A 72,089-nucleotide genomic window follows, 5' to 3' on the forward strand; every position below is an offset into this window, starting at 1 on the left:
CCCTAAATTATAATAACTTATATATTGTATTATTTAAGATTTGTTTTTGTAAAATACCTAACTTTTACATTTAAATATATAATATTTTTTTTATTTCATCTTTCAACATAAAAATATTTACTAAATAATAATTCAATAAACTTAAAATTAATTTAAGAGATTTGATGAATGAAAAAAAAATCAAATTATGAACGAGATAAACAAATCAAACTCGAGTTTCATACTTTTAAATAAGTCAAGTTCAAGCTTTAAATCTGACTCAATTAAATAAACGAATCAAACTTCTAAAAAAAATCTTTTATTACAAGCCAAACATAAGCTTTAAGTACTTGGATTAACTTGATTCATTTATATATGTACATATGTACTCTTTATATAATATGTAAATATGTACAAGCCTCCCAAAAACTATTGTGAGACATTAGGATGGTTTTTTAACCCTCTTACAGTAGATACCACATCCACTTAAATTATAACACACAAATTACATAAAAAAATTTGCCAAGATAATGAGGATAAGTGCAGTTAGTGGACGACTAAAAATTTACCGAGACAATGATTATAGGTAGAAGTGTGAGAGAGAAATAAATAAGTTGTGAAACAAATTTATGTCTGGATTCTATACGATGTTGTCTAGCAACAAGGAACCCTACAGATGGACCAAGCCACGTCATAAGAAAAAGAAACGCATGCACACAGTCTGGTAAAGTAAAAAGACTCCCCGATACTGCATGTCTGCATCGTTGAGGAGCCACCAAATTCATTATGGACACGATTTGTTGTTGAAATATAATTTATTAATGTAGTCTCACTTAATAACTTAAATTTTTGGGTTGAATTGATTTTTTTATATGATTTCAGAGATTCGGTATTACGGATTCGATCATCACCATCCTCATTTAATTAATAATTCCAATAACTTAAGCTTTTTGTGTTGAAATAGTTCTTTACACGATTAGATTCTTAATTTGAAGAATTTGACTTAAGAATGATTTTCATGTCGAATATTTCAAATTTCCCAATCGAATCCTAGCTAAGAAATTGATTTTTTGAGGCAAACATTTCAAAGTTTCACAAAAAGATTGGAGAATAGGTTACTAAAACTATCCTTATAATTAGGGGCATGAGCGTGCTAACTGGCACTCGACTTATAAAAGATTTAATATCTTTTAAGGGCCAACCTATTTAAACGAATGTTTAATTCCTTTAATAATATCTTACATATATATAAAAGTGTATAAGATTTATGTTTTTTTTTTCTTTTCATATGGGCCATATATACTTTTACTTGTATAAGAGATAATAAACACTTCAATGAATTATGCGCTAGTAGATTCGTATTAGTCCTTCTGCCAATCATTTAAGTATAAATATTTATAAAAAGAACAAAAAAAAAATGCTGTTAACGAGTTAAACACGTCGTCCATGTAATTGTGGAAAATATCCATGTTGTGTTATTAGTGTTACTGCACACTCCCATAAAATACGAGACGAGTTTAATTTATATTTTTGGACAAGTTAAATTGATCATCAACCCATATGTTAATTTGTAAAATTAGCCAGTCTAATTTATATATTTCCAACTTCAGCTAACGTAAGTTAGCTGTTGATATATTTGATAGGGTCATACGCATCATTTTCACTGTCACATTGCGGTTGCTATAATTAACTTGATTACATAGAACTAGAAGAAAGGATGGATGGACCGCACTTAAAGAAATACGAAAAAATGTGATATCTTATCCTTTCCCACTTATTTACCGATAATAAATTCGGAAAAAATGTGTATCATTTTTAAAGGACGTGAAGTTGTCGTTACAAAAAAAAAGTTTATTTGTGACAAAAAAGTTCATCACAAATTTTGTCACAGATGATAATTTTCGACACAAATAATCAAATTTCGTCACAAATAATTTTGCGACGCAGATATTTGTGACGAAATTTCATATGTAGTGACGAAATTTGCGACACTAATTTTGAGTGAGTGAAAGAGATAGATAAATAAGGAGAGAGAAATAAAAAATTTAAAAAGTGTGGGTCCCACCTCTTTTTGAGAATGAAATAACCTAAATTGTATCATTTAAGAGGACAAATACTTTTTTCAATAAAATCTCATAGAATAGAAACGAAATTACGAAGGAAAAAAAAAAAAAAAGCCTCCAGAAGTTGTTTTTTATAACGAGTCTATGTTCCCTGTGTGTGATCTCTCCATCAACTGTGCTAAAGAGGTCCACATTAAATTATAATTAAGGCTTTCTTCATCCAATACTTGGTATGGTTATTTGTACATATTACCTTAAACAACATGAGCGCCCACTCTACAAAGTGGTACAGCGCTGCATCGGAACACAACTTTATCTTTTTTTTCTGTCTTTAGAAAAGGACTTACCAATGTCCATCGTAATTCACTTATAAAACATTGCCGGGTACACATTTTTTTGTGGGCGTCTGGCATAAACTGAGATAGGACCAGCCAGCTCTGATCTGATAATGGAAAATGATCAAACGTGAGATGATATGTGTCTAAGTAATTATGTTTTTTTGACAAGGCAATCTCAACATCATTACTGAACGCACAGCGAAAGACTCATATTTTTGGGAAATTAATTGCACCGGTTGACTTATAGATGGAGGTTGAGGCACTTGTGGAGCATTTTTGAGCTCATTGTTTGGATGTGGCTCATATTTTATATGCTGACGAGGGATTAGGATTTAGGATTTAAGGTTTTTATTGGTGGGTCAGCAGAAAGACAACTGAAATACTGCTCTCAGATGAGTAGATGGCGGTCCGGGGGAGCTGCTTCGGCGGGGTGCAGGGGCAACGTCCCTGACCCCATAGAGGCCTGATACTGTTATGAGTCTCTAACATATTGTAATTTTCTTCCTATTTATATTCCCGTGTAAATCGAGTAACTTGTAACAAATGACGATGAGGTGAATATAGCCTATATTATGTGAATCAGGTGAATCATAGTGTCAATCTCTCTTCCCTTTCTATTTTATTTTTCCATTTGTGTAATTGTGTAATTGTTGGTTTCCAACACTCATGAGCTGTTAATGCTTTGGTGGTGCGATATCATCATATGCTCATGCTGGCTATCGTTCTCTCTTTCATCATTGAGTATATAATTGAAAACTTATTTAATCTTATAATATAGGGGCAAGTTATATTTACAAACTTTTTTGTTTACAAACTATACTATGTAGGACCAGTACTACATTAATCACACAGTGTACGACCGGTCCTACATTAGTGTAATTGCAAAAAAAAATTGCAAACGGATCATGTCCCTATGATCTAATATACGAAGTTGATGATGGTGCTGTTGTTCTTTACAGAATTTTGTAGAACCATAATGGAGCTATATTGCTGATGCTATCTTAAGATCTTTTCTGCTCTCATCCTTCTCCTTTATCTATTTTAATTTCAAAATCTGAAGAACATCAGCTGGTACGATGGAAGGAAGAAACTACAAGGCATCGTGAAATTTTCTGAATATATAAACTTGTTTGTTACAGAAATATAATATAAAACCATTCAAGTTCCATTAGGAGCTTAAGCTACTATATGTTTCTACTACGTTTTCTATTACCCTTTCCATGAGAAATGGAATAAAAGGGGTTAGAAATTTTCTAGTACAAAAATACAGAACAACAGGAAGCTACCATATGATATCACACAAGCAAGGCTATATGCACATAAAATAATTGCTCTGAAATGTACTTAATAAAGGATACCTGAACATATTATATCTCTTTAACGGATGAAATATCATATCAATTGAAAATGAGCTAAAGCAAGATTATATAATTGGAAGACCCATAAATCTAATGTATTAAAGTTTGGGTTGAAACATGACATTGGGTCAATTACTATGATTGAGCTAGCTTTATCTTATTGGTGGTGATTCGCTGCCATTATTCTAACTTAACCCCGCATCATTATGTTAAGCTTTATATATCATGTTCTGTGTTACAAGGAAGGAGGAGAACAAATGTCAAAAATATTTGTGACAGACTAGCGTATCACTCCTGGAAGAGTTTTCCCATCGACTAGTTAACAAATATTGTATAGTAGGAATTTATGATTAAGCTTAACTCATAAAAAAGTACCAATCCCTGTTTAAAAATTGTGGTGTAAAACTCATGAAAAAAATATGCACAAAAATTAGGATCCATATTACCTGAAATTTTCAATTTTGAATTACTGTTTTAAGTCACAATTTAACCTATTAATTCAATAAATAATGTTCATGAGCTTTTAGGCTCACAATATTGAATTAAATTTGAGACTTAGAATGACAATTAGACCTTTCGATTATATTGTTCGCTGCATATAATAGAAATGCTAATTCTGAGTTTAATTTCGTTAAATTGAAAAATAACTAGTTTATATTATATGAAAGTTCAAGATCTACTCATCTAAGAAATGAGTTAATATTTTTAGCTTATATTTACCCAAAAAATAAAATTAGCTGATTAAAATTAATAAAATGAGCCGCGATTAATCTCACAAACTAGCGTGTCTCATTGTTAGCCCTAACCATTACACAAGCTGTTTAAATTTCAAGATTTCGTTGAGGAAAAAAAAACTAAATGATATATTTTGTATTTGTTAAATTCCTTTTACCAATCACTACATAATAATTTTTAAAAATTTGATTTTATATTGTATAATTATTTTTTTTATTATTTGTTTTATTCTTTCTTTCTTTTTTATATTTTTTTAAATGTCAATTAAATTGTATTCACTTTTAATAAATTTAAAAATAGATGTATACTTTATTGTAAAAATAAGAATTATTATAGTATCCTTAAAAAATACTATTATGTGTTTATAAAAAAAAAATACTATTATGTTATGTATTTATAATTTTTCATTTTAATGTTGATTTTCAAGATGTACTAATATTAATATTATTCAAGTCGTTTGAAACAGTTTTATTGATATAACCCTGAAAAATATAAAATACGCGATTCCGATCCCTTTTAATTCCTCTGAGACTTATTTCTCTAGTGGCTCCTCCTTTAAATTAAAATATATATTCGAATACTATTATGATTTTATTTATTTTTTGTCTATTTTAATTATAATATATTCTTTTTTTTTTATACTATTAATATTAACATAAGATATGTCAAAAAAAAATTTATAAATGTTAATAACATATCAAATAAATATTTTTTAATTATTATATAATGTCTTACATTGAAGCTATTTTTTTTTGTAAAATAAAAACAAAAAGAATAATATAATTATTTTTGCATGTTTTAAAAAAAATCAATTAACATATCTAAATATAATGATTTTTATATTAATTATAAATAAATTTTTCAAATACATCTGACAAACAAATAAAACAAAACCGAATCATATAAATATTAAAAAATTAATTATATTTTATAGGCTAAATATTTTTAACTATAAACAGGTCTTAAATATTTTACTTACTAAATAAAATATTATAATTATAAATATTTAATGTTAACAACTTTAATATCTAATATATATTTTTGATACGTAATATCTAATAATTTTAACACTCGTTCTACATGCAATTTGTATATCGACCGTTAGATTGTTCAATATACAAGTCATCTCTTACAAGCGTGAGGAAAACGTAATTTGATTGTACAATGCCAACTGCAGCAACAGCAACAAGACATGAAAACACAGCATCCCGGTATATATTATTGTTTTACGTAAACTTGGAAAATAAACATTTGTATGATATACTTTATTTTATTTTATTTACTTTTTAAAAATTTTAAAAACAAAATTAATTATTATAAAATTTTAATCATGCTTTTAAATAAAAAATCATTAATATTAAAAGAAAAGACAACAAACTAATAAAATTCTGGTGTATGTGTATAATGTAGGCAAGAATTTTCCGTGCCTACTCCGCAAAATGTTTGGTAAAAGAGAAAAAAAATTTATCAAAAAATTATAATTATTTAAAATATGGTGGGAAATTGAGTTTTTATGAAAGTTAAAAAAAAATTGTTTGGTAGACCAAAATATTATCGAAAAATTGATTTAAGTTTTCTGAGTTTACCATTTGGTTGAAGGTAAAATATTACTAAGAAAATGAGGTGAAATTATGAAAGCAACTCTTGACCAAATATTATTGCGCTGTACACGAATAGAGTTAGAAGATGATCATTTTCGTCATCTACTTCATGCTCCTTTTATCATTTACCACATTCCAAGTGATATTCTTAAACGGTGTATTTTATCATAATTTTCAAAGAAATGAGAAATATTGAGCAAATCAGTTTACTAAGTTAATTTTTTAAGAGTTTTATTTTTTTAATGTTGCATGATATAAATTATCTAATGCAAGCCACAAAAAAGTGGATGAGACTCACTAAAAAAAGAAAGAGAAAATAAAAAAATAGATTTTACCCACTTTTTTGTGTGTTGCATGAGATAATTTATCACATACAACATCAAAAAATAAAATCCATTTTTTAAAAACTTGTACCAACAAACATGAACAACTTAAAATATCCTTCTCACTTGACTGGATATCTGCACACAAAAAAACTCCTGCCAACGCCCTGGAACTTCAGTTTATCCCTGCAATCATGTCTCTTTGCTGTGCATTTGCATGTGGGAAAAGGCAGAAAAGAAAAAACAATGCAGTATCCAAAAAAAAAAAAAAAATGCAATTTTTATTTTATTTTTAGCTCTTTTGGATACGATGGAATCAGCGGCAGCAATAGACTGAGCAAAGTTTCTTGTCACTTTCACTTATTGAACTAATTAATTATGTGTGAGGTATTAAAATGGGTCAGAATTTGACAAAATATGAGTTAACATTATAATATTAAAAATTGATTTTAATGTATCCAAAAAAAATTGATTTTAACTTTTCTTACTTAATTTATCTAACTCGTAAATTTAAATGTTTCATAATGGTATTTATTAATTAAACGAGTCTGAATTGGCATCCCTAATTAAATATAAATTGTATGGGCAATTTTATGCTAACTTGGGTTGAGTCAAAGTGACATTCAGCCGGTGGAGTGAGAGCATATGTTCGAATTCTTCCAATACCATATTTGGGAGGGGTTTAAAAGATTTAATCTTGAACTCACCCCGAATTAGATTAGTTGCGAAGCGATGAACCAATTGGAATATTTTCAAAAAAAAATTGCTTTATATTTATGAACTATTTTCATACACATTCAATTATATATTAATCAAATTATAATTAATTATTATCTACAGTGTTACATAATAGTAAAAACATAAATGCTGCGCTCAATGTCAGGTTGACCTAGTTGGCAAGGATGCATAATAGATCAAATAAGAGGTAATCATTACTATTTGGCTTTAAGCTAATAATAAATATAATTTGATAATATATTTCAAAATCACATTATTATAGGCAATTTTTGCTTTTTTCGTTTCTTTTCGTCATTGATAATTTAATACAAAAATCAATGCTAGGAAAACTCAGTCTCTTTATATATATATATATATATATATATATATATGGGGTTTATGTTTATCATGTAACATGATATAACATCACTTTCCTACACACACATTAAAGACGTGGGGTCCACATATGTTTTTCTTTCTCTCTCATCATTCCACTTTCTCTCTCCATTTTTGTGTGTGTGTTGGAAACAACACTTAAATCATGTAACATAACACTAATAAAACCCATATATATATATGGGAAAAAAGTTTCCGATGTTACTTTAGATAACTTTATCTAATGTTCATCAAAACGACGTCGTTTTGGGGTTGAAAAATTAAAAAATTAGAGTGATAAAGACTATTATAACCCTGAAATAAATTAAAATTACAAAAATACCATTATTTCCGTCCCAAAACGACGTAGTTTTGATGAACATTAGATAAAGTTATCTAAAGTAACATCAGAAAAAAACAAACCCATATATATATATATATATATATATATATATATACACACACACACACACACGAGATAAATATTTCTCAAGTTGCTTGAGACAATGTTATCTCCGGCCACTTCAAAACTACGTCGTTTTGTTTATTTGTTTCCTTATATTAATTGATTCACCTTTGAATGGTTATGATTCTCTTTTTCTCTCTATTCCTTTTTCACCATCGATCCATCTTTGTACGATTATGATTTAGTAGCCGGAGATAACATTGTCTCAAGCAGCTTGAGAAATGATAAGCCCTATATATATATTGAAAGGTTATACTTACAATCTATTTTCATTTACAACCTCTTACAACCCATATCTTAACTGTTGATTTCCGTCAATCAACGGTTAAGATTTTTGCAAATAAAATTTATTAATTAATTATTAATTCGCAATAAATGATAACCGTTGATTAGCGAAAATCAACGGTTAAGATATGGTTGTAAGAGGTTGTAAACGAAAATAGGTTGTAAATATAACCTTCCCAATAAATATATATATATATATATATATATATATATATATATATATATAGGGTTTGTTTTTTCTGATGTTACTTTAGATAACTTTATCTAATGTTCATCAAAACGACGTCGTTTTGGGACGGAAATCATGGTATTTTTGTAATTTTAATTTATTTCAGGGTTATAACAGTCTTTATCACTCTAATTTTTTAATTTTTCAACCCCAAAACGACGTCGTTTCGATGAACATTAGATAAAGTTATCTAAAGTAACATTGAAATTTTTTTTCCCTTATTATTATTAGCAAAATATTATTTTATATATATAATAACAAAACAGTCAAAGTTTAGGAAGGAGCGACTATAAAATTAATGTCATTTTCAAATATTTTAGAAAACTATTTCAACCAATTACGCTTAAACTGATGTGCAACTCACGAGAAGTTACCATGTGACTATAAGGGTGATTGTCTATGTATTATATGATTGGTAATGACTAGGGGTGTTAACGGGCCGAGCTGAGCCGAGCTTTGGTCTTAAAAGGCTAAGTCTGTGTTTAAATGTGTCAGCCTTACCAAGCCCGTTACCTGTTACGAATATAATTATCGGCCTATGGCCTGCCTTGTTTACACACAAAAAAGCCTGATTTAGCCTGTTAGAAAAAATAAGACAACAAAAATTTATCCAAACAAAATATACAATCAACAATACTAGTAATTCCATAAATATTCATAAATTCAATGCATATCCAAACAGCATAATATAGAACAAAATCATTCAAAAAGTCTGTTTAACTAATAAAATAGGGGCGAAATAGATTGAGATGGCTATTACAAATAGTATAAAAAATAAAAATAAAAATAAAAATTAATATACTAGACGAGCCTGAGAGGCTCCAAGGCCGAGCTTTTGAATTGGACCATGAGGCCTTTTTACTAAACGAGCTTTTATACAAGTCCAAGCCTGATTCCAACAACCAATATTAGGCATGTAAGCTCAGGTCTTCACGAACCGAGCCAAATGCCAATGACCCGATATGACCATCTTGGAATGGACTTAAATTTAATCGTGCCCTTGGAATTGGTCTTCTAATCAAGGCTTATGTTATAATGAGCACCATCGTTTTTCGACTTTTGGGGTCATTCTTATTGATTTTTTTTTGCTATTTTTTTATCTTTTTTGTTTTGTACATATAATTTTATAATTTTTGTAATTTTCTTTTTATTACCTATTTAAGTGCATTGTGACTTGGGGAGTGCTAATTTATTTGATTATTTTTTACTGAATACAAATATTATTCAAAGTTACGATTACTCTAAATCCTTATTCGTTCTTTTACGACTATTATAGTTTGTATACCTGAATTAGTTTGGAACCAACTATAAATCATAAATTGGTTTTGAATCATGAACTAGTTCGAGAAAAATAAAATCAATTCGGATAAAATAAAATAGTTCGATTCTTGGAGTCGAAATCGGTTTAAACTTATTTGATTCAATTCGGTTCAAAAAAAATTTGGGTTCAAGCATACCCATCTTTAATGCTATATGACATGTTCTTATAAGTTGTGTCCAAATTGATGCCCAACTAGTTGCACATCAGTTTGTGCACAACTCACGAGAAATTATCATGTGGCAGCTATATGCAATTGATACACGACTAGTTATATTGGGACAAATCGGTCCCTCAAAGTAGGCGCAGAAGTATTCGCAGGTCGACACGTTGTGCTCGAAGCTCGGCAATCACAGGACAACCAACACACAGCAGAAAGTGAAAAATGTGCAGAGGAGAGAGACAAAGAAGAACATAGTCAAATTTTAACTTGGAAAACCTTCTTCCATATGAAGAAGTAAAAATCATGGCACATTAGTCCAAAATCAAACTTCCACTATGAGGATAATGGGTTACAAGAAACCAAACTTCACCAACAAATGATGGTTTACTCAAACTTCCCTAAAGAGGTTTAACTCTCAATCTTCTCTTTAGAGGTATTCAAATTCTTTCAGCTTTAAGCTTTTACAGAAATCTCCAACCTATTACAAAGGTCTTTAAGTGTATATATAGGAAAGGGAAGGACCCTCCACCTTCCTTGCAGAATCTTCCATAATAATAAGATAGTTGAAGTGGTTGGTATGTCTTGAGCCCTGTACTCAATAAATAAGAGTGCATGTCAGCATTAATGAAGGAACACCAACCAACAATTTTCTCCTTTTCGACTTTAATGCGCCGAATTCAGCAGCAGCTCAGCACATTGGCAGCAGTTTTTGAATTTCCTTGCAGGTACCAACTTCGTCATCATATTGGACCAATTGAGGTCACTGTGCACTTTGACAAGTTGGAGATGTCCATCTTCCACCACATCCTAGATCAAGTGATACCTCGCATCAAAATGCTTAGTGTGGGAGTGATAGATCGAGTTCTTAGCTAGATGAATAGCATTTTAGTTATCACACTTCAGCTCGTACCTGTCTTGATCATGGCCGAGTTCAAGAAGAAACTTCTTTATCCACAACAAATCTTGCAAGCCTCAGTCGCGGCTATATACTCGATCTCATTTATCGAAAGTGCCACACGTTTTTGTAATTTGATTGCAAGTAGATAACTCCTCCTACAAAAGTCATCAAATATCTAGTTCTCGACTTCCTCGAGTCGGCGATCTCCCCCTAAATCAGCATCCGTAAAGCCCACTAGCTCGACCTTACCTTCTCCGAAGCGGAGGCATAAACTTGTCGTTCCTTGGAGATACTTGAAGATATACTTCACTACTTTCTAATGTTCTTTTTCGGGGTTCAACAGATATTGGCTTACCATTTCAACAACATAAGCCAAGTCGAGTCTCGTACAAACCATTGCATACATAAAACTTTCGACGGTGGATTGGTACGGGATCTTCAGCATCTCGTCTTTGTCTTCATCAGATCTGGAACATTGCTTCTGGCTGAGCTTAATGTGTCTAGATATTGGGTGCTCACTATTTTGGCTTTTTTATGCTAAATCTTTTCAGAATCTTCTCAGTATATTTTTCTTAACTTAGCCACAAGAGTTTTCTAGGTCGATCTCTTATAATGCTTATTCCAAGAATATGCTTTGTAGGGTCAAGGTCCTTTATTGCGAAGGACGAGTTCAATGTCTTCTTCAGGGTGGCTATGCTCGACTTATCTTTCCCTATAATAAGCATGTCGTCAACATATAAAAGCAAATTAGAAAGTCACCGGCCTCATACCTCTTCATAAACACGCAGTGGTCGGCTTTAGTCTTCACAAATTTATGCTCAGTCATAAAGGATTGAAACTTCTTGTACCACTGCCGAGGTGCTTGTTTTAAGTCGTACAGACTCTTCTTCAAATGGCAGACCAAGTCTTCTTTTCTTGGAGCTCAAAACTTTTCAGGTTAATCCATATATATTTCCTCTTCAAGATTGTTGTGAAAGAATGTCGTCTTCACATCCATTTGTTCCACTTTGAGGTCCATCAGTGCCGCCATAACAAATACGATTTGGATCGAAGTCATTTTCATAACAAGAGAATATTTCTTTAAAGTCTACTCCTTTCTTTTGATTGTAGCCTTTCACCATAATTATGGCCTTGTATCTCGACTTCTAACCGTTCTCCTCATATTTAATTTGGTAGACCCACTTAGAGGCAGCTCGGTCAATTCGTACGTTTGATTTTCTTGCAAGGACTTCATCTCCTCTGCATTGTCTTCTCCCATTCATTCTTGTCTGAGTTTGTCATGGCCTAATAATAACTTTAAGGTTCTCTATCTTCTGCAACATCAGTGTACTTGTTAGGTGGGTACCTTGTAGAAGGTCTTCTCACTCTTGTAGAGTGTCTGGATTGGTTTTTAGTTTGAGAGTCCAGCTCAACATTATCATCTCGATGCTCAGTATCTCGGTCCTCAAGACGACCTTTATCATGTCTTTCTTGGTCATTTTTTTCATTTCTTTTTCCCTCTGCTTCATCTCGGGTAGGAGGGAGAGGTTCTTCACATCAGAAAGTAACCCAAACTTTGGGCTTCATGATATCTTTGATAATATCATCTTTATGGAAGATTATATCTCAGTTTCTCACTATTTTCTTATTGATTGGATCTCAAAGTCGAAAACCAAACTCACATCTCGGCAAATCGAGGTATATACATTTTTTTATTTTTGCATCAAGCTTCGCCCTTTCATCTTTGTGGATATGCATGAAAACTCGACATCCAAATACTTTTAAATGATCATAGGCCGCTTTCTGACCTGTCCAAACTTGCTTAGGAATTTCTCCTTCAAGTGGTCGTTATGTTGAGAGGTTGATCAAATCAGCAGCAGTTCTAACGGCTTCTCCCCAGAAGGATTTATGTAACCCGGCTTGGGATAGCATACTTCAGAACCTTTCTTCAATAGTCATGTTCATCCTTTCAGCAACTTCATTCAACTGAGGAGTCTTGGAAGGCGTCTTCTCAAGTCGGATCCCGGTCGCTCTACAATAAGCATTAAATGGGCCGCAATACTCCCCATCATTGTCAGATTGAACCACCTTCAATTTTTTGCCAGTCTCCGACATTAAATGAAATTACTTGAAGGCTTGGAGTACTTGATCTTTAGACTTTAACAGATATACCCACAACTTGCGGGAATTGTCATCAATGAAGGAAACAAAATATTGAGCTCCTCCAAAGGATCTCTCTGACAAATAGCATACGTCAGTATGGACGAGGTCAAGAATATACTCATGTTGTCGGGTCTGATCTGGTCTCACAAATGAAACTCAGTACTGTTTTCGAACTAGGTAGTGCGTGCAGCTGAAAAGCATAGTTTATCATGTTTTTAAGGACTAAAATCAATCTTATATCTAGTCAAAAGTATAAAAACTTAAAGTTATTTGGATAAAAAATGAATTTTGAATTATTGATTTATATGAGTGATTTTTGTTTGTTTTCTAAGACAATTGAACTGAATTGGAGCATTGGTTAAGCTAAAAGGACTTAAAGTGATAAATGAGGAGCAATAACTTAGTGAAAATCTCCCTGAAACTATGTTCCGACCAAATTTTCCTATGGATTTTGATCTTGTGATCTTCATAGAAGTTGTAGATTTTTCTTTTATAATTTCATCGAGACCAAGATCATATTAATCGAACGATTATAGCTCAAGGTATGCCCCAAATATGAAATCATGTTTTTGTTGTCAAAATATCGTGTTTGCGTATTTTAAAGCCCAGTTTAAGGCCCATTACGTGATTTTCACCTAAAACAAGGATTCCTACACATATTTAAGCTATTTTTCTAAGGAAACAAATAAGACTTGACGACTGAAGTTCAGTTTTGATTATAGAAGCGCATTGTTCATTCTTTAGAGAGCCGGAGACTGGTTGGATTGAAGATTACGTTGGAAGCCTTGAACATTTGTCGCGCCATCATACCAATAGAGTTTGGGGAACTTTCTTTTTTCTTGATTCCATCATGTTAAGCTAGATTTTTCTTGTAGTTAGGGCTAGATGGAACTCAATCAAATCTTTATGCTATAAATAATCTTTAGTGTCAAATTTCCTTTTTATATTGAATGAATTTAACTTTTCTTCATGTCTTCTATGAGTTTGATCTTGTAGATTGATCAAGGATGAGTGTATGACAATAGGGATGTTGGTACATAAACCTTGCTTGGTAAATTCATCGTAATTCTTATAATTCTAAGGATAAACATAGTGGTTATGCAATCTGTATGATTCTTGAGTTTAATGCTTATTTTCTTTGAAGAAAATCGGGGAACTAGGATTCTTGAAAGAGAGTAAAAAATTAGGAAGTCAAGGAATTGAGTCTTAATTAATTTAGGGGAATCGATTGGTGATATGAAAACGACGTTCAATTAAAGGTTTTAATTCATAGCATAAAGCGGAGATTGAGGAAAATCAAAATTCTAACTGTGTTTCTTGATTGTCAAGTTACTTATTTTGGGTTCTTATTTTTTTTTAATTTAGTTTTCATTAAATTCTCTTGATCAATTTTCCAACTTAAGCGTAAATAGTGAATTATTGATTGAATTTCTAATTCTCGCGGGAACGATCTCGTACTTAATACAATTTATTAGGTTCATTTTCCGAAGTCGCAACATCAATAATCCCTTCTTGCTCAGGATCTCGAATCCTTTCTCGCACATGGTTGAGGCGCTTGTGCCACAACTCCATGCTAGGTCCATCTCGGACAGAGTTGGCTTCTCCACCATTTATCTTTCCTTGCATCACGTACAAGGAGCCTTCCTTCTTACCTTGGGCAACCACCAAGTTTTCCTTGGCCAATTTCCATCTACTTCCTCCAAAGTAATTCACTAATTCAGCATCATCAAGCTTGCCTACCGAGATTAGGTTTAGTCGCATGTTAGGAACATGCCTTACATTCTTCAGCACAAGTCGGCACCCAACATCCATGGTCAGGGTTACATTACCGACTCTAATAATTTTACTTATTACTTGGTTTCCCATTTTTACCACTTCTATAAGAGAAGAAGCCTTTGTGTGGGGTGACATGGAAGGAGGCAGTGAAATCAACAATCTAGGTGCAATCAACATAAGCTACGTTCAAAAAAATGTCTTTTCCAAGAAGGAATATCTCGGCATTGGAAACCACCGCAGTAGTGCTCTTGTTTTCTTTCTTCTTGGGCACAATCTGATCCGACTTCTTAGTGTCATTCTTCTAATCTTTCTGCAGAGTCTTATAGTCAGGCTTTTTGTGACCAGGCTTCCCACAGTAGAAGCATTTCTATTCGTATTTTGGCCTAAATCGACCTTTGTATTATCACGCCTGTCACGACCCTGACTCTTGCTTCGAACCTGGGCTTCGGACCTTCCCTTGTTCTCAGCCATGTTTTCCTCAGAGGTGCTCGTCATACCTCGTTCTCTTCTAGATTCCTCATTCAAGAGACTGTCAATCACGACATTCATCGTTAATTTTCCATCAGGAGCCGAGTAACTTAAAGTAACTACCAGAGTATCCTAACTTTCTAGAAGCAAGCTCAAAAGTAGTAGATCTTGCATCTTGTCATCAACCTTCATCTCGGCTTTGAAAAGTTGATTCACATTATCTTTGTAGGTGTTGTGGTGTTCAATCATACTCATGACGTCCTTGTATTTCAGCTTCACAAGTCGGCGAATTAGATGTGCTTTGTTCCTGAAAGTCTTCTTCTGAATCATGGACTCAAGCTTTGTCCATAACTTGTACACGTTCGTGAACTCGGACACGTGCTCAAAGAGGCTTTTATCGATGTATTTCCCGATCATGTCCACGACCTTTCGATTCAATATTTTCCATTCGTTAATATTCTTTCTTCAGGCATCTCGGCATGAACAATGGGCTCATACAAGTCTTTTTAGTATAGATGATCTTCCATCCTAGGTCTCCATTATGTAAAGTTGTCTGTCGTTAGCTTGAACACGTCCCTGTCATGAGCAACGCCATTAGTCTCTATCTCGTGTCTTTCAGAACCCTTCGAACTCGAGCTCTGATACCATTGTTAGGACGAGTTGGTCCCCCAAAGTAGGCGAAGGAGCGTTCATAAGTCGGCACGTCAAGCTCGGAGCTCGGCAATCACAGGTCAGCCTGAAGACACCAAGTCGGCCAAGATGCTACAGAAAGTGAAAAATGTGCAGAGGAGATAGACAAGGAAGAACACAGCCAAATTTTAACATGATCACGAGACAGTAGTGCAGACCTAACTTCCATTTTGAGAATAATGGGTTACAAGAAATCAAACATCACCAACAAATGGTGGTTTACTCAAACTTTCCTAGAGAGGTCTAACTCTCAATCTTCTATTTAGAGGTATTCAAATTCTTTCATTTTTAAGCTTATACAAAAATCTCCAACCTATTACAAAGGTCTTCAAGTGTATATGTAGGAGAGGGGAGAATCATCCACCTTCCTTCCAGAATCTTTCATAATAATGAAATAGTTGAGGTGGTTGAACTGTTTTGAGCCTTGTATTCAATAAATGATTCTTGGGCATAAAAAAAAAAAATTATACTCTACCAAACGCCCCTTAAAGTTTGCAATTTTAATTTCCTGGACCTCAGTGGTCCATGCGGGAGTGACATAATGAAATTGCATATCTTTGAAAAAAAGAAAAGCAAAAATTATTGGAATTAATTAGAAACAGGTAAAGAATTTGATTTGGTAAAAATCTACGTTGTAAATGCTAGCTAAGCTAATTATGACCGAAACATATCCACATAGCCTACTTCGTGAAGCTATTTTCAAATTCCACAAAGGGTAAAAAAATCCAAACTGTAGAAAATGAAACATTTGATAGGGAACCAGTGTCCTTTTCTCTAATTTTCATTCTGGTCATCATTTGCGTGTTAGAATTTTGTTAATTAGTGAGGGTTAAATTAGTTATAGTTTTTTCATTTTAAAAATAAAAATGAGTTAAGTTATGATTCATATAAGATGCAGAATAAAATTCACTCAATCGAGTAATCATTTTATTTCGGTACGAATATATGTAATATTAGTTATTGTGAATAATAATCTAGGCCTAATTTATAGGCTTACGATGAGAAGAGAATTGAGGTTAATTAATTTGGTTACATCATCAGTTTACCAAAAAAAATGGTTAGATCATCTCTGCATTCTCGATACATTGGAGAAACAATCATTTTACAACTTTTCCTATTGATAATCGTGAACACAAAGTAGTATGAAGAGAAAGATTCTAATCCTTCAAATTTTGCTGAAACATCAGTACAAATAAAATAACATTTGGACATATCAAGAATAATGTCTTCAACATGTAAACTTCAACTTTGGTATTCTAATATTATATTATCTTTTTTATTTATTTAATTTTTATAGATTATTTTGTGATTTTTTTACTTTAGGAACATTTTGATAATCACGAAATTTTCTTAACAGGTTTAGACTGTCTACGCTGGAATGCACTATGCCTTCACATTTGAATTTTAACCTTGTATTATATTATATTTGTGTTTGTTTTAGACGAAGTGTATATTAAATTTTTAGTTTATGTATCAACAAAGAGCAGCCATTTAATTTGTTTTGGCAAAACCAAGTTTGCTTCCAATCATCTTCTATAAATCTTACAATCTCCATGTCGCTAAACAAGACAAAGTTCCATGTAGCTCTACAATAGTCCATACTCCAGAACCTTGTCTTCAAATCGTCAATCACTTCATTGAAGTCAATGTGGTTACCACCCTTGATTAACATTAAGTTAAATATAAGGCGCTGGCTGTATACTCAATCATTTGAGTTTCAACAATTAAACTAATGGGTATTCGAGCACTAATCATCTAGTAGCACTCGTATATATGTATATCACATTAGTGTTACTCATGTTGTATGAGATAATTTTATCTCCTACACTCATATAAAAATGTGTAAGTCTTATGTTTTCTTCTCTCTTCTTTTCACATGACCTCATATGGGTCCCACACACTTTTATGTGTGTATAAGAGATTATTTTATTTCCTACAACATGAAAAACATTAATCCCTATGCATACAGGCGATTTTTATTAATAAAAGATTAAAAAAATTTACTCCTTATTTTAGCTATTGATTTCTATTCATTTAATGATTATAGTTTATTTAAAATTAATAACTAATTAATGAATATAACTCAATAAATTAAAATCATCAGATAGATGAAAATCAACTACTGATATCTATTAATCTTGTATTGGAGTAAAAAGCCATATACAGGTATAGGTGGCAAAGCGAGCGGTACGCCTCGTCCTGCCAAAAAAGGAGTCAACCCGCCTCACCTCGCTTTGAGAGTGGGCTAAAAAACTCGGTCGGCCGATCCGAACATGTTTTACATTAAAAAAAAACCAAAAAACTCAGCTCGATGGATTGTAAAACCCAGCCCTCCCCATCAGGCCGAACCCGTTTTGCTGGCCCTATATACAGGGTCGAAGTCAGGGGAGTTAAGGTTGCTACCCCCAACAGCAACAAAAAATATTTGGAGAAATTTTTTTTAACATGTGGTGGAGTGACTATGGAGCGAACGAAGTAGGTGAAAAACAAGAAAAAGTATGTGGTAGAGTTTATTGAATGAAGTAAAATTGAGCTTATATTGAATGAATTTTAATCCAGTTGGGTTTTGCTCCACCACTGATTTAACTTCCGCCCCTGGCTCTATAATCATTTGGGTTATATCCCCCTCCCCCCAATTAAGAATTCTGATTTCGCCACTGGTTTTATATATATATATATATATATATATATATATATATATATATATATATATATATATATATAGGGTTTGATGGCTCTCATGTAATAGGAACAGACCACTTTTCTCCAGCAGACAGAAAAAATGTTGGAGCCCACCTAAATATAAAATAAAAAAATCAACAAAGGGATGCACGATTTTTTATGGTGAGAGCAGGAGAAAAATTAAGTTTCCAGCGACAGGAGACTTTGATTTCCCCTATATATATATATATATATATATATATATATAGGCAGGATCATTTTACACCGGTGTAAAAATAATAAGTTTTACTCCAAATATTAATCATTGATTTTCTGCATCTAACGGTTAAGATTTATTATGTCTCACTCATTAATTAATTTTTCATTCCCAATAAATCTCAACCGTTGGATGCACGGAAATCAACGGTTAAGATTTGGTGTAAGATTTATTATTCTTACACCGGTCTAAGTTGATTCTATATATATATATATATATATATATATATATATATATATATATATATATATGTATATATCAATCAGCAACTGTAAAATAGCAGAGAATGTTAGATATATTAATAATATAGTTCAATAATATGTTCATATACAAACTCAATAGGTCAAAGCATGGTTATTTGGATCCATATGGGCTGGAGCCCAATAACTTGCATTATCTATAAGGTTTCCTAAGCTAGAGGTAATATTGTTGAGCATTCCAAACTTAATGTCCATAGGTGTAATACTTCAAGCACCTCAAAATCCTTCTCTCTCAAACTCATTACCTCCAACAATCTTGAAGTATTAGCTTCGTGTGTCGGATTTGAGCGAGTAAAGTATCTATTCGAAGATATCATCGAGAGGAACTCATATTTTAAATCACTTTCGCGATTTGACGGAAGGATTTTCCAGTATCTGAGTTTGAAGATACTGCATCGCAACCTTTTGGTCCGTATCCCATAACTTTTAGCTAGTTTCAGGAAGTGAAACCTAATGGGCTTTGTTCTAGGCATCGAGACGATCATTTTGAGTGGTCATTCGCCTTAAACAGAGATCGGACGAAGGAGATATGGCGATCTAAAGTTCCCATTACATTCTTCGGCGAATTTTAATAACCGGAAAATATTTCGTTGAGTTTCCGGCAACAGGGATAGTCCATCTTAAGGTTTTTGGGCATTCTGAATCTATTTTTCGGGTCTATTTTAGCAAATTCTAACTCTAAAAAGCGGTTTGACAAAAATTAGAGTCTTTGAAGTCAGTGGACTATAAGGTACACTTTTCTAACTTTTAGCTCTGATTAAAAATGACTAAATGTAGTTCCTATGATATTTTAAAGCTGCAATCATTTGATTTTATTAAATTTTATGGTTGGAAATTTCATGCTCAATTTGGCATGAAAGAACGTAAAATATTTCATAATGTATTAAATGATTTTACATATACCATTGAAAAATGTGGATGAATATCAATATAACAAAGATGGAGATTTTTGTTGGGATTACTTGCTAAATTCTCTATATCTTTGTCTAGCTATGACTTGTAGTGAGTATAGGACGATAAAAAAGATATGAGATCACTTAAAACTAAAAGATCATAAATCTAATATGTTTGATAATCTCTTTGTCGGTCTTGTGTTGAGTAAGCTATCTGCTAAATGGAGTTCTTTTAAGTCTGAGAAGCAAACACTGAAAGAACAAATTGAACTGGATGAATTAAAAAGGTTTTTTTATATCAAGGATCGAAATTATTCTAGGAAGAGTTTGGAACAATTAGGAAAACAAAAGTTGTTGCCTACTTAGTTTTATATTTCAATAAACCTTAGAAGATGTCCAAGTCACCAAAAGTTGAATTCTCTTCACAGTTAAAGGCCAAAAAGACTATCTTCAAGAATAAGAAGAACGGAAAATGCCATAACTATGGAAAATGGGGTCACTAGGTAGTAGAGTGTAAGCTATCAAATAAGTCAAAGAATAACACACCATAAAATGAGGCTAATATGTTAACTGATGAACCTGAGCCTCAAGTTTTCATTAGAATGATGAAGAATCGAAAGGCTAGCGTCTCTTTTGAGTGACAGTTAGATAGTGGTGCAACCCGTCATGCTACAAATGATAAGAATTTAGTCACTGAAGTCATAGAAGTGAAAGACATCGTGAAAAAAAATTAAAGTGGTGGTGAGGCAGATGTGACTCATGCTGGAACTGCAAATTTGATATTTTTTCAGGTAAATTACTAACTCTAAAATATGTTAGAGTTGTATCTTCACTCAAAAGAATTTGATATCTATGAGTTTACTTGATAAAGTTGGTATGTCTTTCTCAACTGTGAATGGTTGAGTAACTTTATCTATTAACTCATGTTATTTTGGCTATGCATTCATGGTTAACGATATAGATAGATTGAGTTTAGATACTGAGAGTATAAACCATGTGAGTTTAACTTTGATTGATCCAAAGTTGTTACATAATAGACTTGGACATGTGAACTACAGAATAATGAAACATCTAGTTAAAACTCATGATATTCCATTGGATGACTTTATTCGATTTGACAAATATGAAGTATGTGCACAAACTAAGATCACTAGAAAACCTTTTAAGTCAGTTTCTAGAAGCACACAACTTCTTAACCGATACATGCTGACCTTTATGACGTTAGAAAATATGTACAAAAGGTGGTGAGAAGTACTTAATAACATTCACAGACGATTTTTCTATATATTGTCATGTCTATTTGTTGAAATCAAAAGATGAAGCTTTTGAAAGGTTCAAGATTTTTAAGTCAAGAGTAGAAGATCAACTCAACTTGAAAATTAAGAGGTTCAGGCGTGATAGAGGAGGAGAGTACACAATGACAGGGTTTAAGGAATTTTGCATTTCAGAGGGCATAATAGTTGAAATCACTGCTCCTTACTCATCCCAATTAAATGGTGTTGTCGAGCGCAAAAATATGACATTAACTAACATGTTAAACTCTATGATACTTACAGGTGGCATGCCTTCCTCCTATTCAGGAGAAGCAATTATGGCTGCCAATCACATCCTGAACAGGTTGCCGTACTCTAAGTTGTCACTGATACCTTGTGAGATATGAAATAAGCGTTCTTGTAGATATGATAGTCATAAGAATTGGGGATGTATTGCTTATGTAAGAGTACAAGATCCTAAGAGACCTAAGGTGGGACCTAGAACCATTACTTGTGTATATCTAGGAAGTGAAGAAGACAGTGCTGTAAATAGGTATTTGGATCTATCTACAAATGTTGTGATATAATCTAGAGATGTATAATTCTGGATCTACAAATATGATTTTAGAATCTCCTATTGAATTTGAAGCAAGCCTTTTTGACACTAACCCCACACAACTAGATGTTAAATCAGTTCCAGATATAGTATGTACGAGAGAGAGTTCTTAAAGACTTTGGCAAGGACTTTGTCACTTACCATCTAGAGGATGATCCATTCTTCTATTAGGAAGCAATGAGATCTAGGAAATCTCTACTGTGGGCATAAGCCATAAATGATGAAATGAGCTCACTGCTACAGAATCATACTTGATAGTTAGTCAATTTGCCAAAAGGGGCTAAGGTTATAGGCTGTAAGTGGTTAGTGAAGAAGAAACTGAATAGTGATGGATTGATAGCTAGATACAAGCATGTTTAGTAGCTAAATGCTATAGACAACAAAATAGAGTAGACTAGTTTGATGTTTACTCACATGTGTGCCATCTATCAACTATAAGATTCTTCTTGCTTTGGCATCTATTGAACACTATATAGTGCATTAAATGGATGTAAAGACGACTTTCCTAAATAGAAAGTTAAGTGAGGAAATATACATGGAACAACCGGAAGGGTTTGTCATGAAAGGTCTTGAGGACAAAGTTTGTTAATTAAACAAATCCTTGTATGGTCTTAAGCAAGCACTTAAGATGTGGCATCTTAACTTTGACAAAGTGGTAAAGAGTTATAAATTTCAGTCTAGTTACTTAGAAAAATGCTTTTACCGTTGTTTTATGTCAAATAAGATAGTCATCATTTGCTTGTATATGGATGACATGTAAATTCTTGGCTCCGATCATTCTGTAGTGAGTGACATGAAAACTGATTTAGCTAAAGAATTTGATATGAAAGATCTTAGTATTGCTAATACCATTCTTGGTATGAAAGTAAGCTTTGAAAGGCAAGCAATCTCCCTTAGCCAGACTTATTATATTGAACAACTACTTTCTGTCTGGGGATACAGTGAGTGCAAACTGAGAAAAACGCCATGTGATTATAATAAAAAACCAATCCTCATGAAAGGACCAACATGGATCAATTAAAGTATTCAAAATTGATTTGTAGTTTTATGTATGTTGCAAGTTGCACTAGACCTGACATAGCCTTTACAATTGACATGTTGAGTCGTTTCACTAGTAATCCTACTAAAGAGCATTGTGAAGCCCTCGATAGGCTGATGAGATACCTCAAAGGTACTAAAGATTATGCTCTACACAACTCTGGTTATCCTTCAATTGTGGATGGATATTCTGATGTATCATGGTGCTGAGAAAATAGGAAATAGCAAGTCCACTAGTGGATATGTATTCACTTTGGGTGGAGCTGCTATTACTTGGAAATCCAAAAGATATACTTGTATTGCATTGTCGTCTATGGAATCAGAATATTTTTCTTTAGCCTCAGCCGCGAAGAGGCATAGTGGATAAAGAATCTAATTAAGGATATTCCTTTGACTCGGCTAAAGATTAATTCTTTAAACATGTTCTGTGATAATCAAACTGATGTCCAAGTTGTTAAAAATGCTCTCTTTAATTCAAAGAGAATACATGTGAAACTGAGACATGCATTGTTAAATTATCTAATAGAACAAGGAGTTATCAACCTGATCGATGTGAGATCAAAGGATAACTTGGTCGATGCTCTCACAAAAGATATGCCTAAAGATCGATTATTCAAAACAGTGGGGGAAATGGGGTTAAAGGCTATGCAGACAAGTCTCAATTACCATTTACTTACCTTCTAATTATGTGTTTTGAATTATCAAATCTTCCTTTTGTTGGCCAAAATGATAAGCACAGTTTATATATTTCGTCGATGTTCATGGTTGCTGATTAATTTGAAAATGGTAAGTTATCTCATTCCAAACTTGAACCTAATTCAAAGGTTCTACTAGAAAACTTTTGTCATTCCAAACTTGATGATACAATTCAACCAGGTTGGGCCATCCTTTTGATTAAATGATCTCATTCCAAACTTGATGCTAAATTATTTGACTTTGAGGAATTAGTAATTATTACATTCCACATTGAAACATTGAAATAGTTGTTTGCATAAGAAGCATGTGAGTCTTGTTCTTAATTGAAACTTGGCATCACATGACTAGGTTATTGTAAGTGATTTGATTGTTGGTCCTGTTCATTGAAACTAGACAATGGTTATTCTTTTACAAATAAACTTAAGTTGATGGTTCTTTGCAAATCAAATTGTTTAGGTCTTAATCATAATTTATGAAATTGGCTTGATGCTTATGAACATAATATTGTGATGATTTATGACATTAATATATGTTCTTCTTTGCATGATGATATGATGCTGAGTTCTTTTAGTAGAACTAGATATCTTTGATGGATTATTCAACTGATTGAATTCATGATACTATGAAATTCATATTTGATATTCTATAGAGAATGACAGAGATGGAGGAGAGCTTGACAGTTCACTCGTTATTGTCCATTTTGATGGAGATAATTTATTTGAGACTTACATTTTGCTATCTTTATTTTATGAATATTGTTAATTGTGAACTGATTTTGAGACTTATTTTGGGTGTTGGGATTTGGATGAGTTTAGATTGAATCTAAAACTCTAAATATTTATTTTGGTATAATGGTCTCATAACATATTCATGACAATGATGGTTTATTTATTTTGACTGCAAATGATGATTGAGTTCAATATCTTACTGTTAAAACTCTTTGAATGATCCGAGTTAATTGTCTTGGACTGGATATGAATGATTCATGTTTGTTTGAACGTTACATTGATCACTCTATTGATTGTGTTGTATGGTGAACATAGGAGGAGATTCTTGGAAATATTAATAATATAGTCCAATAGTATGCTCACATACAAGCGCAATAGGTCAAAGCATGGTTATTTGGGTTCACATAGTTTGGAGCCCAATAGCTTGCATTATCTTTAGGATTTCCTAAGCTAAAGATAACACTGTTGAGCATTCCAAACTTGATGTCTCTTGGTTTAATACTTCAAGCACTTCAAAATCCTTCTCTCTCAAACTCATTACCTCCAACAGTGAAACCGTATTTATTTGCATTCTTTGGGAATAATATTTATTTATTTTTGGTATATCGATCCTAATTATTTTTTTATGGCGAGTCAGCCTCCTGTATCTTCACAAACTTCGACTCTTTGAGTCGACTATGAGACTAATCTCAAGTCGGAGTTTAATCACAATTAAAGTGTTATAATATTTTTTTTATAATCATAATAATTACAACAGACCATTACAATATTTGAAATTTACGCAATCTCACAAAAATATCAAGCATTAGAAATTAGGGTGGGGCAGCTCCTCTGCTGTGGTTAGAGAGGTCATGGCTCCCTGATATTTTTGAAAAACTTATCTTGGACATTTTTTTTTTTTTTTCTTCACTAAGAACTAACAGGTTATATTTTTAATAAAAAATACTTTGAGTAGCTCTGATACTTAGAGTTAACTTTAGACGCAAACAGAACAGAAAGTCTCTGGTACTTAGAGCAGCTCTATTTTTTATAATTAAAAATAAAATTGTCCATCTAATAATAAGGCTTTGAAATTATTTTAACAGAACTATTGGCGTTTATAACACAATAACACATTAAAAGTGTGTTTATTTTATGTTAAAAAGTTAACTATTGAAAAAACAATACTTACAAACTCTAGATACTAACACTATTTAAAAAAGTTACTATTCTTTTCAAAAGATGGCCGGATGAGTCATTTTCACAACTTTTAACGAGCAAAAGCTGCAGGGCATGTTTGATTATTGTGTTCGAAAATAATTTTTTGATTTTTAAAATAAAAAAAATCGTTTTATAAAGTTTATTTTGTCAAAATAATTCTAAAAATTATAATTATTTTTAAATTTTTATAATTAAATTTAAAAAACATAACTGATTTATTTTTATTTTATATTTTAATTTTTAATTAAAAAAAACACATATTTCATTAACTATTCTACAAAATAATTTTAAGAAAAAAAGAAAGAACACAATCAAACACGGTCATAGTTTTCGTGTTTCCATTCTTTTTCAGCACATGCACTCCTTTCCTTTATTAATTATAAGTAGAGGTGGTAAAGCGGGTTGTCCAGTCCGCCAAAAGCCCGTCAAAAAATGGGTTGGCCTGCCCCTCCCTGCCTTCGAAGATGGGCTAAATATCTCAGCCCGCCCTGCCCCGTTTGGACGGGCGGGGTCAAGCCAGTGAGATTTTACACTTAAAATTTAAAAAAAAAAAAAAAAATCAGCCCAGACAAGCTGGCTGGCTTGGGGGACAGCGAGTTTAAGAAATTCAGTCTGCCAAACGGGACGGGGCTGGCCGGCCCGGCGGGCTCGGCCCATTTTGACAGCTGTAATTATAAGCCCTCTCCTCTCCTCTTCTTTAGAAGCAGCATCTCCTTCTTTGGCCAGAAATCACAAACCCAGTTGATAGAATCTGGCTACAGTTTCACATTGTTCCTAATCCAAGTAATGGAGCAGAACCCGTGGGGGAAATGGTCTTCCGATTTGGTAATAAACAATGGCAATTTTATATCATTTTTAATATTATTATTCTGTAAAGTATGATGATATTATATTATTATATATATACAATATATGATCTTCACAAACTATATGTTAAAGTATGATTTCATTAATTATTGTTTTGAATTTGTTCCGTCCTAGGAAACTGATGATCATGTCAATGAGTGTTTACGCCACACGAATAATCCTTTTGATGAAGAGTTCCTCAGAGATATTCTGCAACAGCCACAAGAGGCCACTGGTCCTGTTGTCAATACCATTGGTGCTAGTGCTAGTGAAAGTGTTGGCAACCTCATGATCAAGAATAACTCATCAATCAATATGTGTCAACATGTTGCACAAAAACCAACAACATATATACTGTCTTTTGATAAATCCACTGCATTGTTACCAAATGACAATGATTCTTGCTCTGTTTGGAAAGATGTTTCCCAATCTCAATTGGGAAATCACAACACAGATTCTTTGCCTTTGTCGTCATCAAAGGAAAATCCAGGAACCAAGAAGACTCGAAACGCTTCTGAGACACTAGATCACATAATGTCAGAGAGACAAAGGAGAAGGGAACTCACAAGGAAGTTCATAGCACTTTCAGCCACTATTCCTGGCTTGAAGAAGGTCACTCTCTCTTTTACTCAAATCATGTGCATGCTATGCTATTAGTATTAATCATATTAAACTATCAACTTTTTTTTCTTTTTTTCTTTTTTTTCCTGAAATCGATTGTGGGATGATGCTATTCTAACTGGCTGCAAAATCCAAGCATGATCATCTGTTCATCACTAAATACTACATTATACATTAATGCATTTTATACACATGTAATTATATGAAATTCACACGAGCCCAAAAGGTTGATTTAATTGGTAGGATTAAATTGCATAGATCTAAAAATCAAGAGCATGATTCAGACTAATGATATTGTAACCAATGATTGTAATAAGTAATAACCAAATAAGAACTGTGCAATCCCTTATTCATACTAAAGATTCTTTATTTAGGTTTTAGTGCTTCAGTAACCAAATAAGAATTAATTCTTTAATGGGTAAAAATTAAAAAGATCAAAACGTAAATGAGTAATTGATCCTCACCCCCATCTAAAAATAGAAAACGAGAGGAATTGAGAGGGAATTATAAATATATATATATATATATATATATATATATATATATATATATATATATTAAATGGAACTATTTTTTTATTTTGAAAAAAAGACCATCCAATTATTGGTGATCCTGTAATACTAGATTTTTCTCCAATAATAGATACAAAAACTTCAGTAAAAAGATAGAAAATCGAAATGGGTAAAATACAAAAACTTCATGAAAGGAAAGAGTGGATCCTCTTATGTGAAAAGTGATCATGTGATCATATTATTTGATCATAATCATTCATTAATGATGAAATAAGAGAGAGAAAAGTGTATAATTTTTAAATAAGTGATTGTGATCAAATAATGTGACTAAATGATCACTTTTCACGTGAGAAGACCCGTTCTCATAGAAGGGTTAGAGTGTTAAACCGCCCCTTCAAGCTGATAGTGACCTTTATTTTAGGTTTTATTCAAAAAAAAGAAAAGGATAGCGTGACATAAGCTCGTCCCTCCCAAATATTCTGACCATGTCTTGATTAGTTATCGTTTTACTTTGCCTGTGTTGTGAGAATTTTATTCTTTTGTCTCTTCGCACAAAATTTGTTGGCTCCACCATTGCTTATGAGAAAATAATGAATACTGAATTGGAGTATTGTGGATAGACAGGATGAGAATATAAAGCTAACAAGAACTAATGGATAATAAAATAAGGAAAATGTTATATTTATAAAAATTTTGTTTACAAACTACACTAAGTATAACTGATCATACTTTCTTGAAGTATGACCGATCATACTTTCTTGAAGGATGACCGGTCATGCTTAGTGTAATTTGTAAAAAACAAAATTGTAAACAGATCCTTCTACATAAAATAAATGAAAAAGATGAATTTTGAACAAATATTAAGTGATTTTTAACCAAAACAGAATATGGATCCATTTAGATGAACTTATAAAAAAAAAAGACTTTTCATGCTTTTCTTGTTTTAGAAGTATTTTTTTATAAAAATTAAAACAATTTAGATTTTGAAAGATATATGTTTTTTGAAAAAAAAAATATTTAATTTTTAACTTCTGTTTTTTTTAGAAGCTACAGTTTTTAGCTTAAAACAAGAGAGAGTAATTTTTATTTTTATTTTGTAATGGGGAGAGGAGAGTGAGTAAATTTTTGACTTTTTGTGACTTGTGTTCTTTTTTTAAAGCAGACAACCAAACAAACTTTGTAGTGAGAAGTGCTATCTTTTTAAAAAAAAAAAAATTGGAGAAGAAAAAAAGATCATCTAAACAAGTCCTATATCAAGTAGGTCTATTATTTTCATCAAAAATAAAAAATTAGGGGATAAAATAAATGAAAATAAATACTTTAAGAATCGTTTTGGATAATTCATAGTTTAGAAATTAAAAAATTTCCATTGATTGATTGACGTTTCAACATATCAAATCATTTTACGAGTTAAAAACCAAACTAACAATCCATATTTAGTTTATAAAGATTAAAGTTTTTTATTTTTTATTGAATAGTACTAAAGTCCTACATATAAGTTATACACTAAATTTTTATGTAAAAAGTTATTTCACATTTAGTTTATTCTGAATAAATATTTTTTGAGATTATGATCCAATGATATTAAAGATGAGTATGTAAGGTAGGCAAAAAAAAAAAGTAGAATAACCTATTCTATATTTTCAAAGTGATCTAAAAACTAAATGTAGTAGCCTTAATGGATAACGACATGGTATCAATACTTCAAAAAATAATCCCAAATTCAGGAGGGGAAATAAAAATACCAAAAAACTAATTTATTATGGATGTGTGTCACGGTGAAGGAACACTGAAGAGGAGGACTGGGGCTCCTTTTTGGGCCAAAGATTACATTGTGTAATCAGCCCATTATCCAAGTGTCCATGTCCAAGAGGAATTGACCCAACTTTAGTATTGATACTTATTAGGAGTGAATTGTCTTTCTGTTACGTGTTGCCTTTTGAATTGCAATTCTGTTATATGTTGCTTTCTTTTGATGAGCTGTTGAATAGTATTGATTACGTGTCAATGTATGAATTCAGTTACAGAATGGTTAGACTTCGTTGCTTATAAGCACGATTAGGGTCATTTGAAGGGACATTGATGAATATACAGATTTCCTTTTGCAATTTCTCTCTGTTTTGCATTTGTTCCTCTTGTTCCCTCCCTGAGATTCCCTTCTTAGGATCCGCTATCCTAACATTGGTGCTTTCATCTCCTTGGAGCTCAGCAAGATTTCACGATGCGCGTTCAAGAATTGGCCGATGAGTTTGGAGCATTTCAGCTCTGTGTCGATCGTGGTTTGGTGGACATGCAAGCTCGAGTGGATCAACGTTTCACCGAACATCAGAACCAATTCGTTAGTATCACTGCGCAACTGTAAGAAATATGCAGCGGTGGTTGGCAACATTAATCGAACACATGGTGCGCACTCTTCTGCTGGTAATGATGTCGGAGGCACTTCTCATCCGCGATTTGCTCCTGATGATCCTCGCTTCCTCATGAAATCAATTCGCATGGAGTTACCGGTTTTTAATGGCACGGATCCAAATGGTTGGATTTTTCGCACGGAACTTTACTTCGGTTTGCAACAGGTTCCTGATTCGTTGAAGGTCCAGTTGGCTGGGATGCGTATGGATGGGTTAGCTGGCCCATGGTTTCAATGGTTGTTTAATGGAGGTTCTGTCTCATCTTGGGAACAACTTAAGTTGGCAGTTCGTCAACGATTTGGAGGCACTGCGTACACGGATTTGAGGGGTGTTCTCTCAAAGTTGACACAAGATGGCAATCTGGATGACTACATCAGGAACTTTGAGGCCTTAATCAACCAAGTCACTGAGTTTTCTGATGAAGTCCTTATGAGTTTCTTTGTGTCAGGGCTCTTACCTGATCTTCGTCGCGCTATTCAACTTCATTCTCCCACATCTCTCCACCAAGCTATGCAGTTGGCCATCACATATGATGCCCACTTTGTGGAGCTGCGTTCCTCTTTTACTTCAACAGGGACTAAGAAGAGTTTTGTCAAGAGTTCCTATACAGTGGAGCAACCAAAACCGATCACCACTATTCTGTCTAACTCGAAGCCTGCATTTCCTGCTCTGCCGTCTAATGTCCCTTATAAGAAGCTTAGTCATGAAGATTTGCTTAAGAAGCGGGAGTTGGGGATTTGTTATACTTGTGATGAAAAGTGGAATCCCCGGCACAAGTGTCAATCTAAGCTCTTCTTATTGGTGGGGGATTTCGAGGATGCTGTTGAAGAGACTGATGAGCATATTGTGTGGCAGCCTGAAGTCACTCATGAAGTTCCTCTTGAAGCTGCTCTCCACTCTCTCAAAGGTGACAAAAATCCACGAGCTCTTCAGTTTCGTGTAAAGCTCCTCACCCAGTGGGTATCTATCCTAGTTGACTCAGGCAGCTCCCACAATTTTATGCAGAAGCACTTGGTAGAGGCTATGGGATTGTCAACTCTTAAGGTGCCCAGAATGCGTGTTTTTTTGGGTAATGGGGAGTTTCTGGTTTGTGACAGAAAATGCTTGGCTGTTCTTTTGGAGATTCAAGGGTATGCATTTACTGTGGATCTATGGATTATTGAGTTGACTGGTTTTGATATTATTTTGGGCATTGCATGGCTGAGTCAATTAGGCAGAGTTATTCATGACTATGCTGAATTGTCCATGGATTTTATGTCCCAAAACGGCAGGGTTATTTTACAAGGAGAATCTGTTGGTGGGAGGGTGGCTTTTGTTGACCAGCAGTGTTTGACATTGACAGGGAAGGTTAATCATATGGGGTCTGATATTCTTCCTGAGTTATTGGATTTGAAACAGAAAATCCCCATTGCTGTTTGGGAAATTTTGGTGCAGTTTCAACCAGTATTCCAGCAGCCTCAGGGATTGCCACCTCCTAGGAGTTGTGATCATGCCATTCATTTGATAGAAAGGGCTAGGCCAGTCAATGTGAGGCCTTATCGGTATGCTCACCATCAGAAGGGAGAAATAGAGAATCAAGTCTCTGATCTGTTGTCATCCGGATTTATTAAGGAAAGTAGGAGTCCTTATTCATCTCCTGTGTTACTTGTTAAGAAACAAGACAACTCTTGGAGGATGTGTATCGATTATAGAGCCTTGAACAACATTACAGTCAAGGACCGCTTCCCTATTCCAACAATAGATGAGCTGCTAGATGAGCTTAAAGGAGCTACTGTTTTTACTAAGTTAGACTTGCGCAGTGGTTACCATCAAATTTTGTTGGTCCCTGAAGACACCCAAAAAATGGCATTCCGAACTCACGAAGGCCACTATGAGTTCTTGGTGATGCCTTTTGGCTTAACCAATGCTCCTTCGACATTTCAAGCGGCCATGAATCATATGTTTCGGCCATATCTTCGCAAATTCATCATAGTGTTTTTTGATGATATCCTAATTTACAGTGGTTCAATTGAGGAACACTATAACCATCTTGTACTGACTTTGACTTGTTTGCAGGATAATATGTTCATGGTGAAGCTTAGTAAATGTTCTTTTGCTCTGGCTGAGGTGGACTACCTGGGACATCTGGTATCAGGCTTTGGTGTGAAGGCTGATCCCAGGAAAATTGCTGCAATGCAACAGTGGCCACAACCGAAGACAATTAAACAATTACGAGGTTTTATTGGTCTTACGGGATACTATCGAAGGTTTATTCAGCACTATGCAGCAATAGCATCACCCTTAACTGACATGCTGAAGAAGGACTCTTTTTGTTGGACAGAGGAAGCTTCTACAGCTTTTGATGCCTTAAAAGAGGCTATGTCTAAGACCCTTGTCTTGATTCTGCCTGACTTCACTTCCCCTTTTGTGGTAGAAACTGATGCATCATCTTTGGGAATAGGGGCTGTCCTTCAACAGCAAAATCACCCTATAGCTTTCTTCAGCAAGAAGCTTGGGCCACGAATGCGAGTAGCTTCAACCTATGTCAGGGAATTATATGCCTTAACTGAGGCAGTGAAGAAGTGGAGGCATTACTTGTTGGGATCTAGGTTCATCATTCGAACAGATCACAGAAGTTTGAAGGAATTATTAACGCAAACAGTCCAAACTGTTGAGCAACAGAAGTATGCCTGCAAATTAATGGGATATGACTTTAGTATTGAATATAAACCTGGTGTGAACAATGTTGCTGCAGATTCCTTGTCAAGGTGTTTTGAAGAGGAGCAATCAAGTTTTAATTTGACTTTGCTGTCAGAAGTTACATTTCCATTACTAGATCAGATTAAGGCTGAAAATCATTCTGATCCTGAGTTAATGGATATTCGGATGAAATTGGAACATAATGAGCTGCTGAATCCTGACATCACTGAGAGAGATGGAATATTATACCATAAAAATCGCTTCCTTCTTGGTACTGCTTCAGCATTAAAGGACATTATCATGCATGAGGCACATTCCACTTTGATTGGAGGACATGCAGGTATCTCTCGTACTTTTTTACGGTTGTCTGCTTCTTCTTTTTTTGGAAAGGTATGAGGAAGGATGTTCAGGAACTGGTCAAGCAGTGTGCTACTTGTCAGCTGATTAAGCATACAACCTCTCCTCCCTTGGGTCTGCTTCATCCTTTACCTATTCCTGGTGATGTGTTTGACGACTTGAGCATGGATTTTATCACAGGATTACCCTTATCCAAAGGATTCAATGTTATACTGGTAGTGGTTGACCGTTTGACAAAATTTGCTCATTTTGGGGCCTTAGCTTCTCCTTATACTGCAGCAAAGGTAGCTACTCTGTTTTGTGATATGGTAGTCAAATTGCATGGTTTTCCAAAAACCATTGTTTCGGATAGAGACTCTATTTTCTTGAGTCATTTCTGGTCTCAGCTCTTTAAATGTAGTGGGACAAGCCTCAGAACTAGCACCTCTTACCACCCACAGACAGATGGGCAATCTGAAGTTACAAACCGTTATTTGGAGCAGTATCTTCGTGCTTTCTGCCATGATGAGAACCATAAGTGGGCAGGGTACTTAGGCTGGGCTGAGTTTCATTATAACACTGCTGTTCACTCTTCAATTGGCATGTCTCTTTTCCAAGCTCTTTACGGTAAGGCTCCTGTTATGATTCCTTCTTATAGCAAAGGTTCTGTCCGAGAGGAGGCAGTTGATGCCACTTTGCACCATCGTGATGTATTACTGCGGTATCTTAAGGATCAGCTACAGGGAGCTCAGAACCGTATGAAAATCCAGGCTGACAAGCATAGAAAGGATTTCACATTTTCAGTAGGTGATTTGGTGTTAATTAAATTACAGCCTTATCGCCAGATCACAGCAGCACATAGGAAGTGTCAGAAGCTTTCCAAAAGGTATTTTGGTCCTTATCCTATTGTGCGTGTGTTGAGTCCAGTGGCTTATCAAGTGGGATTGCCTGATAATTGTCGAATCCATCCTTCTTTCCACATATATGTGCTCAAACCATTTCGAGGTGATGGTTCTATTGCTCCTGTACCGCTGCCTGCACTTACTAGGGAAAATCACCCTGTCCAAGTCCCTTTGGCAGCAGTAATGACTCGAATGGTTCATGAACTTCATGGAGATCGTAGACAGTGGTTAATCCAGTGGACCAACTCCCTTCCTGAAGATGCTACATGGGAGTTTGAGGATGATCTTACCATGTTTTATCCAGAGTTTTCTTTTCCAGATATAAACCTTGAGGTCAAGGTTCCTATTGCAGGTGGGAGTAATGTCACGGTGAAGGATCCTACACTGAAGAGGAGGACTGGGGCTCCTTTTTGGGCCAAAGATTACATTGTGTAATCAGCCCATTATCCAAGTGTCCATGTCCAAGAGGAATTGACCCAACTTTAGTATTGATACTTATTAGGAGTAAATTGTCTTTCTGTTACGTGTTGCCTTTTGAATTGCAATTCTGTTATATGTTGCTTTCTTTTGATGAGCTGTTGAATAGTATTGATTACGTGTCAATGTATGAATTCAGTTACAGAATGGTTAGACTTTGTTGCTTATAAGCACGATTAGGGTCATTTGAAGGGACATTGATGAATATACAGATTTCCTTTTGCAATTTCTCTCTGTTTTGCATTTGTTCCTCTTGTTCCCTCCCTGAGATTCCCTTCTTAGGATCCGCTATCCTAACAATGTGTTTCATAAGTCAATAATAAAATAAGTCACTATGTTTGATTTAGTGGTGAAAGATTTGAATAAATTGTATTAGGTTATGTATTCAATTCTTATTATTATATAAAAAATATCAATAAAAAGAAAAGTTATGTAATGTGTGCAGATGGACAAGGCCCATGTACTAAGAGAAGCTATCAATTATGTGAAACAACTTCAAGAACGTGTGAAAGAGCTAGAAGAAGATATTCAGAAGAACGGTCTAGAATCAGTGATAACCATAACAAGATCTTATCTCTATATTGAAGATGACACTGCTTTCAGTGAAACTAACACTGATGAATGCTATGGGCCCAACGAAGCACTTCCTGAAGTTGAAGCCAGAGTCATAGGGAAGGAAGTGTTGATCAAAATTCAGTGTGGGAAACAAAAGGGTATTCTGCTCAAAATATTGTCCCAGCTTGAAGGCCTTCATCTCTCAATATGCAGTAGCAATGTCTTGCCATTTGGGGATACTCTTGACATCACCATTATTGCTCAGGTAAATAACATAATATCAAATTTGATTATCATCACCCCATAACCAGATGGTAAATTCTTTTTGTCAAACTTGTTAAAACGAACATGGTTACACATTTCAACCCAAAAATTTAAGTGAAGGCTTATGTAGCAACTATCGTTTAGAATTCAAATTATGTTTATTTTATTGGAAAGAACCAATTCAACCCAAAAGCTTAAGGTTTCAAACATTGTTTATTTTGTTGGGTGAGGCTACATCGTCCCCTTTGGGTGAGGCTACATCGTCCCCTTACACGAGAGCCCACTAGGCTTGAAGGGTGGACAATGCACAATTACACCTACTTGTGCGAAATTCCACTTGAAAGAAAGTGGGGCAGAGAGGATCGAACCCGGGACACGAGGCTCTGATACCATGTAAAGAACCAATTCAACCCAAAAGCTTAAGCTATTGGGTGAAGGTACATTAATGGCTTTATATATCTCAACATTTATCTTTATCTTAATTAGTTTTAAGTTTGTTTTATCTTATCTCATTAGCAGAATTTATTATTTTATTTCAAATTATGTTGTTCCGTATTTTATTTCATTTGTTAGCAAATATAAGTGGTTGTAAATAGATAGTTCACTGATCACAAGAGCAATCAATGAATGAATTAAGAAATCGCGGTCTTCTTTTTAAATTATCTCTTCTCTCTTGGTCTTTCTTTTATTGTTCTCCTTCTTCCCTTATCCCTCTCTTATTCTTGATCTAACTTCTCTCTTGCTCTCTTCAATCATTCTCTTTCTTCCCTAATATCCCCTCCTTCTAATTTTTATGGCTATAGCTTGTCACACAAGAATTCATTGGATTTCGAGTACCATGCAGATGACCTTCCTACCTATACTAATAAACTCCAGTTAATATTTAATTATTTATTAACAGAATAAGGGATTTGAACTTATAACCACGAAAACTCTCGTATCATATAAAAAATTAATTCAACCAAAAACTTAAAGTATTAGGTAAAAGTTCATTAATAATTTTTATATTATATTTCTCTTATACTTGTATATATTGCTACAACTATGGTGCAGATGGGTGACAAATACAGCTTGATAGTGAAGGATCTAGTGAAAAAACTGAGACTAGTGGCTATGCTGAAGTCATGTGAAGTAAGATAATGATGCGAGGTAGGGTATCAAACAAGTCCAGTAATTTTGTAAGTTAAGGACTTGAGAAGTTTCAAAGCCGCTGCCCGAGAATAGCTTGCTTTATTTTCTGTATGTTGAATCAACATGAAGCAATTCTGTGTGTTCGGCATGAGTATATCTCTTGCTTTATTACGATATCGTTGTCTTGGATGAGGATCATCAAATTTGTTGTCATTATTTTATTGGTGAAGTAATGGGTTATATCTGAAATGTTTATGCTTATATAATTTATAAGAAGGGTTCGCTTTTTCTACTGTCAAAATATAAATAACTTATCTACAGTGAGCACAAAACGACGTCGTTTTGAGACGGAAATCAATGTATTTTTGTAATTATAATTTATTTCGGGGTTATAGTCTTTTTTATTATAATTTTTTAATTTTTTAACCCAAAACGACATCGTTTTGGAAGTGAATGTAGATAAGTTATCTACATTCACTCTAAAAACATTAAAACCTTATAAAAAAAATTCTTTTTTAAGCAAAATAAGACTTTAGTATTCCCACAAGAATCAAGCGGCCTGATATTCAAACCTTACTCTTTTGACAGTTCCGTTAAAAAAAATTATATAACATTAATTATATTTTTAAATATGGAAAATAAAATAATCTAAATACATAAAAATTATTTATACAATATTCTTGCATTACACGTTACACTTATTTCTTTTTAAATTAATGCTGTACAATTTCTCAAAAACTTGCTTAAATTGAAGTATTGGTCTTCTTATTAATCCCCGCCCAAACAAAAAAGGTTAATGCTGGTTTCCTTTTCAATCAGCTTCGCCCGTCACCTAGCATACAAATATTGATCTTTTAAGCCAAGTGAAATAATTATAAAATATTTTATTTAATTAGAAATTTCATCTGAATTAATGGATTACTCCCTTTTTTATTCGAGAGCTAATTATTAAGAGTCATTGTAGTGTTTATTTATATATATTTTTTATTGAATTGTATAAGATACTTAGAGCTTGTTTAGATCCTCTCTTTTTTAAACTATAAACTACTTATAAACTAAAAAAAAAAAAAAACTTCACAAAAAATGCTAAAAGCTATTTGATAATTACATAAAAATTTTAGCTTAAAAACACATATTTCAAAAAAATTATTTCTCTTTCTATCTTTATAACTCTTTAATTTAAAAAAAACACACAATTCAAGAAAAGCAGATAAGAGCTTTAAAAAACCTCCTCCAAAGAGCTTTTAGCTTTCATCTTTTTTCTTCATTATAAAAAAAAAAAAATCATTATAAAAACTTTTCTCAAAACCTGTTTAGCCTAAGTTATACTTCTAAGTAACTTCTAACTTAAAAAAAAAATCCAACATACACTTAATTGGATATGTCTTTACGATCCTCCTTAAAATAGGATTTGTCGATTTGGATATTATAGTGCCTACCCGATGCTTGCATTTATTTGGATATCAATCTTGAGCATCTGTTCAGATAGTTGGAAATCTTTCTATTTTACTATTTACAAGCCTGGGAAAATAGATACACTTTGAAACGGAAAAAATTCAGGCGGAAGCATCTCAACTCGTGGATCCACCTTTGCAGTTTGTATAAACTTGTGATTATAAAAATGGAGCAATGCAGTCAGTATAAGCAATGCAGTCCATAAAAGGAGTAATTCATTCTTCTGTTAAGCTTTTTCTTCCCAGTTCGGAGCCAATAGTTGATGAGGATTCTTTTGAAATGTCAAAGACAGTCCCATCTTTGTTTTCATTTGACACGGGCAGCTGTTCTACCATCTTCCCACCCTCAAGACAAAGCATGAGATCTCCAAGCTGCACGGATTAAGAAAGTATCAAATAGCAGTTCGATAAGTTTCATCTAGGCACAATTATAATTACATAAATCGAATCTATAACCTCCAACCTCGGGATCACATGGCGATAACATCAACAATTCTATTAAGGTTACTTTCATGTAGGCACAATTATAATACACCAAACCGCTCCCCATAACAACCCCAACCCATAAATAAAAAGAGAGAAATAACGAAAACGGTATACTTCACCTGCTTTTCCAGGTCCGTTACTCTATCATCAGTCGTTTTCCAAGCCTTTTTCTCCCTGAAAAAAAGTAAATCGAACATCCGTTTACAAACCTTTGGACCAATTTTTCAACTACTTGAGTCCCGAGAAATGGGAATTCATAGTATCACAATAAAGCAGCAATTATGGACATTTGGTTATATTGTACACGAGACTTCTTCATATCATATACTAACTATTTTGAGAATAACACGTCAACCGTAAAAAATAAGGAAAGGAAAAAGCATACTTCTCTTCGATCTCAAGTATCTTTGCTTTCCAAATCTCCTCATTTTTTACAAGATTCTCATTAAGCTGCAGACAAAAACAAAAATATAAACATTCGCAAGACATCTTCGTATTTGGTTATAAGCAAGGAAATGGGAATGGGAATAACAAAAACAAAATTATAACATTCGCAACAGGATTTCCTGTTTTCATGATATATTATTAACGAGATAACACAAAAGCCTATGACATGTTCATAACTTATGTGTCATATTACAAGAATTCAGCAAAAGAGATTTTTCAAGCGTGGATTACAACTTACTTCATCCAGGAATTTCTTCTCTTTGTTACATCTGTCAATCTTGGCCTGAATCTTCTGCTGTTTAAGACTGCAGGCCTTCTGAACGGCTTTGGAAATTTTTCTTTCAGTTTCTTCTTTTACCTCTTGTAATAAGGATTCAAAATACTACAGTTAAAACAGAAAAAGATTAATCAACAAGTTTACAAACATGAATATGTTTACGCTAGACAGGAGGCAATCTTGGCGATTCACTGCAAATGAAAATGGGAATACACTTACTAATTTTTGATTTTCAAGTTGAGTAGCAAGCAATTCATTGTACTCATTGACAATCTGTAAAAGAAAATGAATATATTTATATAATGTATGAATTATTAAAACTCATCATAAAGATACATAAAACTAAGATTTGAGAAAATTATGAAACTAGTCTTGCAACATTACAGCTTCAACTTTACTATTAAGTATAGTCTCGTTCATGGCATTATCTTCACAGCTGCAACTTCCACATCCCTTGTCTGCATGCACACAGTGAGAGTTCAGCTCAACCAACTTCCCATCAGTTTTGGACTGAATAAGTCTATGAACATAGTTGTCTCCCACATAGTCCCACACACGCTTTGTTTCCACTTCTAGGGAATAGCAATGCTGTGTCTCTTTCCAGTGTATTATGGCATGTCCTCCTTTATATCTGAATCAAGATTTTCTTAGGAATTTCAGAAGACACATATGGTTGCAACCAAACACATTTAAAAAAGAAAGAATGAAAAACAACAAATCAAAGGTTGATGGACAAAAACCTCTCACCTTCCACAGCCAACAAACCCACATATAACACATATCCAAAGGTTCTCAGTTGTTTGACAAACAAAACATATAGATTTTTCTGCTTGCTGCTGGCAATAGCGGCATACCTGAATAAAAAAAGTAGGAGACAAGTAAATACTTAACTAATAAACAGATTAAAAAATGAACCATTGCTGTCAAACTAATCAAGAAATCCCAGCTGAAATTAACTATAAATCAGAAAACATACAATTCGTTCAGAAACCCAATCCCCAAAGTAGCTCAAACAGTACAGTAAAACATCCTTATGCAGGTATATAAAAGACAGAGCCAATGGAGCCACTTACAGGACAAGAAGAATCTGCCCATTTCGAAATACATGAACAATGGAAAGAATGATTGCATATAGTTGTAAGGATTCCACTCGTGTCTTGATCTAATCGCTCTGCAAATAACACATGAAAAAGCGACTCATAAATATTTGAAAGCTTCCTTACAAAAAAAAAAATACATTTTTTTTTGGACAATAAAAGTTTAAGTGGACTTAGACACTGGTATCCCATTAGGGTAAGGGAAAACCCCTCAACCTCTTTGAGGATTTTCGGGAGAAAAAGGAATTACATATCACCCACCAATAAAGTCCTCCCATTCAGCAGAGTTTGAACCCACGCGCTTGAGTGATATGGACCAAACCCTTAGCCAACTTGTCTATTTTTGTTGGCTAAGGACATTTTGGAGCAATCATGTCTACGTTTAGTATATGCTAATGAATATTTCAGTTGAGAAAGTTCCATACAAATAGAAAGGGAAGATAAATTAATAATTGCAGGAAATAAAAAGGGAATGTACCAAGGCACACGGGACATGTAGGCTGTTCAGTTGAAGTAGCATTGGATGGTTGTGCATGTTCAATTGAACCAGTGTATTGCACATCTAATGTGAAAAGAACACGGCAAACCTCAACCTATGTACAGAAAGAGCAATAACCAATGATTAAATTGGTTTTCACTTTTCATGTGAGTTTCAAAAATTGAGAAATAATAAAATAATGATTGAAGAAATGAAAGGAGAAACCTCGAGAGATGAGAAACGGTGGCCAGAGTAGTGCTTGTAGAAACTGTCTGTAGAGTTTTGGTCATCAAAACGAATTAAAACACTGTACTGATCCTCCATCCCATCCATCCTAAAAACAAAGAAAGAAAATAATTGAAGAACATGAACATGATATGATGAAATTATTTGATAAAATAAAGTAAGAAGGAAAAATTACCTGACAATGCGCATCTCAAGGATATGATGAATAAATGAACCACAGAACTGGCAGAAATCGGCATAGGTCATGTGATTTGGCACACCAACAACACACACAAGGGGCTTCCGTCCAACCTAATAAAAGAATTTGATGCGAATTCATTATTAAATGTTTGAGAAAAGGAAGAAGAAAAAAGGATTTGAAAAAAAAAAAAAAAAAAAAAAGAGATTACGGGAAGAGAAGAAGGAGCATCGTCGGGGAAAAGATGCATGAGGCCACGGGTCTCCTCGATTCTAGGGTTTCCAGAAGAGAAATTGAACAAGGATGTTGAAAAGGACGACGAAGAAGATTCACTGGGCTCCTCCTCACTCGCTGTGCTGGAACACCACATCGCTATACACTTCACCCCACACACACACACACCAATTTGGTTTCTTCAATGGATTACTAAAGAAGGCAAGGTCGGTCATGTCCTTCAACGCTTCCATATTAATTTTTTATTCAACACACTTATTCTTTTTTAATTTAACTATTATAACTGTTTAATGTTTCTTCAATAGATTACTCTTTAATTTAAGAACTTTATACGAGTTATGTTGTAGGAAAAATAATTTTGTAATGTTATAGAGATTCGTTTCGCGTGCCGTAATTTCTTTATTTTCTTTTTCTTCAAAAAGTATAGGCCTCACAAAATGTTATATGTGTAGGAAAATTTGTTGTGTCATGTTAAATGACAAATACAAATCCCTTAATTTAATTATTACAACTATTTATTTCCGGCAATCTAACGGTTATAATTTATTGAAAATTAATAACATTTATTGTGTCACATTTATTTATTCTCAATAAATTATAGTCGTTAGATTGATGAGAATATTAAATTAATTGTAACAGTTGTAAACTTTTTTGGTGATAAGTGAATCCGTTCCCATATAAAAATATGAGGGATCCATATTTTTTTGCTCTTTCTTTTCTTCACCTGTATTCCACACACTTTTATGTGTTATATGAAATAAAATTATATTATATAAAACGATAAATATTAATTTCTTATTATAATAATATTTTAATTTAGGAAAAATATTTTCTTGCGTTGTGATAAAGTTATTATCTTATACCAATTACCTTTCAATTTTCGTGTAACATTTATTTTTTTATTTTTTAATAGATGCAGGTCACACATAAAATATATCTATAACATGAAATATATCTATAACATGAAATATCTATGTAATCCATAGAAATTTGAAACCCTTTAATTTATCGTATTATCGTTATTTACAAAGACAGATATAAAGTAACTTTAAAATACATTTATCACATATATCAACTGAGTATATAACATTTCTAATCTTTATTTACGACAATTGTTTTTGGGTAGAATTATTTAAGACATTTATGTTTAATTTAATCCTTACATTTTATTGTATTAGAATTATAATCAAAATAATTATAATAACAGACAACGACCAAATTAAAAATAACTATGGGAATAAGAACTTAACTAACAACCTTTTCTTATGTAAAGACTAAATTGAAAATATATTTTAAATTATTTTAGTTACTTATAGAAAAAATGAGTTCTCGAGATTTTTTTAGTTTTGTGCTTTACTTATTGTTTAACAGATGTAGGACAATTAGTTCGAGGATATTTCACTGTCCAGTACCTATCATACAATTTAATTATGTAGTGATAATATGTATAATATATATATATATATATATATATATATATATATATATATATAGTGATAATGAGCTGTCATTATTTAATCACACTTCAAAGAAAGAGAGGTTTTCATATTAAACACTAGTGTAAAAGACAAAGTGTAACACTTCAAATCATACGAGACATTTTTTTTTTTTTTTTTTTATGTTTGTGTCGTGTGCTTGCTTCATCAATATTATAGGTAAAACTAATTTCTCCGTTTTCAGAGCAATCAAAATTTCATTCTCACAATCAGTTGGTAGCAGAGAACCTGAATAAATAAAAAGTAAAGAACCTCAATTCAATCCTCACATGTCACTTTTGGAAAGAGTTTAAATATATTTATCCTTTATCCACCCCGCACTCCGGATTAGTCTCATAACCAACTCAAAAAGTCAAAAATTATGAGAATATCAAGAGAAGCTAACTCGACTCAAAGAGGTAATTAGGATCGGATTAATTCCAAAAAAAAAAAAACATTCTCCATCAATCATTGTTCTAATATTACAGGCAGCTTAGCATTTAAGTGAAACTAAGCAACTAACTATTAATCCCAGCACAAAAGAACAACCTTGCTACTTTCAGAAAGTTCAACAAGACATAGGCTGGGTGTTGAAACCAAAATACATAAAATGTAGAAGGAAACCCAGAACTCTCCAGATCCAGAGTAGGGAGATTTTTTCAGCTTTGGCAGTCATAGTGATCTCCAAGACAAACCAGGCCCTAAAATTCTGTGCTGGGTTGATCTCAAATCACACTGAAGCAGCAACAGGAACGTGAGATTCTACTGACTTCAGTATCTCCTCACCTAGTTGTTTGCATCCTACCAGCTTCTGCATTAACACCCAATCCAGACATCATTTTTATTCAGCAAAATATACCAATACCCGTTCAATACGCTCATTATGAGAAACCAGAGAGAAAAGTGGTGGAATATTGTAAACAATGAACATTTAGCTTCCATGACCTTTTTTTCTCTATCCTCCCATGGTAATTAACCAAAGTGAAGATAATCTGAAGTGTAATAAAAAAGAACTGAAGTTTTTTCAACACTAATGTCAAGATAGTAAAAGAGATCTTACTGTTCCAGCGGAATATATGTCAGCAGTTCGAAATCCCCTGTTCAAAGTGTCCAGAACAGCATTCTCTATTCTTTCAGCGGCCTTTTCTTCTCCAAGGCCATATCTCAAAAGCATAGCTGCGCTAAGAACAGTAGCAAATGGGTTTGCCTTGTCCTGTATTAATAATTATGCTGTTGTTAAGCATGTTGCCCGAGGGCAAATGAAGAACGGAAGTAAAGAATCCAACCTGTCCAGCAATATCAGGTGCAGAACCATGTATCGGTTCAAAAAGTCCCGGTCCCTGATCCAATAAAATGCAAATTCAAGTAAAATTGATAATGTTACTTGCCTCTAGCATAGCACAAAGCATTGCAAGATAAACTTAAGAAACAAGCTCATGATCTATGTTATGATTCATTATGAATAATGATTTTCATACCGAATCCCCAAGGCTAGCAGAAGGAAGCATCCCAATACTTCCAGTGATCATTGAAGCCTCATCTGATAATATATCGCCAAAAATGTTGTTTGTTACAATCGTGTCAAACTGCAAAATCCAGAGTTACATATTGTAACATTTGCATTTTCACCATTCAAATGATTTTTCTTTAGTGAATATAAATTTGCATAGCAACAAATAAAATGAAACACAGATTAAGCTAATTTATTCCATAAGCAAACCTGTTTTGGATAGCGAATTAGTTGCATTGAGGCATTATCAACATACATGTGTGAGAGCTCAACATCAGGATATTCTTGTGCTAATGCCAAAACCCTTTTCCTCCAGAACATTGATGCCTGGAGAATTCAAACATAGTTAGTGTGCAGGAACTGGACCTAAATCTGTCACAAGTATATTCTTGCTCATTCCCCTAAGTAGCCAAAACATGCACAAGTTTTAATCATTCAGTGAATGTGCAACATCTATATTATATTTATAAGGTTACTTGCATCCGCAAAGACCTCTATCCAGTTTCCATTAATTAATTTTTGATTTCCTTGTACAGGTACATCAGGACCAACTACTGCATATCACAGCACATAATCACCAATACCATTTCAACCTAATCACCAACAATATTCCTGAGGCATAAGCAAGACATATACCAAGATAGTTGTCATGATTTCATTCAATTGATGGCACTTGTTAATTAATGGTATAAAGATCAGCAAGACTCACTAACAAAAAAAAAAAGGAACCTGAGATATATTCCCACAATAGGTTGGTTATCAATGGAATTATCATGTATGATTTAAAACAAGCAAAGCATTATAAATTATATTACATTAAATCTATATTATTGTTCTTTAGAAAAGACGCCACTGGATCTCAGGGCCACTTGGTTATCAAGTTACAAAAAAGACACTAAATATCCAAATTAACAAATATCATGTTTACATACTTATAAACTATTTACAGGTATAGGTCAATAGAAATTTGCATTTCTTAGCGATATAAAAACATTAACAGAATGAGTGTAGCCACATTTTATACTAAAGTTATCTCAGAAGGTCTATCAGCCACCTAATCTAAACAGAAACCTAAATATGACGAAACAACTTAAATATCTCAGAATGAGTGCAGCATGATTGAATCTTCCCAATATCAAGTTTAAGCAATTTAATACAAGCAGCTCAACTATAATGAGAAAATGAAGATTAGCACTAATATTCTCAATATATCAAACAAGCACAGAGTCGCAGACTCATCGGGAACCAATGAACTTTTTTCTGTACACATATCATACAAGGGAAAAAACTTCAAAGAATTCCTAAGTAAGTCTCATAGCTTGATCCGGAAATAATTACCTCTAGTACATTGGCTTTGTCAACAGAGCAAAGTTTCCCACGACGCTTCCGAGCAATCTCAAATGCAAAACGAGCTATGCGATCAATCTGGTATACAAATTATCATTAATCAGAGAATCACAGATCTAGAGATAATATAGAAAATAGTTAGAGACTATAAAGAAACAACTGTCTAGAAGGAAACTAAAAATCCCTCAGATCCAGAGGTAAAGAAAAAAGTGCAATCTGCATATAGTACATACCCTTATCCTTCCTCCTAGATAATGTTACCTCTTTTAAAATATTTTTTTAAAAAAAAACTAGAGATCTTGTGGGAACCCCAGCTCCTGCTACTACAATTTTTAGTCCAACTAGAGATATTTTTCATAACTGATCTTGATTCAATCAATCATTTGGAATGATTGTATAAGAAAAACTCAACTCAAATCCTTCACATGAATTCTCTTTAACATAAATATTCAAACAGGGTCAACAACCTCACTAAATTTGTTGCAATCATATCTTTTTTATCGCTCACTCTTTGGACATGCATTTTTTAATCTACAGAACCATCTTGCATTATTAAGATACCTCATGTGCAGCATAAATTTCAGTATTAAAGCCAATCTCTTCACCATTTTCATTGGTACCAAAGCCCCTGGGTTTTCCAAAATAGATACCTGGACAACAAAAGAGCAGCAACAAGACTTAGTCCGATGAATTAGCTGCATACCTCCATAATTAAAGCAAATGAATGAAGAAATAATGTTTAAATTTTAAGTATTGTAGGAACATTTGAGACTTTAGGATTTTTATTTTTTTTTCAAATAAAAATAAAAGAAATAAAATCCACTACACTGAAACCAGAATTAGAACACCACAGACCTCCAGTGAGTTCCCTAACAACCATGAGATCAACCCCTTCAGCAACCTCTCTCTTCAAAGTTGAAGCATCCACTAACTACAGAAGAAACTAACACAATTAAAGACACACTAGAGATAAATTGAAAACCATTACGAAATAGCAAGGAAATATATACTAAAAAAAAAACACTCTCTTCATACAGTTATCATATTGTAAAGTCTTTAGGGTGTTTGGTAAGGGGATTTTATTTTGTTGCCTAGGAAAGTGGGGATGGGATTCATAAGAAACCGTGTTTGATAGGAGTTTGGAAAAAATTTGCGTAAGAAACTTATTTGCATGAGAATGTATTTTGTGTATAAAATTGAAGTAAGAATACCACATAAGAATACCACCCAGAGGATGGTATTCTGATTTTGCCAGCAAAATGCTAATTTGCCCACAATTTTATCGGTAATATTTCGAACTACCAAACAATTTTTTTTTAACTTTCCCTTCCCACTATATTTCCATTAATTGTGATTCTCTCACATTTCTCACCTATAAATTCATAATACATATATGCAGTTCGATTCCAAGCAACAACAGCGAGATTTTCCCTTTACCCTTAACTGCATTCACTTTAACTAGCATGAACTGGAAAATGCAGCATGAAAAAGTTTTGACCTGTGGGAATACAGTTGCTGGTCTCAGATTAGCAAAAACTCGAAGCCCTTGTCGTAGCTGAAGCAACCCAGTCTCTGGCTTAAGATGTTTCTCATTTTTATCCCATTTATACCTTTAAGTAATTAAACAAAATGAGGGCACATAAAAATAATGAAAGGGTTTAACAGTAAAGTAACACAGTACCCTCCAATGGCACCAAGCAGAACAGCATCAGATTGCTTAGCGACAGAAAGGGTGTCGTCGGGTAAGGGGACTCCGGTGGCATCAAATGCAGCTCCACCAAGGAGCATCTCTCGAAACTCGTATTGGATCCCGTGGAGAGAGCCAGCGAGGAGAAGAACGTCTTTGGCGACGGAGATGACTTCGGGGCCGATGCCATCTCCGGGAAGGAGAGTGATCGTGTAAGAGCGTTTCGAATGAGAGGTGGCGGCGGCGGAGGAACACCTCACTGAATTTGTTGGCCTCCGGAAGGAGAAGGACTCAAACGGTTTCAGAGGTTTGGGATGAACAATTTGCAGACAAGCCGCCATTGCTGTCATAATTGGGCCTCGACCCAACTAAATCTCACCTTAAAATATGGTATAGCTAAAAAAATTAAAAATAAAAACAAAGGGATTAAGAGTAAGAAATAGAAAATGGAAATCATGCCACCACAATTTTTAATATGCTACGGAGCACACTCGTCTTTTCATTTAAAAATTGACATATGTATTAAAAAAAATTCTCTCTTCTCTCTCCTCAACCTTTTCTCTCATCTCAATTTCACTCAATTTTTCTTACTCTCGGACCATAGTATATTCGCTATGTGGCAAGAGGTTGGGAGGTATTTTATTTTAAATAAAAATATTATTTTTAATTAAAATTACCATTCTTTAGATAAATAGTTTTCCCAAAAAAATAAAATAATTTACACAAAGACTTTTAGAAGTGATTAGAGGTGGCAAAATGTGTTCAGTCTCGGGCCGGCTCACCCAGCCTGCCAGATGGGGTCGGACGAGTTGAGTTTTTCAAGTTTGTATGCCCGCTTACTTGTCTGGCTTGAATTTTTTTTATTTTTTTAGTATAAAATGTCATTAGACTGGCGAGCAGCCAACCTAAATGAAACGGGACGGACTGAGTTTTCTTAACCCATCTTTAAAGATAAGGCGGGGCGGGGCAGTCCAGCCCATTTTTTTATGACCTAGGGTAAGGTAGGCCGTCCACTTTGTCACCTCTACAAATGGTAATTACATTTGAATGGTTACTCCATCTTAAATTGGGATAAACGTGTATGTATCTATCTCTCTCTTACCTATATAGACCGTCTATAATAGACTATACTATATAGATAATACATGTGTAATGTTAATAGAAAAATGAGAAAATTTCTTGCAGATACAAAAATCGGGAGAGAGAAATAAATATAACTGAGAAAAAACTATCAATGGCCCCACTTCAATTTTTGTCTTGCAGGAAAGTTTTTTGTTTTCCTGTAACATTATGCATGTATTACCCATACTATATACAAAAGAAATGTAACATATATATCTTGTTAAATTATAATTTGAATAAATAAAATATTAAAATCTCTTAATTATAATTTAAACTTGTGTTAAAACTTAAAAAAGCAAAAATCATACACTAGCTAGTAGATATGTAAATGGATCTAACAACTTATCAAGGGTCTACGACTCGACATATATATAGACCAGACTTAACTTATTATATCTAATAAAATAGAATAGAGACAAACCTTAAAAATGTTTAGAAAATAATATTATTTATTTTAAATAAAATTATTTTTTAAAATAATAAAATATTATTATTTTAATTATTTTCTTAATTCTTAAATACTTAAAATAGAATAACAGGTCTAGGTCAATATAGATCAAATAAATTTTATAGTTTGGTCTATATATCAAACTTAAAATATTTGTATGCCTATTTAAGTTTAAGTTTAAGTTTAACTATACCCAACTCATTTACATCCCAAGGGGTATTTAGCAGTAGCACCTCTTATTTGATTATTATATAAAATTTGTAAATTAAAAATTATTTATTTAAAAAAAATATGATATATCGAATAAATTCCTTCCAAGTTTTTGACTTTTCACTTCTTCTTTTTTTCTTCACTATGCATGAATTATTTTATATATTATTTAATTGAGATTGATAAGGAAAGTAATTAATACGTCATGATTGTAAAAATTAGGTCAGAAAAAATTGATTGGGCCAAAGGGATTAGAACGAGTGAAAAGAAATGAGGTAGTTGTTCGAAAATGAGAGCGCCCAAAATTCATAGCTCTGGGATATACAGGGGTTTAGCTGAGGTATTGCGAGTAGAGAAGCAAAGAAAGAATGCGTTTGCGTTGGATGATTTTCACTTCATTTTCCGCTCCACTTCCACTTCCACTTCGATTCCGATTTCGGTTTCAACCCTTTCAAACCCAATTTTATTATTCCCATTCTTATTCCACAAAATCAACTCTTGTTTCAGATGATTCCACCCACATTGATGACGCAACCGTTCGCGAAACGCTTGTCTCTTACAACAATGACTGGAAGCGCGCGCTCGAGTTCTTCAATTGGGTTGAGACCCAACACCACTTCCATCACTCCACCGACACCTTCAATCACATGCTCGACATTCTCGGTAAGTTCTTCGAGTTCCACTTATGTTGGGATTTGATTCATCGAATGCACAAGAAAAACCCTTCTTCTTTCCCCAATCACACCACCTTCCGCGTCATGTTCAAGCGTTATGTATCCGCTCACTCCGTCAATGAAGCTATTGACACTTTCCAACGACTTGGTGAGTTTAATTTGAAAGATCACACCTCCTTTTCTAACCTCATCGACGCACTCTGCGAGTACAAACACGTGCACGAAGCTCAAGATTTGATCTTTGGCAAGAACATGAGTGTCAGTGTTGATGGGGTTTTTGATGGGATTGGGGATACTAAGATCTACAACATGGTTCTTCGTGGGTGGTATAAATTGGGATGGTGGAGCAAGTGTTGGGAGTTTTGGGAGGAGATGGATAGAAAAGGGGTTCGTAAGGATCTACACTCTTATTCAATATATATGGATATCTTATGTAAAGGTGGCAAGCCTTGGAAGGCTGTGAAAATGTTTAAGGAGATGAAGAGCAAAGGTATCAAATTGGATGTGGTTGTCTATAACATTGTCATTCGAGCTATTGGTCTCTCACAAGGGGTTGATTTTTCGATTAGGGTCTTCCGTGAAATGAAGGAGTTGGGGCTCAACCCCACTGTTGTTACTTACAACACTATTATAAGGCTTTTGTGTGACAACCACAGACATAAGGAGGCACTTGCATTGCTTCGTAGCATGCCTGAAAATGGTTGCATCCCTAACACCATTTCCTATCATTGTTTTTTTGCTTCCCTGGAGAAGCCTAGAGAGATAATTGCCTTGTTTGATAGCATGATCGAAAGTGGAATTCGTCCCTGTATGGACACCTATGTTATGCTCATGAAGAAGTTTGGGAGATGGGGATTCCTTCGACTGGTTTTTTTAGTGTGGAGTAAAATGAATCAACTTGGTTGTAGTCCAGATGCTTCTGCTTACAATGCTTTGATAGATGCTCTTGTGGAAAAGGGGTTGATAGATATGGCTAGGAAGTACGATGAAGAGATGTTAGCGAAAGGACTTTCGCCTAAGCCGAGGAAAGAGTTGGGGACAAAGCTGGTGGAAGAAGAATCTGCTGATGAATTGTTCTTATGCAAGCATACAGACACACAAGTGTAAGCCATTCAAAAGATATTGAAATTCAATGGTTTATAGTCTTATTGTAGAGCATGTGAGCAGTGTGTAAGAAATCTTTACATGTATGTAACATTACTCATCAATATCAACCAATTTTGAAGTAATCACTTTTAAAATCCTAACACTCCATTTTTCTTCTTCCCTCCTCATTTTTAACTGCTCTGATCTGAAAACGGTCTCTCCCCCACTTGCTGTCCAGTTTGGAAGTATATTCAATTCCATGAGCTAACTCACATAAAGTATTGTCATAAAATCATCACACTAACAATAATTATATGACCATCCAAAGTATTGCTATTGGGAAGCTACCTTCACGTAACAGACATTTATCACTAGGCCAAAAGCTGTGATTGTTGTTAAGAAGACAATTTTATTTCCATATTGTGGCAACTGGCAACGCATGGCCCCATGTCATATTGTGCTACTGTGGGTCTTGAGGTGCTTTGCAGTGCAAACTTGGCACATCAGTAGGCTCGGCTGTCAAGCACCTTTGGTGTGCACCCATACACACATGGAGTCCAGGGATGATTGCTGGCGTCCAACAAAACCAACAGTTAGCAACTCACAAGTCATGATCTTATGGCAGTTGGTTTTCTGATGCTTATATTGGCAGTTGTTGGCATCAGTAAGTATATCATATCCTACATGGGAAGCTGTTTATTTCCTTAGAACAAAGAATTTTTTGGCTCACAATATTGTTTAAATTATTCATTCCAGTGATCGGAATTTTTGCTGGAAATTGACTGTCTATATGTAAGTGACTCAACTCCATTTGTTTATTTGTGAATTTTGTTCATGAATTGGTTGTCTATATAGTTCCATATTTTTTTTCTTTCTTTTGTGGTTCCTTTGTATTCTAACCCCAAATAAAATCTCTGCTGCTTGGTCTCCATGGGGTGGATCATTGTGACGGGCACTTGTACTTATATATCATGCGGTATATGTTTCATTGTTCAAAAGTAACTAATTTGTCTAATAAACTAATGCTCATTGAAATTGAACCATGGTTAATGCTTGTGTTGGTAACCTTGTACCCATATTTTTCTTTCTTTCTTTTGTGGTTCCTTTGTATTCTAACCCTAAATAAAATCTGTGCTGCTTGGTCTTCATTGGGTGGATCAATGTGACGGGCACTTGTATATCATGCAGTATATCTTTTATTGTTCAAAAGTAACTTCATCAATTCATGTAATTTCATGCACCAACTGAGTTTTCTCAATTTGTACGCGTTTGACCTTTAGGCAAAAGTATGGGTACAAGGTTACCAACACAAGCATTAACCTTGGTTCAATTTCAATGAGCATTAGTTTATTAGACAAATTAGTTTCCGAGATTCAAATTTCAAATTCCCATTAAGCTTCAAGCCATGTAATTGTTTCATTCTTTTCTTTATTTTCCATTTCCAGTGGGAGTGGCAGATACGTGCATTGCAATGGAAGATTAGCTTAATCAGCCACAAAATCATATGACTCTTAGCAAACTTCCTCCTTGTATGGATGAGGCCTTTGGACACAACCAGAAACATCTCCTTCCAAATAATCAAATTGATTAATGCATTTGTGGTTAATGTGGCCAATGCTGATGTGCGTTCTTTTGTGCAAGATATCTACTACAATCAATCTGGTTTTCTGGTTCTTCTGCCCCTCCTGTGCAATCCAATTTTCTCTAACATAACTGAACAGACATGTGACCTCCTTGAAGTGGACTTAAAAGAGTGCACCTACAGTAAGTTTTCGTCAAAAAATAAACCACTATTCTGAAGCTTTACAAATCTCCTGTTTGAGCATCATCTATAGTTTTAAAAATATAGAGTCATGTGCTATACTATAATAAAGTTGGGATACGTGGGGCGCCTACCATTGTGACTTTTGGAGAGGGTCGGATACACGTAACCATATTCTTGTGCGGGGATAAGCTATTTCATGGATTGTTTGTCCATTCAGGAGTGTTTAAATGGTATATTTGCGTGTTTGGTACGCGTTTGAAATTATTTTCCAACGTTGAGTTGTGTGCCCTGTCCCCAAGGAATTTTTTTTTTTTAATGAATGTCGTGTATTTATCTGCAGCACTTAATTTTTATTTTATTTTTAAATCCAATGCCACGGGATGTGTCCCTGGCACTGTTTGAATTTTAAAAACAGTGTTTGGATTTTTCGGAAAACACAGCGCTTGAAACTATTTATATACATGAGTTTCTGAAGTCTGAACCAGGAAATCAAAGACAACTTTGAAAAATTCAGTTTTTTTTTTCCTGCTTTTGGGGCTTCTCGCTGCCTTTGTGGTTTGGTTCTGCGTTTTTCTGTGTCATTTGGTGGGACGTATTAAAGCAGTGACTTTTATTATTTCTTTATTTTTCAAGTTTCACTGGGAAACAAGAAGTGCAGGCACTGAAGCTCCAAATCTCATTGCATTTAAAGCTTTCTGTATCAATTCTATGAATAGACAATTTATAGGCATTAACTCATCTCTGGCACTGTATTAAGTAGCTCTCAGTAAAGGCATTCAATAACACAGGCCATTTTGTTTTTGGAAGATAGATCTTCTTTTGGGGTGGGTTCATTTTTCAGCCTTTTGGAGAAAGAGTCATTTCCCCGATTTGCATTGGATTTTCTGCTCCCTTGGTGTGTAAGACATGTAAACACTCCATGTCCACTTTCTATTTTCCTTTTCTCTCTCTCACTACTATATATTTACATGTCCATGCTCTTTCTATATGTTTGGTTTTTAAGTTCTGATTTGATTTGAATGCTATAGTGTTGGTACCTCAGTTGGAGACATCATGGATACAAGTGATTGGATAGATCAACTGCAGTCTGAAACCCGCCAACTCATTTTCTATATGTAGGTCTAACTAACTTTCTTGTTGTGATCTTAATAGATTTTGCTTTCATGCCATTGGCGCTGTAAATTGGCAACGCCTGCATGAACTTTCTCGTCATATGTACACTATTGACTTATGTATGTACTTCTAGAGAGCAAAGCTTAGTATGGTTTATCTGGGGATTGCCTAATATTTTTTTTCCCTTTTGTTTTGCAGATTGGCGGCTACCTTAAAGAAACATCAATTATTAGTAGATGAAGGGGGATTGATTGAACTTCAAAAAATTGCTCGAACTATTGAGGAAAAAACTTACGCTGGTGCTACGAGCCAGGTGAGCCAATAATGTGGAGCCTCATATTTCAGAAATATAAAATATTAATGTAATCTTACGCCTTACCCAATAGCTTAAACTTTTGGTTTGAAATGGTTTCTTATATGATATCAAAGTCAATATGACTAAGTGATTCTGAGTTCGATTCTTACCGTCTCCATTCTATTAATAAAAATAATTAAATATTATGAAATTTCGTAGCACAATTAGGCTAGCCTACAAATGTTAGTATCAGAAGACTGAGCACGTAATGTGGCCAACCTATTTTTCTTTACCGTTTCATGGATTGCTTTCATACTAATTTCTTTTATGCTCCCTATTTTCAGGCTCATTATTTTCATAAAATAGATTTGAAGATGCTTTCAATAGAGGGTAAGTTTCTGACCATTATGGTCAACTCGACTCTATACCATCAAAATTCAATATTTATTAGCCATTTTAGGTTTTGAAGGTTTCTTTATCTCTTGAACGTCTAATTTTATGGTTTTTGAGGCTTAGCGTTGACAATAATAGTTGCTTTGTAGCTATTCCATACCATAGATGATAGAACCTTGAATTTTTTTTTGGGATTTTTAATTAACTAGCTTAACATCAACATGATCCACGAGATATATATATAGAGGTAGGATCCTTTGACACCTCATCTCAAAGCCGTTAGATCAAAAAAAATCAACGACTCTGATTTGTAAGCATGTGACACCATTGATCTTTTTTGATTTAACGGTTCTCAGATGAGGTGTCAAATTTAAAATTTGACATATAATGAATAGAGTTGTATAAATAAGAAGTAAAAATATAGCTTTTTGGATAATAGAATAAATAAAAATTTAAGTATAAATATGGATTGATGGGCACGTTAGTGCATGTTAATATACTAGTAGATATAAATACAATAGATGAGTAATTGATATTCATAAGAAAACCAGCAAAATAAATACATAATTAATTGTATTTATATTGGGATTTTAGTATTATTAAGATATTGTAATCTGAATAAGATGTGATATTCGTTCACACTTATTATGATAAGTAAATAGGTACAAGTAACATTTAAATTAATTTTAAATTTTAAAATTGAGAGTAATTGATAATTCATATGTATTGTTCAAAGAGATAAGGGATATTTTATTTAATTAAATCAAATAAGTTATCATTGAAATTTGAATTAAATTTATTATTTTTTAAAACTGAACTACAAAAAAATGATATTATATATCAAATGAATGTGAATTTGGAGGGAGAAAAAATCATTTATAACCTGTGACATTAATGCCACTTTCATGGACTGTGTTTTATTGTAGAGTACATAGATTATTTGGGTGTATGAAAAACCAAGTTGTTGATTCGGAAAATAATATATACACATCATACTTTTTACACCTTATTTATATCATTTCTCACACATAATTTCTATTATTAATTCTTAAAAAAAAATGTATCATTTCTTTGTATTAAATTGGTCTATTACTGTCTATCAAAAAAAAAAAAATTGGTCTATTACACAATGCATGATGTACTTTTACAAATTTTGATGTGCAACTATCTTTTTCTTATGGATTCGACTGATATTATTAAATGGCTAATTTTTGTTTTTGGCATAATTTTTGTTAATTGTCTGCATACTGTCTTATTCACATATACGTAGCTCATTAAAGTGTGTCCTTTTACAGATTTACATTATGCAATGATTTAAATGTTGTATTATTTGTACGTCAGTTAATTTATATTTGATATATACCAATAATTGGAAGCCTACGCTTCTTGGGCAACCCTTTACAGGAGCATGTGATTGGAGAATTCAACTGCATCCTGATTCCCGCCAAAGAATTCTCAACAAAACGTAAATTTCATGTTATGTTGTACCCGTGATCTGAATAACTTTAGCTTTGTTGCATTTTTGCACATAAAAGAAAAATTAGTCATAAACCACGTTCCATGAGGTTTCCCATGCATAACTAATTTGATCACAAAACATACATTTGGCAGAGGAACTGAAGCGGACAAACAGCACCACGGTTTATAAACAAAAAACTGATGTAAAAGCGTTGCTTGAAATTCTGTTTGATTTATCACAAACTATAATAATGTCTTTTCATTCTCTTTTGATATTTAACATACTTACCAATATTCCATATTTGATAGTCTATACTGGCCCTGGTGGCCTGAGTATCAATTTTTTAATTTATTCTAGATCAGTGTATGAGCTTTAGCAGGTCATTGTTGCATATAGTTTATGGTGGATGAGCATGTTTCATTGACAAATATGATGATTTCGATTTTCAAGGACTTTTTATGTGATAATCATGTCATTTGAGGGCCTTAAACATATCAATCACTTGTAGAGTGGACATGTTAAGAAGCCATCTTCCTGCTTCGATCCCAGAGAGAATGGATGAAATATGGAAGATTGCTCGATGGTGTGAAGAGAAGAGTTTTAATGTAGCAACAAGCCAGGTACATATATAATGACCTGCCTTAAGAGTTCCAGTTTTCATATATGGTTTGATGGTTTTATCCATGCAAACAGCCAAACACATTTATATGATATTGAAGATTTATAGATGTGGTATTCCCCAATTTCAGTCTGATTATCTTCGGAAACTATCTTTGATGATGCTTTCATTCGTTAATATATGCCAGCGATGCCATGGGCAACCATCAAATCAATTTGGCCATGACAATAAACCTCCCAATCCAGGTTGTATTGTTGTTAAAATCTCGATTTATCAGTACGATTTTACGTTTTTACGATTTTTTTTCATCAAAACGATTTTACTAATATTCCAAACGTTTTTACGATTTTTTTGCATTACGATTTTACGTTTTACAATTTTTTAATCTCCTTCCAATTTTACTTAAGATCTCGATTTTAACAATATTGTCAGGTTGGCATTTAAGAGCCTTGACATGTAATTCCAATGTGGCACCAAGGTGGCCTAAGCCTATTTTTGTGTTCTTTTAAATACTTGCTTAAATCTTTTCATATTGTTCTTGCGGTTATTATTTTTACTTTCTCAGTTGTTTCATCTTTCATGTCTGCTAGCTTAAGCTCTAGCTCTTGGGATTATGGTGTCTTAGTGCTTGAAAATTTATTAATATTGGATGTTGAAGGCCAATCTGAGGGAGCAGAGCAGCAGGAACAAAAGAAGGCCAATCTGGACTTGTGACTCTTGGGCTAGCTGAGGAGGGCAAGCGGTTGAAGCAATGTTGGTTGTAAAGGATAGAGTAGTTAACTATCTGTTGTAACTAATTTAACTGAATTGCATACCTGTTTGTATAGCTTCTGTTAGATAGGTTAGTGGGTCACTGTAGCTTTGTTAGATTGATTAGCGTTCAGCTGAAAGATTGACCCATTATCAATATTCAATAATGTAATTGAATAGGTATCAGTTCTTTTGTGAGCATTTGCTTTTGGAGTCCTTCAATGATATTCAGTGAGAATTCTGGTTCTGTCCCAATCCCAGTATCCCTATAGGGGTGTAAGTGGGCCATGTGGTTTAACAGGGCTTACGACATAGCCTATATCAAGTCAGACTCGATCTATTACATATAGGTAAATAGAACATGCTCAGGTTTAAAAAAAAAACTATTTAAAATGTAGGTCATAAGCTTTCTTTTACATGTCAGAGTTATAAATTTATAGGCCGACTTTATTTAATTATTTAATAAAATTATTTGTTTTAATAATTTTGAATAATAAAGTAATATTAATTTAATTATTTTTTTAATTATTGAATATCTAATAGGCTTAAATAAACTAATAAGCTTAGGTCAAAACTTTTTGTTTTTTAAATATAAGACATACTAAACTTATAATTTTGGCCCACACAAGTCTACTAAACTAGGCTAGGCCTAAAGTATTTTATATAGGCTCAATTTACTTAAATTAAAGTTCAGCCCAATTCATTTACACCCCTAGCTACATGCTAATAACCCTATATCTTCTTTTCTTGACAAATATGTGCTGGCTCATTTGGTGTTCAAATTAAAATCCATTTTCTAACACCATTTTTATTGGGTTTTTCAAATATTTGTTCCTTTTTAAAATATTGGGTTTGTTGCATTCGAAAAATTATAGATTACAATTACTTTATAAAATACCTAAAGTTATGTATGACTCAACATATTGATAATTTAACTACATTACTAAAAAAAAAATTAAATTGAATTGTATTGATTTTTATTATAAAATTAAACTTTGATTTAATTTAAAATAAATTAAAAATTATACACGCATGCATGTGCACGCACATATACATACATATATATTATAATAATAATAATAACAATTTAACAAATCTTTGAAAAATGTCTATATTTATTTAATTTTTTATTATACTTCAAAAAACTTTATTTTCACTCTTTTAAATTTTATTTTCACTCTTATATTAAATATATAATATATAATTGACACTTAATTTATACTAACATTTAAAAGTCAAATTTATATTTAATTGTGTTTTATAAAATTATTTAAATTCATATTTATTATATTTTAATGAATTAATTTAAAATTAGAGTTAATATATTTTTAGAAAATTATATTTATATATTACAAAAATTTAATCATTTGTATTATAGTATTTTTATTTATATTTTGTATTATTTTATTAAAAAATATAAGCCAAACCTGAAGGGATACCTTCTAAAATATGCTTATGGGCTTGTTTATGAGGAATTAGGTTAATGGCTGGTCAAACTATAAATCCCTTGAAAAGTAGAGTCTAATTACTTCAAAGAACACCACTTGCAATATTTTGAGTATAAAAAGAATATCTATATATCACATCAGTAATGAAAACAATAAAATAGAAAATTAATTTAATTTACTAAATAAATTTGTTTTTAAGAAAACCCTTATTTTATTTTATTTTTATTTTTTGGTAGATGAAAACCCTAATTTTTATTTTACTATTGCCTTGTTAGAAAAAATATTGTTTAAATTTTTTAAATAAAATATAGAGTAATCCATTGGCATTTCATTAGTTCAGTTTAATATTTATTGAGTTTAATTTTAATTTATTAGATTACTAAAATTGTATAACTAAGATGACATTTAGTTAATTATGCCAAACAGACATAACAAATTGGATAAAAAAAACAACTTATTAAACTCAATTAAATTAATGAAAAGAACAATGTGTGTCTTCAAGCGTTGTGCATGCATTTTATGCATCTGTTGCTTTGCATGCATACTCTCTCTCTCTCTCTACAGAGACTCCCTCATCCCTTAATTTCATACATGCCCATGTTTTCTCTCTCTAAAACTAAGGTCAATTTTCATTACCCTTTGGTGATTTCTCTCTGTTCTTCTTCATTGTTTTGCCTCTGTTATTCTTCAGCTTAATGCTCATATAACAGATGGTGTCTGTGGTTGCAGTCTTGCAGATATTTGAGCAGATGCAAAGTCCGGTTCTTTTTTGTTCTTGTGAATGGTCCATTCCTAGACATGTGTGACGGAACAAGTGAGAGTGAAAATAAAAGTATATAAAAGTTGTCTAATTCTTTTATAAAAAAAAATGTGTTGTATAAAGCCGTCATTAAAAATAATTATAGCACGAATCCAAATTATAATGTGACTTATAAAAAAAATTGTTATAAGGGGAAAAAATTGGTCAAAAAAATCCAAATTAGAAAATGATTGATGTTTTATTATGAAGGAAAAAATTAAATAAAGATTGAAATGTAATAAACAATTCTTAAAAATAAAATATTAATTTAGGCATTGAGTGTCATTACTTCAAAAACTATCAGCCTCAATATTTAGAGTTTTTTTATGTATAAAAAAAAAAAACCATGTATCACATGGGTAATGATTAATGAAGCTAATAAAGTTTAAAATTAAGACAATCTATTAAGTAAATCTATTTCTTGACAAAACCTAAATTTTTTTAATTTCATAGTTTGCGTATTAGAAAAAAAATAGATATTTAAATGATATTAATTTAATTTGACGGCCTATCCCGTTTAATTTAATAAACAAACTGAGTTAGTTCAATCCATGCTAATATTTTTATAATATTATTTATTTTTTTAATTAAAAGACAGGATTTGGAAAGACTAATTCATTCTTATCAGCTTAGTTTGATATTTTTATATTATTTATAGAGTTTAATTTTAATTTATTTTTCTTTTGAAAAGTTTTATACCTTTTTTTTTTTTTTTGATAGACGAAAAGTTTTATACCTTATTTCATAATTATATCATAAGATCACTAAAAAATTATTATAAAGAACATCTACTTAATGATACAAATTGCACACAGAAAATGGACTAAATTGAAAAAAAAGAAATTTTATATTCTCAAATTAAATTAAAAATAGAAAATTCAATTACTAAAAAATAAAATATTAAACATTTTTTATACATTATTAAATAATTCTATAACCCAATAAAAATATCATCACTAAAATTAAAAATAAATTCAAAAATAATACACGCATGCTTCTAAATCATTTTAAGTGCATTACTTAATGAAAATTTACATATTTTTGTGATGTAAATTTTACATTATCATTATTTATTTAAGAGATTGACATATTTGAATATCGGGAGAGTTGTATTTATAATTTTTTTGTTTACAAATTTTTATAAATTACACATTATATATGTACTCTTGGGAATACACGTAAGAGGGTGTATTAGATTAGGAATTTAAAAAAAAATTGAGATAAAAAATCTTATAAATTTTAAAAAAACTATTTAGAATTGTAGGGACTTTTAAGATTTTTTTAAAACACTTATTTTACAATCAAGATTTCATAATATTGGATTTTAAAGGATTTTAATAGAATTTATAAGATTTGAAATGACAATATAGATTTATAAGATTTTAAAAAACTACATGAATTTTTAACAAATATTTAAAAATTACAAAAGTCAATAAAAAAGTAACAAAGAAATGCAATAATATTAATAAAAATATAAAACATAATATAATTTTCTCAATCAGTAAAACATAAATAATTTTTAACAAACATTCAAAATTTCTAAACAACAGCTCTCCACATATCTAAAGTTATATTAGTCTCCGCGCATTAGCATTTTCTCATTCATGCTCTTGGATTTGACCAATGGGTTGAAAATTATCTTTTTCAATTGGTATCAGAGCTATGCATATATGATTATAAACTCAATTTTTTTTTTTATTAAAACAATTCTAAATTTGCATATAGAACCTAAAGGTCATGATAAAATTTTGTTTGAAATTTTTTGCAATTGATCTTGGAAATCTTGGGATTTTTGTTCTACGTGATGAGAGTTTTTTAACCATATATCATTTGCATATTTACATTGAGTATTCTAAGAAAATTTTGAATCTGAATTTTTGGATTTTACTTATGAAAGTTCAGAAAATTTCTTAAATTATTTCCAATCGATACATTGAAACCTTAAGTTGCTTTAAGGCTTTTGAAAAAATAAGTTTTTAGTTATCTATTGACACAAAAAAATGTTTGAAATCGTTTCTTATAGCGAAAGAATTTTGTTCATGAATGTATTGTTACAAAATATAGGTTCATAATACGAAAGTTTCAATCTTTCTTTAAATTGATATTGTTTCATTGATGTAAAATGAAAAATGGTTTGAGGATTTTAGTTCCGTTGTTATTTTTCCAATATTTTATGTTGTTTTTAATACAAAAGTCATATATTTTTGTGCCAAGAAAAATCGCGACTAATAATTTGAAAAATTATTTTCTAAACTTTCAAAAGCTCCCAAAATTTGCAAAAAAATCTATTGTTTTTTAGATGGATTATATTAGAATGTTGTTGGATTGTTCAAAAATTTGAGCTGTGATGAAGCTCCCATAGCAGAACTCGGTTTCGAGCGGCTCAACCCGTCAAAGAAAGAAATAGATAAATCTCAAAAACATTTGAGGGTTAGGGTGATTGTGAGAGACACATTCTATCTATATTTTTCATTAAAAAGTCTCATGAAATCCAAATCAATAGAAAATTCATTAAAATCATCACATTTTTGAATACTACTACAAGATTATTTTTCCGTAGTTTAAAATCCTGATTGAACACCAACGGATTTTGATGGATTCTAAAATAATATTTTAAAATTCTAATCGAATACTACGTGACTTTTTTTCAATCCTTTAAAATCTTAATTGAATACCAATGAATTTTTTGTCAAAAAACAATCAATTAAAACTTTTTGAAATCTCAATCAATACATCTTCTTACTTAGAAATATACTCCTCGGAGTATATACTATAGTTTATAAATAAAAAGTTTGTAAATAATATTTCTCTTTAAATATTTAAAAATAGTTTTATAATGAAAAAACAAAGTATAAAAAATGATATAATAAAGAAGAAGAATAAGATAATTACCAAAAAAAAAGAAAAGAATAAGAATAAGAACTGCGTAAGAATGCGAAACTATATATAAAATCAAGATAGTTCTACTTTGGCATCTTGGTTAAAAGATTTAAGACCATATCATTTATAAAATCTTTTATTGTTGGATTTAATATTTACTCATATTTAAAAGCCCTTATAAGACGGTAGCCTTTATTATTGCTGAGCCTTAATATTTACTCATATTGCTGAGCCCTTATAAGCTCTCGAGTCAGACACGCAACCGTCAACCACCACCCTTCACGCACGCCACCACCGCCATATTCGCTGTCACCGTCCACCACCTTCAGGTTATCTCTCATCTCTGTGTTTTTATTTATCCGATGAACAGAGTTCCTCGTTGATATTGATCTTGATTAGAAAAATCTTAATATCAGATTCTTGATTGGTAATGTTTAATTGAAAGGCTGAGAAGGAAAGAGGTGTATTTCGAATCATCGGGATGTAAATAGGGGAAATAAGACTCGAGATCTTCCAAGGATGATAATCATCCTTTGTAGTTAAAATTTGGAGAATAATAGATTAATTGGAGTAACTCTGGATAGGATGATACAATATTTGAATTTTGTTCTTTCCAATAAAATTACTTTCTGGATAACAAATTTAGTTTCGGCTTACATTTTATTCTCTTGGAAGAGAATTATTATTTTTGGATGCATCCTAGGTATAAGTTCAGTAAATTAGCGTTCTTAGTCGTAAAACCGTTGTCTGTTGATGAAAAAAAATTATTTGTTTTATTGCTTTGACTGCAGTTTATGGAATCTTCTCAATTGGAAATCTTCAATCAATTTAGAGCGTGTTGGTTTAATGATTTAGGTTATAATTATGTTTTAAGCTGTAAGGGTAGTGCTGATAACCATTCGTTAAATATCTTTAATGCTTATTAGTTTGATCGCAATCTGTGGAATCTTCGTAAGTTTCTGGGAACCCATGCTTCATTATCTTTTCCTTTCTTTTACGGTTGACATTTTTTGTGCATTAAAGATATACTAATGGTAATATTGCTTGTATTAAACCACTAAAAGCCTGTATAAAGTGTAAACTGTATGATCCTTCTCACTCCTTTGTCCACGGTGACTACAACTTAAGCTTCTCCTTCCCCTTGGAATCTTTTTTTTTTTTTTTTTTATCTTTATCTTTTTAATGCTTCTACAGATACATTTTCCCTTTATATGCTCTGCTTTCAGAGTCTGATTTGACGAGAACATTCTGTTTTTATGTTTCAGGTAATTTAGAATTGATGGATACCAATAATTGGAGACCTAATCAAGGCAATGAACCCAATATGGATGCTAATGAATGGAGAGGTCAACTGCAGCCTGAGTCACGCCAAAGAATTGTGAACAAAATGTGAGCTTCAGATTCAACATTGTATCACTGATGTGATTTTTAGTTATTGACCATTGTTGCATATCAAAAGAACAATAAAAGGATATAAATCATTGGTTCCATAGATTGACAACTTTTCAATAAGGTTTCTGGTTCTTTTTCTCCAAGGAAAGAAAAATAAATATATGGTGTAAGAACATAAACAAACACTGTAATTGTCTAATGCATATATATTATGAAACTTGTGCTCCAATTTCCATTTGGTAGGTGAAGAACAATAATAAGATCTGTTCTTTTTTATGCCAAACAAATGTTTATTTGAATCTGTGATGAATATTGATTTTTCAATGTCATATTCAAAGTCCATGCATGAGCTTTGGCATGTCAGTGTCACACATACTTCCAAGATGTTACCAACGCAATCTCTTCACTCTGTAATCCATTTCAGACATCCATTCTACTATATTTTTTTTGAGTGTGTGTTGGGGGATTATGAGAATACTGGCATGATGATTTCAATGAGGTCTTATGATGGGAATGATCCTAGCAGTTGAGAGAAACATAAGTTTCAACAGAAGAAACCTGATATTGATATTAATGAAATGGAAACAGAACCTACATGAAAATGGAAATGGAAAATAAAATAGACAAGCAAAATAATAGCTTCCTAGAGTGTTCAAACTCTCTCGAGCTTTCCACAATTCTAAAACACCACCCACCTCTAATTCTCCTACCCTCTCGTATATATTCTACCATGCAACTGTATATCTTTTCCCAAATCTTCTCTCAATCACAAGTCAGCATGAGGAGGTGTCTGATCCTCTGTGGCTCATGCTTGTGTACACTTGTTTAGGCTTCCTATCATCTTCTTACATGATACAAATCTTCTCTCATTTGCAGATTGTTTAATGACAGTAACATCTCAATAATTTGTGTTATTTAATTATTAAACTTTTCTTTTTCTTTTTTGTAGAATGGACACATTAAAAAGACATCTTCCTGTTTCTGGTCAAGAGGGATTGCATGAACTTCGGAAGATTGCTCAAAGGTTTGAAGAGAAGATTTTTACTGCTGCAACAAGCCAGGTACAACATCTCTAATTTGTATCGTCGCAATGATCAATTTAAGGTTACCTATACAAACACATACAATATGGAAGATTTATAACATACTGTGGTATCCCCTAATTTCAGTCTGATTATCTACGGAAAATATCTTTGAAGATGCTTACAATGGAGACTAAATCCCAAGGCACCATGGCCAACAATATGCCATTGAATCAAGGTGGCCCTAGCAATCAACCTCCTGATCCAGGTTAGCGTTTACCTTGGCATGGTGAAAATGTTCTGATAGTATCTGACTCTCTGAGTTCTTTCTTGTCTTTCAGCTTAAGCTTTTGGGACCTATGTTGTACTGACACCGATACACGATACGACACGACACTTCGACACGTTAATTCTAAAAAAGTTAGATTTCGATACGTTAAGACACGTTTTGATATTAAATAATATTTTAAATTTATGTAGTGTATATTATATTTAATATTCAATAATTTAACAAAAAAATAAAGCTAAACTTATAATACCCATCAATTTTGCAAAGAAACATAAGATGTAAATGTTTACTATTATATTTTCAAATTGAAAATCTCTTATACACTCTAGTGAGATTTATTCGTTATCCATTTTTAATTTTTCTTATATCAGTTTTGGTAAAACATCGATCAATTTTTTAATGATATGCAATGAAATTTCAAATATTATAGATGTCGGAATGTGTCAGAGTGTCAGACACGACACTTCAGGTTTTTTGAAGTGTTGGTGCAACATATGTTAGGACTATAGGCCTGTTTTTTCTTTTTTAAGGAAAAAAGTCCTTTAATAATTAGAAATTTTTGATAGTAGATAATGTAAAAAAAAAAAAAAAAATTGTCCAAAAAAATTTTTTTTTTCATGCTTTTCACAAAACCTAAAAAAGGCTAGGTAAAAAGCTCTATCATAAAAGCACTTTTTTCAAAACATATCCAAACACACCATATTGTGTCCTATTGTTTTGAAATATCATTAATACTAAGTTTCTACTCTACTGGTCTTAAATATGATCCTTTCCCTTTGTCTTTAATCTCTTTAAAATTTTTACATTGATATCATTCTTGTGTTGCTGACAATTCATTTGGATTCTGATGTTATATGCTAAATCATGTTTTTTTTGGTTTCTCTGACTTGTGCAATCATTATTTTTTTAATAGGGCTTGTTATGCAGCCTCAAGTTCACAATCCAGGGCCACAACATCCTATTTCTTTGTCTAATCAGCCCCAGTCACGCCAACAGATTCTATCTCAGAACATTCAAAATAATATTGCATCTCAACCTAATTTGCCACCTGTATCTAGTCTAGCTCAGACTCCCATACAAAATGTTGGCCAGAATTCCAATATGCAGAACATACCTGGACAGAATTCTGTGGGGAGCACTATTGGCCAGAATCCCCACATGCAAAATATGTTTGCTGGTTCCCAGAGACAAATGCAAGGAAGGCAGCAGGTTGTTCCCCAACAACAACAGCAGCAGTCACAGAATCCACAGCAGTATCTGTACCAACAGCAACAGCTTCAACAACAGCTTTTGAAGCATAAGATGCAGCTGCAGCAGCAGCAGCAGCAGCAACAGCAACAGCAACAGCAGAACCTTCTACAATCAAATCAGTTGCAATCTTCTCAGCAATCTGTCATGCAAACACCATCGGTTATGCAGCAGCCTTCCATGATGCAAACACCTTCTCTGTCTAGCATTCAGCACAATCAGCAGTCTAATAATATTCAACAGTCAACACAGTCCATGCTTCAGCAACACCCCCAAGTTATCAGGCAACAGCCACAACAACAGACTTCTATTATTCATCAGCAACAAACACCAATGACTCAACAATCAATATTGCCTACACAACAGCAGCAGCAACAGCTTATGGGGCCACAGGCAAGTGCAACAAACATGCAACATACCCAGATGCTTGGGCCACAGAATAATGTTGGTGATTTGCAGCAACCACAGAGGTTACTTGTACAGCAGAATAATCTTTCAAACCTGCAACAGCAACAGTTAATAAATCAGCAAAACAACTTATCAAATATACATCAGCCATTGGGAAATAATGTCCCTGGGTTACAGCCACAGCAAGTCCTTGGACCTCAATCTGGCAACTCAGGCATGCAAACAAGCCAGCACTCTGCACATGTCCTACAACAATCAAAGGTCCCAAATCAGCAGCAATCACAGCAAAATCCATCAAATTTGTTATCATCTCAATCGCAGCAGTCACAGCCACAGGCTTCACAGCAGCAATTGATGCCACAGATTCAATCTCAGCCTGCACAGTTGCAACAGCAATTGGGTTTGCAACAGCAGTCAAATCCCTTGCAACGAGATATGCAGCAAAGACTTCAGGCATCGGGTTCCTTAATTCATCAACCAAGTGTTCTTGATCAACAAAAGCATTTATATCAATCACAAAGACCCCTTCCAGAAACTTCATCAAGTATGTAAAATTGCGATTATGCATTTTTCTTTGTCTTTTATCTTTTGTCAATTGATGGTTCCAAGGTTGTCAAACTCGTAGATCCTACTTACTACCTAGGATCATTTGGGGGTAGACATGTAAATTGTGAGATTGTGACACTCCCTCTAACATAAAATAATAATAATAATAACAGAAACAGGCAGAATAACTTTAAAATCACAATTAACTTTAAAATAAACTCTTATTTTAAATACATAATACATGTAAGTCTGTAAGAAGGCCTAATCCCTGTTTACCCTAAAAAGGTGGTCTAAGCACTCTAACAAGACAAAGGTTACAAGTAGTTACAAATCACAACATTTAAAAACAAAATACATTTTAGTGAATTGCAAGGGCTGGGCAGCAAAGTGTAATACAATAAAAACAGAAGCAAGAACAGGACAACAAGGATTTTCTGAATATATATTATATGTATATATATATATATTTTTGTTCCTTTTCTTTTCTAATTTTTTATGTTTTGAAATAAAGATAATCAGCCAGAGACAAAATTGCACAACACCTCTTGTAAAATTAATGCAATATAACGTTTCCTAACTAAGAAGTCGTTGTGCCAGAGTCTCAAGGTCAAGGGCTAGAGCAGAACACCACCACCTCCTGAAAACTAAATCACAAAGGCAGGCCAAACCATAAGCAATGGTAGAACAGTAGCACAGAACTCACTCCCATTGTCATGTTTCAGATCAATAAACTCAAGAGTTTCTGTTTTGATCAGTGAGGGTTGTGGCAGATAAGAGGGATTTAGTAGAATAATGTAGTTATAAGTTAATTTGCAATTACCTCATCCAATCTTTAATTTTATTTTTTAACTAAAGAAGCAAATATCCAGATTTTTTAGCCTTGCATGCTTATCTATATATCACATAATAACTGTTGTAGGTTCTCTGGATTCAACGGCACAGACTGGACAGCCAGGTGATTGGCAAGAAGAAGTGTATCAAAAGGTAATATGCTCTTTTCTTATCATATTTTTCTTCAGTAAGTTGGGTTGAACATCAGAAATTCATCAAAGAAACCGTAAAATAAAATAATGAAGATTGAGAGTTTTATTGTGAAGAATTTTCTTAATAGTCTTTTGAGGAAAATATGATGGAAACTCTTCTTAAATCCATACTGCTCAATGTTTATGCTGAATTTTTTTATTACTACCTTTTATCCTCTATAAGTTGCTGGCATCAAGAAAGACTCCTTATAATTATTTATCTGATTCTGTGTTGATATGAATGATATTGCATTGGTACCTTTCAAAAGTTTTCAATTCAATATTCAAAGCTATTGTCTCATGGCTACCTACATGCATGGTTTACATCCTCTCAGTTTAAGCATGAAAATGAAACTTGCGAGATGCCTAACAAAAGGACGAGAAAAAAATTTCTTATCCTTTCTATGTATATTGATGCAATCGCATTACTGATGTGTTTGCATGAGAGATTTCAAGGTTTCTGATGCATTATTATTTGATTCTGATGATTTTAAATTACAGATCAAAACCTTGAAAGAAAATTACTTGCCAGAGTTGAATGAAGTGTACCAGAAAATTGCTACTAAACTTCAGCAGGTATGTTTTTAAGGCAACTTTCTAAAAGCCGCTGTGGATAAAGAAGCCTTTCCCGTTATAATTATCCTGGATTGCAGTGCGTGCTAAGCATTATTAAGTCATCACCCTTCCTTTAAGGAAGCCCTTTATTACTTTCGTGTTTCCTTATAACTTATTTTTACTGTGTTTAACCTTGTATCTTCTCTTGTCTATCAGCACGATTCCCTTCCCAACCAACCAAAGTCGGATCAGCTTGAAAAGCTGAAGGTATTTAAAATTATGTTGGAGCGCATTATAACATTCCTCCAGGTTTCTAAGAGCAACATTACACCTCATTTCAAGGAGAAACTTGGTCCATATGAGAAGCAGATTATAAATTTCATAAATACAAATAGGCCTAGGAAAGCAATGTCTTCACTGCAGCCAGGACAGCTTCCCCCTCCACATATGCACTCCCTGTCACAGTCACAATCCCAAGTTACTCAGGTGCAGTCTCATGAAAATCAAATGAACTCTCAGTTGCAAACGACCAATATACAAGGTTCTGTAGCAACAATGCAGCAGAGTAATATGACAAGCATGCAGCATAATTCTCTGTCTGGGTTATCCACAACACAGCAGAATATGATGAATTCAATGCAAACTAGTACCAATTTGGATTCAGGACAAGGAAATGCTATGAACTCCCTACAGCAGGTTCCAGTGAGCTCCCTTCAACAAAACCCTGTTAGCGCTCCTCAGCAAACTAATGTTAACTCCTTATCTTCACAAGCTGGGGTAAATGTGATCCAACCAAATCTTAATCCCCTTCAGCCAGGTTCAAGTATACTTCAACACCAGCAACTAAAACAACATCAGGAACAGCAGATGTTACAGAGTCAACAATTCAAACAACAATTTCATCAGCGGCAATTGATGCAGAGGCAGCAGATGCTACAGCAGCCCCAACAGCAGCAGCAGTTACACCAGCCAGCAAAGCAACAACTTCCTGCACAATTGCAGACACATCAAATGCAACAACTTCACCAAATGAATGATGTGAATGACATAAAGATGAGGCAAGGAGTTGGTGTTAAGCCAGGGGTCTTTCAGCAACATCTTGCTTCCAATCAACGCACAGCTTATCCCCATCAACAGTTGAAACAAGGGAGTCCTTTTTCTGTTTCTTCACCCCAAATCCTTCAGGCTGCATCTCCTCAGATTACCCAACATTCATCTCCTCAGGTTGACCAACAAAATCATCTTCCATCTCTCACAAAAGTTGCTACCCCTCTGCAATCTGCCAACTCACCTTTTGTAGTACCCACTCCTTCACCTCCCTTGGCTCCATCTCCTATGCCAGGAGATTCTGAAAAGCCCATTTCTGGTGTTTCATCAATATCAAATGCTGCAAATATTGGACATCAACAAACTGGGGTTGCAGCAGCACCTGTTCAATCCCTTGCCATTGGAACTCCTGGGATATCAGCTTCTCCTTTACTGGCAGAGTTCACTGGTCCAGATGGTTCTCACAGTAATGCTTTAGCACCTACTTCTGGAAAGTCAACGGTTAATGAGCAGCCTCTAGAACGCCTAATTAAAGCGGTTAGTCTGGCAGATCTTAAGCTGGCCTGATCAGTGGCTGTGACCTTTAATTATTTTACGAATATGACAAATAAATTACATGAACGTTTCCATTGTTATTCTAATGTTTAAATTTTGGAGTTATAGATGACAAATATATGTCTAATCATGATTCCAGGTGAAATCAATGTCACATAAAGCATTAAGTGCTGCTGTCAGTGATATTGGTTCAGTTGTCAGCATGAACGATAGGATAGCAGGATCAGCCCCAGGTAATGGATCCAGAGCTGCTGTTGGTGAAGATTTGGTTGCCATGACTAATTGTCGTCTTCAGGCTAGAAATTTCATCACCCAAGATGGTGCCAATGGAACCAAGAGGATGAAGCGCTATACCAACGCCATGCCCTTAAATGTTGTTGCATCTGCAGGTGGCATGAATGGTAGTATCAAGCAGGTAACTGCTTTGGAGGCTTCTGATTTGGAGTCAACTGCAACATCTAGTATCAAGAAGCCAAGGATTGAGGTACTAATCTTTTTTTTTAATTGTTACATTTTATTTTATAATTGACATCTTTTACTATCAGTGTCTTAATTTTTGGGCTTGCCATTGCAATTATTAATGGGCATCAACATATGTAATATATATGCACCAACATTATGTACATTACTTTTTCACCCTTTCTTTCAACTAGAATGTTTCTCCCAGCTAAAAGTTTGCATCTTGATATTTCTGACTACAAGGATTTAGACTCAAAAAAATGCAGCTAGTTCAATTTACAAATGTGTAGAAAAGCACACTTTCATGTTCTCATTTGGATAGTGAAACATATCATATAGGGACTATATATCAAAATTCAGTACTAGAAAGGAGTTGTTGATGTTGATGTTGATATCAAAATTCACTGGCAATTTCCATCTACTGGAGTCAACCAATTAAATTAGAGCTTTTGATGCCTGAAATTCTAACACAATTAGTGCAACACATAAGATACCGGCTGGGACAAGCGGAAAGGAATAATCACATGGTGCGATATTTGAAAAAATGTATAAAGCCTAAGTAATTTGCAACTACCAACATTTTGTACATATATCAAAAGATAAAATTAATTTGTACCATTGATTATGATGTATTCATGACATTACTGTATAGCTGTTAACTTATGAAGTAAAAATTTGAGATGGGAATTACTGAAATAGATTTTCTTTTTGATATTAATTGGATCAATTTAATAAGTAGACTTGCCTTTTAAAGATGGGATTAATATTTCTTATGTTGTAAGAGATAATTTTATCTCCAACATACACATAAAAATGTGTGGAGCTATGTGTAGAGAAGAGAGAGAAAAAAAAACATGGACCCCACACACTTTTATGTATGTATAAGAGATAAAATTATCTCCTACAACATGAGAACATTAATCCCTTTAAAGATTCAAGTGTGACTAAATGGTAGGGTAAAATAATAACAATCACAACCAATCAAGAGAAACAACTAGAGCAATAGTAGTATTGGTTGTAAATTTGTAATAGCATGCAACAATAGCAGTTATACTAGTGGTTAGGCTGATTCTTCTTGTTAATTTTTAATTAATTTGATTGATAATTTGTCTCATTTTTATTATCCTCCCCATTTAAGAACACTAATCAAGGGTTACATGAGCTTAGAACATGGAACCTATTCCTGTTTTGTGTAACTCTCGTATTTAGTCTTGAATTGTTGACCTGGGTATTCAATTGGATTCATTATATAATGACCAGGATTTTGCATGATCTGGATTAGCCGTGGACAT

The 72,089-nt window shown here is 33.2% G+C and overlaps 6 protein-coding genes across 7 annotated transcripts in view; 4 read left to right on the plus strand and 2 right to left on the minus strand.

Annotated features, from left to right (window-relative positions):
- The first annotated feature begins 26,332 nt into the window (after window positions 1-26,332).
- On the plus strand, window positions 26,333-36,286 carry LOC133293406 (transcription factor bHLH18-like). Its single transcript, XM_061491974.1, has 5 exons — window positions 26,333-26,371; window positions 26,528-26,635; window positions 26,690-27,004; window positions 34,773-35,147; window positions 36,200-36,286. Exons 1-5 carry the CDS (start codon window positions 26,333-26,335, stop codon window positions 36,284-36,286), a joined length of 924 nt encoding a protein of 307 aa, XP_061347958.1.
- Window positions 36,287-37,695: 1,409 nt separating this feature from the next.
- Window positions 37,696-41,363, minus strand: LOC133293447 (BRAP2 RING ZnF UBP domain-containing protein 2). 2 transcript variants are annotated; one of them, XM_061492022.1, is made up of 12 exons: window positions 41,152-41,363; window positions 40,938-41,053; window positions 40,742-40,850; window positions 40,517-40,631; window positions 40,015-40,112; window positions 39,689-39,795; window positions 39,326-39,572; window positions 39,161-39,214; window positions 38,903-39,046; window positions 38,603-38,667; window positions 38,337-38,391; window positions 37,696-38,103 (listed from the first exon to the last, which is right to left on the minus strand). In XM_061492022.1, exons 1-12 carry the CDS (start codon window positions 41,308-41,310, stop codon window positions 37,948-37,950), a joined length of 1,425 nt encoding a protein of 474 aa, XP_061348006.1. In that variant the 5' UTR covers window positions 41,311-41,363; the 3' UTR covers window positions 37,696-37,947. The 2 variants fall into 2 exon arrangements, with proteins under 2 accessions (XP_061348006.1, XP_061348008.1); XM_061492024.1 differs by lacking the exon at window positions 39,161-39,214.
- Window positions 41,364-43,063: 1,700 nt separating this feature from the next.
- LOC133293438 (3-isopropylmalate dehydrogenase, chloroplastic-like) lies at window positions 43,064-47,780 on the minus strand. The gene is made up of 10 exons (XM_061492008.1): window positions 47,188-47,780; window positions 47,005-47,116; window positions 46,362-46,437; window positions 46,068-46,156; window positions 45,498-45,584; window positions 44,370-44,486; window positions 44,128-44,235; window positions 43,936-43,989; window positions 43,710-43,862; window positions 43,064-43,460 (listed from the first exon to the last, which is right to left on the minus strand). The coding sequence occupies exons 1-10, from the start codon at window positions 47,541-47,543 to the stop codon at window positions 43,380-43,382; spliced, it is 1,233 nt and encodes a 410-aa protein (XP_061347992.1). The 5' UTR covers window positions 47,544-47,780; the 3' UTR covers window positions 43,064-43,379.
- A 1,561-nt stretch (window positions 47,781-49,341) lies between these two features.
- LOC133293458 (pentatricopeptide repeat-containing protein At1g80550, mitochondrial) lies at window positions 49,342-53,915 on the plus strand. Its single transcript, XM_061492040.1, has 6 exons — window positions 49,342-51,397; window positions 51,490-51,525; window positions 52,179-52,497; window positions 53,310-53,406; window positions 53,527-53,613; window positions 53,810-53,915. Exon 1 carries the CDS (start codon window positions 49,342-49,344, stop codon window positions 50,752-50,754), a length of 1,413 nt encoding a protein of 470 aa, XP_061348024.1. The 3' UTR covers window positions 50,755-51,397; window positions 51,490-51,525; window positions 52,179-52,497; window positions 53,310-53,406; window positions 53,527-53,613; window positions 53,810-53,915.
- A 338-nt stretch (window positions 53,916-54,253) lies between these two features.
- On the plus strand, window positions 54,254-57,320 carry LOC133293473 (mediator of RNA polymerase II transcription subunit 15a). Its single transcript, XM_061492055.1, has 4 exons — window positions 54,254-54,296; window positions 55,704-55,764; window positions 56,267-56,378; window positions 56,508-57,320. The coding sequence occupies exons 1-4, from the start codon at window positions 54,281-54,283 to the stop codon at window positions 56,760-56,762; spliced, it is 444 nt and encodes a 147-aa protein (XP_061348039.1). The 5' UTR covers window positions 54,254-54,280; the 3' UTR covers window positions 56,763-57,320.
- Window positions 57,321-62,469: 5,149 nt separating this feature from the next.
- Window positions 62,470-72,089, plus strand: part of LOC133293418 (mediator of RNA polymerase II transcription subunit 15a) — an 11,694-nt gene continuing 2,074 nt past the window's right edge. The window contains exons 1-9 of the mRNA XM_061491988.1: window positions 62,470-62,583; window positions 63,520-63,643; window positions 64,596-64,707; window positions 64,816-64,936; window positions 65,871-67,157; window positions 68,079-68,143; window positions 68,683-68,757; window positions 68,953-70,320; window positions 70,478-70,822. Coding sequence (XP_061347972.1) covers window positions 63,534-63,643; window positions 64,596-64,707; window positions 64,816-64,936; window positions 65,871-67,157; window positions 68,079-68,143; window positions 68,683-68,757; window positions 68,953-70,320; window positions 70,478-70,822 — 3,483 coding nt within the window. The 5' untranslated portion in view covers window positions 62,470-62,583; window positions 63,520-63,533. The remainder of the gene's footprint in view (window positions 62,584-63,519; window positions 63,644-64,595; window positions 64,708-64,815; window positions 64,937-65,870; window positions 67,158-68,078; window positions 68,144-68,682; window positions 68,758-68,952; window positions 70,321-70,477; window positions 70,823-72,089) is intronic.

This window comes from Gastrolobium bilobum, unplaced genomic scaffold, assembly GCF_033153095.1.
Source record: "Gastrolobium bilobum isolate Gb01-03AN ecotype WA unplaced genomic scaffold, APGP_CSIRO_Gbil_v1 utg18566, whole genome shotgun sequence".
Lineage (NCBI taxonomy): Eukaryota > Viridiplantae > Streptophyta > Magnoliopsida > Fabales > Fabaceae > Gastrolobium > Gastrolobium bilobum.

Coding starts and splice junctions, on each gene's coding strand:
- LOC133293406 (XM_061491974.1), top strand. CDS start 26,333: ATGGAGCAGAACCCGTGGGGGAAATGGTCTTCCGATTTG. Junction 27,005..34,772: donor CTATTCCTGGCTTGAAGAAG/GTCACTCTCTCT, acceptor TAATGTGTGCAG/ATGGACAAGGCCCATGTACT. Junction 35,148..36,199: donor ACATCACCATTATTGCTCAG/GTAAATAACATA, acceptor ACTATGGTGCAG/ATGGGTGACAAATACAGCTT.
- LOC133293447 (XM_061492022.1), bottom strand. CDS start 41,310: ATGTGGTGTTCCAGCACAGCGAGTGAGGAGGAGCCCAGTGAATCTTCT. Junction 39,215..39,325: donor TTAATAGTAAAGTTGAAGCT/GTAATGTTGCAA, acceptor TTTCTTTTACAG/ATTGTCAATGAGTACAATGA. Junction 38,392..38,602: donor ATACTTGAGATCGAAGAGAA/GTATGCTTTTTC, acceptor ACTTTTTTTCAG/GGAGAAAAAGGCTTGGAAAA.
- LOC133293438 (XM_061492008.1), bottom strand. CDS start 47,543: ATGACAGCAATGGCGGCTTGTCTGCAAATTGTTCATCCCAAACCTCTG. Junction 44,487..45,497: donor ACAAAGCCAATGTACTAGAG/GTAATTATTTCC, acceptor TGAATTCTCCAG/GCATCAATGTTCTGGAGGAA. Junction 44,236..44,369: donor TAATTCGCTATCCAAAACAG/GTTTGCTTATGG, acceptor TGGATTTTGCAG/TTTGACACGATTGTAACAAA.
- LOC133293458 (XM_061492040.1), top strand. CDS start 49,342: ATGCGTTTGCGTTGGATGATTTTCACTTCATTTTCCGCTCCACTTCCA.
- LOC133293473 (XM_061492055.1), top strand. Junction 55,765..56,266: donor CAAAGAATTCTCAACAAAAC/GTAAATTTCATG, acceptor AATCACTTGTAG/AGTGGACATGTTAAGAAGCC. Junction 56,379..56,507: donor TTAATGTAGCAACAAGCCAG/GTACATATATAA, acceptor CCCCAATTTCAG/TCTGATTATCTTCGGAAACT.